The 72,089-nt window shown below is 41.8% G+C and overlaps 4 protein-coding genes across 7 annotated transcripts in view; 1 reads left to right on the top strand and 3 right to left on the bottom strand.

Annotated features, from left to right (window-relative positions):
- Positions 1-8,747, bottom strand: part of LOC117554386 (deoxyribonuclease-1-like) — a 12,669-nt gene extending 3,922 nt beyond the window's left edge. Inside the window, exons 1-3 of one of the 3 annotated variants that reach the window (XM_034228806.1) lie at positions 8,616-8,747; positions 6,449-6,593; positions 4,570-4,658 (exon numbers count right to left, since the gene is read on the bottom strand). In XM_034228806.1, coding sequence (XP_034084697.1) covers positions 4,570-4,658; positions 6,449-6,586 — 227 coding nt within the window. In that variant the 5' untranslated portion in view covers positions 6,587-6,593; positions 8,616-8,747. Of the gene's footprint in view, positions 1-4,569; positions 4,659-6,448; positions 6,594-8,327; positions 8,450-8,615 lie in introns of those variants that run through there. The other 2 variants (XM_034228805.1, XM_034228807.1) reach the window with 2 other exon arrangements.
- Positions 8,748-19,878: 11,131 nt separating this feature from the next.
- Positions 19,879-24,746, bottom strand: LOC117554382. 2 transcript variants are annotated; one of them, XM_034228800.1, is made up of 3 exons: positions 24,641-24,694; positions 24,274-24,432; positions 19,879-24,003 (listed from the first exon to the last, which is right to left on the bottom strand). In XM_034228800.1, exons 1-3 carry the CDS (start codon positions 24,676-24,678, stop codon positions 20,052-20,054), a joined length of 4,149 nt encoding a protein of 1,382 aa, XP_034084691.1. In that variant the 5' UTR covers positions 24,679-24,694; the 3' UTR covers positions 19,879-20,051. The 2 variants fall into 2 exon arrangements, with proteins under 2 accessions (XP_034084691.1, XP_034084690.1); XM_034228799.1 differs by having other exon boundaries at positions 24,274-24,746.
- Positions 24,747-44,827: 20,081 nt separating this feature from the next.
- LOC117554389 (deoxyribonuclease-1-like) lies at positions 44,828-48,390 on the bottom strand. The gene is made up of 8 exons (XM_034228811.1): positions 48,252-48,390; positions 47,730-47,835; positions 46,700-46,801; positions 46,374-46,468; positions 45,990-46,099; positions 45,159-45,331; positions 44,985-45,078; positions 44,828-44,845 (listed from the first exon to the last, which is right to left on the bottom strand). The coding sequence occupies exons 1-8, from the start codon at positions 48,388-48,390 to the stop codon at positions 44,828-44,830; spliced, it is 837 nt and encodes a 278-aa protein (XP_034084702.1).
- Positions 48,391-50,403: 2,013 nt separating this feature from the next.
- Positions 50,404-60,422, top strand: nat15 (N-acetyltransferase 15 (GCN5-related, putative)). The gene is given in 7 exon segments (XM_034228803.1): positions 50,404-50,816; positions 54,031-54,147; positions 56,090-56,221; positions 57,471-57,567; positions 57,750-57,984; positions 60,267-60,304; positions 60,307-60,422. Coding segments are annotated over 5 exon segments (606 nt in total). The 5' UTR covers positions 50,404-50,816; positions 54,031-54,147; positions 56,090-56,101.
- The last annotated feature ends 11,667 nt before the right edge of the window (positions 60,423-72,089 follow it).

The raw sequence follows: 72,089 nt of genomic DNA, 5'->3' as shown, positions 1-72,089 counted from the left end.
CACACAGATATAACTTTTGTTTATCTTAAATCATAATTTGAGTTCATTATCTGTCGAACTTTTTTATAAACTTCTACAAAAGGTCACTATTAGTGCTGCAGCATTTGGTGATGGCAAAAACATGGCATAAAACACAAAGGAAACACAAGGAAGATACAATACCAAAAAGCTTACGGTGACTGATATGGAGGGAGACAGAAAAAACAAACAATGAACCAACACTGAACACAGGAAGAGACAAGACTAAATACAGGGAGGCATAATCACGAGACGAGAAACAGCCGGGCAGGGGAGGAGAAATACAAGGGCAACAGGTGAACACAATCAGACAATCAGACAATCCAGGGAAACTAACGACAGGGAGGAAGACACAGGGAGAAAAGAACAGCAAAACAAAACCCATTACCAGACACACAAAACTAAAATCGTGACATGACATAAGGGGTCTCAGGCGGACGGCCCGGGGGCAAGGCAGAGTTCATAAAGGGGCGAAGGTCACAGCGGGCGAACTCAGGGGGCTGGGCATGAGGGCGAAGGCAGCGGCTGGAAGAGTCAGGGGGCCGGGCCCGAGGGCTGCGGCCGGGAAAGTCAGGGGGCTGGGCTCGAGGGCGAAGAACACGGCACTCAGGGGGCTGGGCTAGAGAGCGAAGACCGCAGCTGGGGAACTCAGGGGGCCGGGCACAAGGACGGACGGGCAGGAGCTGGTGTCGGCTGGACCCCCAATGAAACAGGTGTTGGCGAGACCCCCGGCGGGACAGGTGTCGGCGGGACCCCCAACAGGTCAGGGCACGGAGTTGGCAGGACTCCCAACGGAACCCCCAACGGAACAGGACATGGGGTTGGAAGGACTCTCAGCGGAACCCCCAACGACACAGGACATGGAGTTGGCAGGACCCCCGACGCAACAGGTGTCAGCTGGATTTACAACGGCACAGGACATAGGATTGGCAGGACCCCTGGCAGAACAGTAGTCGGCGGGGCCTCCAATGGCACAGGACATAGGGTTGGCAGGACCCCCGGCAGAAGAGTAGTCGGTGGGGCCTCCGACGGCACAGGACATAGGGTTGGCAGGACCCCCGGCAGAAGAGTAGTCGGCGGAACCCCCAACGGCACAGGACATAGAGTTGGCACGACCCCCGGCAGAAGAGTGGTTGGCGGGACCCCCAACGGGACAGGACATGGAGTTGGCAGGACCCCCAGCGGAACCTCGAACGGCACAGGACATAGGGTTGGCAGGACATAGGGTTGGCAGGACCCCCGGCAGAAGAGTAGTCGGTGGGACCCCCAACGGGACAGGACATGGAGTTGGCAGGACCCCCAGCGGAACCTCTAATTGACCAGGACATTGGGTAGGGACTTGAGAGGGGACTCGAGAGGTGACTTGAAAGGGAACTCGAGAGGAGACTTGAGAGGGAACTCGAGAGGAGACTTGAGAGGGAACTCGAGACATGACTTGAAAGAGGACTCCAGAGGGAACTTGAGAGGGAACTTGAGAGGAGACTCGAGAGGGGACCTGAGAAGGAACTTGAGAGGGGACTCGAGAGGGAACTTGAGAGGAGACTCGAGAGGGGACCTGAGAAGGAACTTGAGAGGGGACTCGAGAGGAGACTCGAGAGGAGACTTGAGAGGGAACTCGAGAGGAGACTCGAGAGGGAACTCGAGAAGAGACTCGAGAGGGGACTCGAGAAGAGATACAAGAGGGGACTTGAGAAGGAACTTGAGAGGAGACTTGAGACGGTCGGTTCGCTGACAGAACACGGGGGGGCTGGAGTCGGCCGGAACACCGTCAGGAGACGAGGTGCTGGAGTCGGCCGGTACGTCCACAGGACACGGGGAGCTGGCATCGGCCGGTACGTCCACAGGACACGGGTGCTGGCGTTGGCCGGTACGCCGACAGGACACGGGGAGCTGGCGTCGGCCGGAGAGCCAACAGGAGACGAGAGGCTGGAGTCGGCCGGTACGCCGACAAGACACGGGGAACTGGCGTCGGCCGGAGAGCCAGTACTGGAGCCGAAACTGGAGTCAGGACCATGGCTACTGGGGCCGGTACTGAAGCCGGAACCAGAGCTGTTGGGGCCGGTTCTGGAGCCGGAACCATGGCTGTGTGAGCCAGGTAAGCATGGCTGTGTGGGCCGGTACTGGTGCACGAATCCATGGCTTTGTGGGGTGGTTCTGGAGCCTGAACCATGTTTGCTGGGGACAGAAGTTGGGCTGGAACCATGGCTGCTGGGGCCAGAAGTGGGTCTGGAACCATGGCTGCTGGGGCCAGAAGTGGGTCTGGAACCATGGCTGCTGGGGCCTGTACTGGAGCCCAAAGCTTGGCTTCTGGGGCTCGGGCTGACATAGCCTGACGAGTACCCGAGAACGGCTCCTGGACAGGAGCAGGAAATGGGGCAGAAGCAGGGGTTGACTCCAGACGGAACACACCGAGACGTATGGTGTCAGGTTGGGAATTGGGAGGCAGGGGGCTAGCATGCCTGGAGCTAGCTAGCCGGGAATCACATGTCTGGAGGAAGTCCATAATCCAGTCAGGTAAAAATAAACATGGTTTCTCTGTTGCCAACCGGTGCACCTCTGCCAGAGCGGCCTACTTCTGTAGAACACTGGACACTCCCTTAAGCCAATCATAGCAGCAAGGCAATAAAAAAGTAAAATGAATTAATTCAACCTCAAATGGATCATCTGCTGGGTCCATTTCTGGTCGGTTCATTCTGTTACGATTTGGGAAAGGTAGGACCCAAAAGCAGACTACAAAAAAAGGTAAGTGCTGCATTCGACACGGTGAATCATCAGATTCTCCTTCGCACTCTCCAAAAACTTGGAGTTTCAGGCTCTGCACTTTCCCTCCTCACCTCATACCTGAAAGACCGTACCTACAGGGTGACTTGGAGAGGGTCTGAGTCCGACCCTTGTCAATTAACTACAGGGGTCCCTCAGGGCTTTGTTCTTGGTCTCCTCTTCTCCCTGTACACAAACTCGCTCGGATCAGTCATTAGCCCGCATGGTTTTTCATACCACTGCTACGCTGACGACACCCAATTAATTCTGTCCTTTCCCCGCTCAGAGACCCAGGTCGTCGCACGCATCTCTGCTTGTCTAGCTGACATCTCTCAGTGGATGTCTGCTCATCACCTCAAGCTCAACCTTGACAAGACTGAGCTGCTCTTCCTTCCGGGAAAAGATTGTTCCACTCTTGACCTAACAATCAACATCGGCACCTGTGTTGTTTCCCCGACTCAGACTGCAAGGAATCTGGGTGTGACCCTAGATAACAACCTGTCCTTCACTGCAAACATCGCTGCTACAACCCGTTGCTGCAGATACACGCTTTACAACATCAGGAAGATACGTCCCCAGCTGACCCAGAAAGCGACTCAGGTTCTGGTCCAGGCTCTCGTCATCTCACTCCTAGACTACTGCAATTCCCTCCTGGCTGGTCTACCTGCATGTGCCATCCGACCTCTGCAGCTCACCCAGAATGCAGCGTCTCGCCTGGTCTTCAACCTTCCTAAATTTTCCCACACCACTCCGCTCCTCCGCTCCCTTCACTGGCTTCCGGTAACTGCTAGAATCCACTTCAAGACACTGGTACTTGCTTACCATGCTGCGAATGGATCTGGCCCTTCGTACATCCAGGACATGGTTAAACCGTACACCCCAGCGCGTGCACTCCGCTCTGCATCAGCCAAACGACTCGCTGCGCCCTCGCTGCGAGGGGGACCCAAGTTCCCATCAGCAAAAACACGTGGGTTTGCTGTCCTGGCTCCAAGATGGTGGAATGAGCTCCCCATTGACATCAGGACAGCAGATAGCTTGCACACCTTCCGGCGCAAACTGAAAACTCATCTCTTTCGACTCCACTTCGAGCGATAGAACTATTAACAAAGCACTTTTATACTAACAAAGGACTGGCTTACCTAAAGCCAGTTGAGAAGCACTTGAAATGTTTGGCTCTATGAAACCTGATGTGCTTTATGATTCTGTTTTCTTCAAGTTTGTGTCTTCCTGGTCGAATGCACTTACTGTAAGTCGCTTTGGATAAAAGCGTCAGCTAAATGTAATGTAATGTAATGTAAGTTGGTCTAGAAAACAAGCTTTATTTTAAAAGCTGATGGCAAAAAACAAATAATGAACCGACACCGAACACAGGAAGAGACAAGACTACAGTAAATACAGGGAGGCGTAATCACGAGACGAGAAACAGCTGGGCAGGGGAGGTAGAAACACAAGGGCAACAGGTGAACACAATCAGACAATCCAGAGAAACTAACGACAGGGAGGAAAATACAGGGAGAAAATAACAGCAAAACAAAACCCAATACCAGACACACAAAACTAAAACCGTGACATGACATAAGAATCGTGACACCGGGACTTCACTGCAGCTCCACAATACTTCATTTAGATATTTTCACTTGTTCTGCCCTTGCCAAATACAGCGATTATTGAGATTTGGATATTGCAGATTAGTCCATATTCCAATTAAATAACATTTAGATGAATGAAGCAGCCCTCACAGTCTGCGTGTCTGCGTGTAGGAATACTGTGTTTGCTCTTTATAAGTCTTACTGGTTAACAAGATCCATGAGACTTTGTGTCACTGTCCCATCTTTGTCACGGACTTCCTGGATCAGAATGATGTCATAGCGAAGGACAATCTGAAAAAGAAAGAAATCAGATTCAAGTATTTGACACCATAGATCACAATATGTTACTGATGAAACTGGAACGTATGGCGTCAGAGGGGTGGGATTAAACTGGGTGAGAGATTATTTAAGCAACAGACAACAATTTGTTGAAATTGGTGAACATAAATCAGAATACATGAACATAACTTGTGGAGTACCTCAGGGGTCCGTGTTGGGTCCAGAGCTGTTTATAATATACATCAACGACATTTGCAGAGTATCAAATATATTGAAATTTATTTTATTTGCAGATGACACTAATATGTTTTGTTCCGGTGATAATTTGAAAGAGCTAATGGAAGTGATAACAGCAGAAATGATTAAAGTAAAACATTGGTTTGACACAAACAAATTATCATTAAATATAAGCAAAACAAAGATTATGTTATTTGGAAAACATAAAACAAATCCACAGATACAATTAATACTAGATAACATACACATATAAAGAGTATATGAAAGGAAGTTCCTTGGTGTGGTTTGAGAGCACAACATCAGCTGGAAACCTCATATCACTCATGTAAAAGCAAAACTGGCTAAAACTATCGCAATATTGGGAAAAGCCAGATACATTCTGGAACTCATTGTATACTCTATATAACACACTCATATTGCCATATCTGATTTACTGTGTGGAGATTTGGGGAAACACGTACAAAACCAACCTACAGCCGTTATGCACATTACAGAAAAGGGCTATAAGAGTAATCAATAATGTTGGATATCTTGAACACACTAATGTATTATTTTTGAAGTCACACATATTGAAGTTCATTGATCTGGTTACATTTAAAACGACACAAATCATGTACAGAGCCAGACATAATCTACTTCCTAGGAAATTAAAAACATTGTTCATAGACAGAGAGTATAATTTGAGAGGAAATCTACATTTTAAACTCAGGTCAGAACAACTCTGAGAAGTATGAGTTTAACAATCTGTGGGGTGACTTTATGGAATGGTTTGGAGCAGGAGTTCAAACAAAGCACAAGCATCATTCAGTTTAAAAGGATGTACAGAAACACTTTTTTGGAAACATGAGAATGAAGAAAGTGATTGAAGATGAGAAATGATTGTAAATGTATAAATGTAAATCTAAGTAGGAATAACTTGCATAATGATTTAAAGGACAATCATTGATCAAGTAAGGGGTGGGAATTAATAAGCATTTGCTTCCTCCTACTCCCTTTCGGACACATATGATTTATTATTATTATTATTATTAATATGAAGACATTTTTTTTGTTTTTGTTGAATATACAAATATTACCATGAATGTGGATAAATACTGTATTATAACAATACGGTATTCTGTTTTTCACATTTTGTATTTGTTATTTTTTAATCTGTTTGAAATAAAGACTGAAAGAAAGAAAGAAAGAAGTTATTGAAGCAGTGACGTCATATTTAATTAATGGTCAACTTTATAATATTATTAAAACAAAGTGGTCAGTTGAATTAATCAATTGGTGTTAATTGTTGTTCTGGGTAGGGGCAGACCAATTCCACACATTAACATTCATAGGCAGCACTACTTCCTGGTAAACAGCTGTAAAAAATATGTCAAAAAATATGACCTTTAAGTCATTAGTGTTAGAAACATGGGCAAAACAAATCACTTTTTAAACATTGAATTAGTTTTTCAGGATACTAAATTAGTATGTTGAGATATTAGGTCAGTATTTTCAGTTATTACTTGCCAAGATACAGTCAAGACAACAAGAAAAAACCCATATTAAATTCCAATACAGTTTCAGACCTCTTTGATGGTATCCATGACTTCTTTGTTCTGGGATTTCTTGGGTCCAAAACATTCGATGTTGAAGGCTCCAATCAGCAGACAGGAGGTCACATGCAGCAGGGCCAAGAAGAGACCCAGAGCACAAAGCAGACGCATCCTGGGACTAACAGGTCAGAGGCATATATAGTTAGAAATGCTTATAATCACTGTTGAAGCAGTTATCATTCTAAATCTTGACTGTAGGACAGATGGACAGTTAGCATGTAATAGTTATACTGTGATCCACCTGATCCTGAACGCAGTCTTTTCCCGCTGTTGGAGCATTTACTCAGGCAATGTCCTGAAGTACATTTCTACTCCACTACATTCAAAAGCCAGTATTGTTCTATTTCCTCCACGACATTTATCCACCTGCTTTTTACATCTGAAAGTATTTGTTAGAGCCATTTTCATTTCATTAATATGGTCTGAATGTTAGGCTTAACAATAATATAAGGATTTAGATTAATTAATTAATCATTTATTTTTGTGAGTCACACTATGGTTTAAAATATATTAATTTAAGGCTCATTTATTTGTTATGAAATGTGCGTCAGGTATCACGTGCATGGCTACATGTCTATATGGCAGGACAAGGGGACACAGCTGATGAGACGAGACGGGGAAGCGGTAAAGTGTTTCTATGCCGTCTGGACCAATGAATAGAGCTCATCTGATTCAACAACGACCTCCGTTACATTTCTTTGGAAACAAAGAGAGGCGCCTCAAAACCCACAGCCCGACAGAGAAGTGGCTATTACATGTAGACACGGATTGAAGTGTTTGTCCTGATAAAGTTATCTCTACTACGTAGCTTGTAGCATGTAGCTTGTAGCATGTAGATGAGAGGTGATGTGATTCAGCAGTCTTTATTACTTGTTTGCGCACATGAATATACATATGTGTGTGTGTGTGTGTGCACGACTGTTAGGATACAACAGTGTGTGTGTATGTGTGCGCAATTGTTGCAAGGAGGGGGGAAAAACACAACGCTGCAGCTCCGTTGATGGGACTTGGCTAATTAGCGGCTAGCACTCATTACAATGAGCTCAGCCCCTCTCCAACACATCAGCTTTGCTAAATAGACAGCGTTAGCCCCCATCTTTTGGGATTTCAGATTATAATTATCCGAATAGTATTTTCTCATCCTGAATACTAAATTGAGATGATTTTGTTCCAACTATGTTTCTTCTATAGGCCTAGGTCAGCACCTCACATGTTACCAGCGGAAAACCTGTGATGATAGATGATATATTCTGCATGTCAGACTGACCCACCGAAGCTGCGTACTGTATTTTCTATGGGTTCAATGAACCGTTGATTTTGACAATAAAGTTCCGACAGTTTATATAAAATGTGTCATGATTATTCATGTTTGGTATTTTGAAAAAAAAACTTCACAGACATGTTTTATATAGGTATGGCCCTACAATATATTATTCAAATATAGAATGATCGGTCCACTTTAACTGACCACGCTTTGCCCATTCTGTCTGGACTGTTTATATTAATTATATTTTGATGCTAATACTTTTCTATTTTAACTTGAGTAACATTAATGCAGGTCTTTTACTGTAACTGAGTATGCATACACTCTTACTTTTACTTAAGTATAAGATCTGAGTACTTCTCCCACCTCTGGACAGAAGTTACATAAGCTTCAAAATCATAGGTGCGCTCCGGTACTTCTGAAATGATCACAACACCCTGCATATAACAGAACATCAGAGAAAACCAAGCCAATATCAAAAACTAAGATATGTCCTAATGAAAGTACAGCTTTAACCTTAGGGTGTTTTCACTTTCATGTACATTTTAAACACAATATACAACTTCTGTGAGTTAAGGGCATTCTTACCTTACTCCTAGGAGATGAGCAGAGTTCACAAAATAAAGGTTAGGTTTCTCAGAGAGACCGAAGTTCAAAAGTAAGAACCCAAATCAGCCAGCTGCCTTAACACAGAGCATTTATACTCTCCCTTATACCTCCCTTTCTATCTAATTCCACACCCCTTATGTCTTTACTTGGAAGTGAGTTGTCAATGTTGCAACACTCTATATTTTTCAATACAAAAACAAAGTTAAATGAAGAAATTATGAATAAAACGTAATCAAAGTAAAAGAAAAACAAACTATAAGTACTTACAAGAATCCTCTTGAAAAATCTTCAAAACCAGAAATGGGTCTATTGCTTCCTCTTTAAAAATTAGCATGAAATTGTGTGTTCTGTATTTACTAAGTGGGAACAGTGAGCACTGATTAGAAAGTTCCTCATGTTCAAGCTTCAGTTCCTGTTTCTTGATAAGCAATGACTCATGACCTTTATGTGTAAAAAGTACATTGATAGCAATAACAAAATGTGAGGGGTAGGGTTAGGCCCTACCCCTACCCCTCACACCAGATACTGACTGGTTTTCGGACCCCCCCAGACCCCCCCAATAAAGCAAAACTGCACGTTTCAGAGTGGCCTTTTATTGTGGCCAGCCTAAGGCACACCTGTGCAATAATCATGCTGTCTAATCAGCATCTTGATATGCCACACCTGTGAGGTGGGATGGATTATCTCGGCAAAGGAGAAGTGCTCACTATCACAGATTTTTTCAGATTTTTGAACAATATTTGAGATAAATGGTTATTTTGTGTTTATAGAAAATGTTTTAGATCTTTGAGTTCACCTCATGAAAAATGGGAGCAAAAACAAAAGTGTTGCGTTTATATTTTTGTTCAGTGTAGATATCATTTTCAAATCATTTAATTTGTTCCTCTTCATCCTTTCCTTATAAACTAAGTAGGACGATTTAAAACTCACTTAATTGGGTTAATTTTGAAATGGCTTCAGTTTATCATAACAGATCAAAAAGTTCAGATTCATTGTAAAATAAATCAAGGAATGATGCACTTCTACAAACAAAAACAACATAATTAAAACATTTAAACAAACTAAAAGTAGATGAACTACATTCCCATTATTGTGTTCTCTTTCAAATGTGGGTGATTGCTATACACATGAATGCTGACCCTTCTGACGTTTGACCTTATGTGAGAATGCTGTTCTTTGACTCAAGTAAACCTCTACATATTAAACTAAACTTGAGTCATTGTCCGAGTTACTCTGGATACACATTGTCTTTCTCTTCAGTAGAAACTGATATCCATTTCCTATAAAAGATCTCTTGGTTAATGCTCACAATCATCATATTTCATTTACCTCACCTTTTATAAACACTAAGACGCTTCACTCTCTGTTTCAAAAACACAAGTTTGCATTGAAATCATTTGGCTTTTATTTTATTTTTGTATTCTTTTTCAATGCTGCATGGTTTCCAGAAACAACTGAATAATCCTAATTCAGATTCAGATGGAAGTTTTGCGTCCTTTTTTGTAATTTCTGGGCTTATATGACTGGTCCTTTGAACCCCGTCTGCGTTTTCCTGCATTTTTTGACGGCTTCCGCTTCGGCTTCAGTTCCCCCCCCCCCCCTCCAGCTCCAGCCTCACCTCCACAGGGAAATGGTCACTGACCTTCTTTGCCTGAAAGAAACAGAGAAAACATTTTAGAAACTACATTTCTATTTGTTATTTTTCCAACTTGGCATACAGAACATAGTCTCAGTTAAACTTCTAATAGGTGGTTTATTTGCACAATATGTTTTTTTAGACCGTCAACTCAATAGTTCATAAAAATAAAAGAAATCACAAGCTTTACTTAATCTAGTGATCGTGTAATCTAGTTCCTGACTGTAGTGAATACTCCTGTCAAGTCGTGCATTCTGCACGCCTAATAACTTTATCTGTTGTACCTCAAGTTTACAGCACTGTCTCACCAGTTGTTGTCTGACATATCAGCTCAATATAACGACTCGCTCATCCACCGTGACATTAGACGTCAGAGCAAAGGAAACGTCTTGGAATAGCTGTTTGTGTTAGTTAGATTATCTATGGCTCACATGGAATGATCATTAAGGTCTGATGCAATTTCAAAATGTCAAATATTTCCATTGATCAAATGCTGATCTTCACTGTATTAATATGCAGTCATGCTTTATTTTAGTTATGTACACTTACGCTGAATTACTTTAGTTACATGAGTAAGATTCTAAATATGGCTCACATCATTTGAAGTGTCTGATGCACTTTATAATTTGAATGTATACAATACAAATGTGTTTATTGATTGATGGTTAAATGAGTAAATGCTTCACATGCAGTGCTGGGTGTAACGCGTTACAAAAGTAACGGAGTTACAGTAATGTATTACTTTTTGCTGTAACGAAGTAATGTAACGCATTACTAATGACATGTGGGTAATATACTACCCGGTACGTAACGCTGTTACAAGCTACAACACATTTTAACCCGAAATGAAATGGTGTTTTGACACGTCTCATCAACGTGTATGTTAGACTCGAAGTTTTTCCATTAATTAGCACTTATTTATTAAATATTATGAATATGTATTTATTATCAGGCTATGTTCCACAATCATTTAAAGTAGCAGTGATAAAACCTCTTCTTAACCTGTTAAGCCCTGAGCCTGTTTTTCAGGTCTCAGGCTCGAAAATGATACTCCCAGAACAAATGACCATATATTCCCTTCTAAAAGGGTTAAATTAATAATCTTTTTTCTCAAAGTAATGATAAACCTGTGAGTTGGATGTAGAAAAGTCAGAATCAATATAGATGTTTTTTATTTGAAAGAAAATTCAGATTGAACATAGTAAAAAACTGTAAATTATAGTCTCTGCCCAAAGATTATTTTTTACTTATAGTGAAAACTACCCTTGGATGATGGTAAGATAGACTAAAAGCTTTAGGAATCCAAAGTACAAATTATAATAAGTACCCTGTATCAAGATTGAATACAAAACAAGTGACATTTGACCTTTTTAGAGAGGTTTAGCAAAAAAAACTCCACCTCTGAGGTGATTTGGGTGGAAATGGGGGTTTTACCGTTTCTCTGGAACCCATTGGTCGATTTTGGTGATTGACATCTCTTTCTGACCGTTAGAGCCAATGGAATCGAAGGGGAATCTCCCCCCACACACACATGGTAAAACAAAAAGGTGGGGGCTTTGCGTACCCAGTTTTGCACCAGAGTGAAGCTGTATCTAGGTCTGACATCTCAAAACCGAAAAGCTGATTTATTTCTCATGGATGATCAGAAATCATTTCAAAGGGACACAGACACCTTGGATTAACCTATGGATTAACTTCAGCAGCGTTTGTATCGTTTTAATGCCATTGAACACCACTTTTGACCAGACTACGGCACAGGTGAGCCATGTTAGCGTTTTTAGCTACCTAGCTCCATATATTTTGATGTCTGTTCTTGTTATTATCTCCGAGAGTTCGTATAATTGAGTGATAATGAAGGGTACCCCTCGATTCTGTGTCACCTCACAATGTGAAACGATGTGTTGTTGGATGTGCAAATATAAATAATAAGGTTTTGTGAGTGAATTTCGGTGCAGTCATCTGTTGCTAGTTCAGAGGCTCAGCGTTAGCATTGTGGGTTTTTAAAAAAAAAACAAAAAAAAACATGATCAGTTAGATGAGTTTCTTCCCGTTACATGGATATAAAACATTCATAGTTTATTAAATGAACATGCCCTCAGACACTGTTTCAGTGGTTTTCAAACTGTGGGGCGCGACCCCTGGTGGGTCACGGAGGTACTGCGGGGGGGGGGGAGATTTTTTTATTTTATTATTTTCTCCTTTTAGCTTTGTGAAGCACCTTGAGATTACGTTGTTTTTAAAGTGTGCTATATAAATCAAATGTATTGTTATTATTATTATTCAATTGTAAACAAACACTGCTCGAAAATATCTCATTGGTCAGAGAGCTGTGGGCATAATGCTGCCTTTTGCAACATCCTACTTGTGTGAGATCGGCTTTTCTGCTGCCATCAAAACGAAATACAGATCAAAGCTGAACATTGAGAATGAACTGAGAGGGGCAGTCTCAAAACAACAGCCCCGGTTTGAGAAGATCTGCGAGGGAAAGCAAGCACACACAAGTCATTGATAGGCTATGTGTGGAATAGGAATGGTAAAGTGATGTGATAGTTTGCAACCTGCAGTAGAAATAGTAGTTCATTAATATATTGTCCTTAAAGACATTTGAATTTAAAAATCTACTGCTCAGAAGGCCTGCTAGTTTTAATTAGGCTAAATTAATTCACAGTATCTATTACAAGCACTTTAGTTCATGTGTAATCCATAATAAAATATAAAATGATAGTTGGATGATCTTTGTATCTTCTTATTATTAGTAGAGAAAATGTAATGTTTTTACAACAATATACAATTAATACCAATATAGATGGGAACCGGGTTGGGGGGTCCAGAAAATATTTCCAATTACCCAAGGGGGGCCAGACTGAAAAAGTTTGGGAACCACTGCTGTAAGATGTTGCAGGAGGGCCCCGGTACCGGGGTCTCTCAGGCTTAACAGGTTAAAAAGCACAACCTCGATCCAGAGGTTTTAGCCAATTATAGACCTATTTCTAATCTTCCGTTCCTCTCAAAGATTCTTGAGAAAGCAGTCGCAAAACAGTTGTGTGATTACTTAAAAAACAATGATTTATTTGAAGCTTTTCAGTCTGGCTTTAGAACACATCATAGCACAGAGACAGCTCTGGTTAAAGTCACAAATGACATTCTAATAGCCTCAGACAAGGGACTTGTCTCTATTCTTGTTTTGCTCGATCTCAGTGCTGCATTTGATACTATCGACCATGATATCTTATTGCAAAGACTAGAGCACTTAGTTGGCATACAGGGAACTGCTTTAGGCTGGTTTAGGTCCTATCTATCTGAACGCTCTCAGTTTGTACGTGTCAACGATGAATCTTCCATGCAAACCAAAGTTAGCCATGGAGTGCCACAGGGCTCAGTGCTCGGACCTATTTTGTTCACATTATATATGCTTCCGTGAGGCAATATTATAAGGAATCACTCTGTACATTGTCATTGTTATGCGGATGATATTCAATTATATCTATCAATCAAGCCTGATGAAACAAATCATCTAAATACAATTCAAGACTGCCTCAAGGACTTCAAAACGTGGATGACCTTACATTTTGTTATGTTAAACACGGCCACAGGTTATCATACTCGGCCCAAAGAATCTATGAAACAAACTATCTAAGGATATACTAACTATGGATGGCATTAATTTGGCCTCCAGTGAGACTGTAAGGAATCTTGGTGTTATATTTGATCAGGATTTATCCTTTAACGCCTACATAAAATCAATCTCTAGGACCGCCTTCTTTCATCTACGTAACATAGCTAAATTCAGGCATATCTTGCCTCAAAACGATGCAGAGAAACTAGTCCATGCATTTGTTACTTCAAGGCTGGATTATTGTAACTCCTTATTATCAGGGTGTACCAAGAAGTCAGTCAAGTCGCTTCAGCTGATTCAAAATGCTGTAGCTCGTGTACTAACCAGAGTTAGGAAAAGGGACCACATTACTCCTGTTCTGGCTGCCTTACACTGGCTCCCTATAGAACACAGGATAGAATTTAAAAGTCTTCTTCTCGCCTACAAAGCCCTTAATGGGCAGGCGCCATCTTACCTTAAAGAACTCATTATACCCTACTGTCCTACTAGGGCATTGCGTTCCAAGAATGCAGGGTTGTTGGTTGTTCCTCTCTAATGGCGCGTTTCCACTGCTTTAAGCGTGCCGAGCCGTGCGGGGCCCGTTTTTGGTTGCGTTTCCACTTGGCCTAGTTTTGGCCCGGGGCTACTTTTTCACCTTTTTTCTGGCCCGACTAAATCGTGGTTCTAGGGCCAGGAACAACCAGGCTGAGTCGGGCTGAGTATGCTAAACTAGAGAGAGAATCGCTGGCAAGGGGGCTACAACTACAACAAGATGAACATATTTGACCGTGATTTAATTGTAATACACGTTTCAAAATGATGCCGAAGTAACAACATACTGATACTGGTTAGTAAAAACCATGAATTAATGCTTTGACAAGTCTGCAGACAGACGGCAGGCGAAAAATCCTTTTAAAATGCGTGTTTTCTAAATGGAGCTTGGCTAAGCTAACGTTGTATATGCTCCGACCGTCCACACTCACAACAACGGCCTATACAGACATAAATAAATCAGCGACTGTATTCTCCATGACACAGGCAGTCTGTGGTTTGTACTTGTTTATCTTTTGTCTAGTTTCTGAACAGATATGAGGAGCTGTGAGCTCTGAGTGCTAAGAGCTAACGGCTGTGTTGTTTTTCTGGGGCTCTCATTGAAGATGACGTCACGGCTCCGCCTACACTGCGTTACTATAGTAACTTCCCCAGTTCCTAAACTGTAATGGAAGCGCAGCATTAAAGTGAGCCGGGCCTAATAAGGCCTAACCAAACCGAGCGAGGCCGAGCGAGGCCTGCAGTGGAAACGCGCCATAACGGCCGGTCCACACAGCGGCGTGCGTTGACGCTTGCCGGCGGGCGTGTCTGACACTCGACCAACAACCAATCACATGAATCTCCCGCCCCTGACACACAAGCAGCGGTTTGATTGGCTAGAGCTTGTACTGGCATATGATTCGATTGGCTGACGCTTCTACCGAGGCGTCAAAAGTTGAACATTGCTCAACTTTTGCAGCGAGACGATCTTCTTCTTCTTCTTCTTCTTCTTCTTCTTCTTCTTCTTCTTCTTCTTCTTCTTTCGGCTGGCGTTTGGATTCTGCGGAGGAGTAGTCTAGAGCGGAGGCTAGCTCGTGAGGATGCTGAGATCGGCTGAGGCTGTCTCTGTATGTTCAGGCTCTTCTTATTCTCTTCTTATGCGCTTCTTCTGCTATTATTTTCTTTCTTATGTTGTCTTCTCGGCTTCTTTCGTCTTATCTTTTCTTCTTCTTCTTCTTCTTCTTCTTCTTCTTCTTCTTCTTCTTCTTCTTCTTCTTCTTCTTCTTCTTCTTCTAAAATGTACCCTGCCCGCGAGATATTGGACAAAGAAACTCGGCTAGTAGTGTCAACTAAATCGGTGGTTCTCAACTGGTCAGGCCTCGGGACCCACTTTTTACTTGGTCAATACATCGCGACCCAACATTTTGAAGCACTCAAATCTATTCAACAAAAAATCGTGCTGTAATATATATGTTTTTCAGCATACAATAATACAAGTGAAGTACAGGGTGGAATACTTACTTCCGGGTGTACAATTCTCCGTTATCCAATGAGAATGGACGCTCACATTGCCTTTAAGGGCAGCCGACACAAACGAATGCCGTGCTTCCATGAGCGTCATTACCAGTAGAAATACATTGCTTTTAAAATCGTGCTGTGCAACACGAAAAAAAGGGGGAAATCGTGTTGGTGAACATGAAATGCCATGAGACTGGGTTGCACTATCTGCTAACGTTAGCTTTAGCCTTCGTTTTCTAATAGTTTTTTTCATAGGCTATAAACAGAGGTGGTATAAGTATAGATATTGTACTTGAGTAATAGAAGCACTCAGATATTTTACTAGAGTAAAAGTAGAAGTACTCATATCTTGTACTTGAGTAAAAGTAGATGTACTCAGGTCTTGTACTTGAGTAAAAGTAGAAGCACACAGATATTGTACTAGAGTAAAAGTAGAAGTACTCAGATCTTGTACTTGAGTAAAAGTAGAAGTACTCAGATCTTGTACTTGAGTAAAAGTAGAAGTACCAGAGTGTAGGAATACTCTGTTACAGTAAAAGTCCTGCATTCAAAATGTTCCTCAAGTGAAAGTAGGAAAGTATTCTCATCAAAATATAGTGAAAGTAGCGACAGTAAAAGTAGTCATTGTGCAGATTGGTCCATTTCAGAATAATATATATGATATGTTTTATAATGATTGATCATGAAAGTGTTCTCAAAGCTGGTGAAGGTGCAGCTAGTTTGAATGACTTTGTATACTGCAGGGTAGCTGGTGGATTTACTCCAGGTGGAACTAAAGTCTGATTCAACACTTGATTAGATTTCACATCATTCATCCAGATCTGTAGAGTAACTAAAGGGATGAAATACATGTCGTGGAGGAAAAGTACACCATGTACCTCCATAGGCGGAGTTTGACATTTGCGCTTGGGGGGGGGGCAAACCTTTTTTACTGACGTCAGTACACAGTCCCAACTATTGCGTGGGGAGCTACGGATACAGTAGCAATAAAGCCTGCGCTCACCGCACTGAGTATGACTTTTCCACATACGAACACAACTCATGCGCACCGTACACACACACTCATGTTGGGTCTCTCCCCCCTACAACAGTGCATTACATAACTGTAAAACGTATCATAACTGTGCACATCTTATACTTATTTGATAACTACTATATCCCGTGGTTACTTGAACACGCTACAATATTATTAACCAGTGTCCTACCTTATTAAAATATTGATATACGAAATATTTGTATTGGAACAGTTTTAGACGTAGTAATGCTGTAACATATTTCAGCCACTAGGGGGGCAATGCCCCCCCGCAAAATCCGCCTATGTGTACCTCTGAACTGTAGTGGAGGAAAAGTACACCATATACCTCTGAACTGTAGTGGAGGAAAAGTACACCATGTACCTCTGAACTGTAGAGGAGTAGAAGAACAAAGTAGCAAAACATTGAAGTATCTCAAAATTGTACCCAAGTATAGTAGCCTACTTGTTGAGTTGATTAACTTAGTTACTTTACACCACTGGCTATACAGATAGAAAGACTAAGCCTTGAACAGAGGCATGGAAATACATTTTCAAAATGCTCAGCAGTGCTGCCAAAATTATAAACTGACTGCTACACAATTAAAATAAATGCTTTTATATATTTCTATTAGATTTGACTCTTTGGCGTTTCTGTTATTATTAACGGCTGCTTTAGTTGCTCTGACTGCTAACATCCTGTTATTCCTCATTTCAAAGCCGATATTCTGTGGGGTCGGGGGATCGGATCCTTGTCACCTTTTTCATACCTGATGAGTTTGCATCCCTGATTATGTAGAGATAATACACATTTAAGTTATTGTGAGAATACATTACGTAAGTATTTTTGAGTTATTAAGATATTATTTGACATAAAAGTCAGTATTTCCAGATATTATGTTATTAGAAACTAAGTCCGTTTTTTGACATTTAAGTCTTTATATTATAAAACTAAGTCATTACGAGGAGACATTATCTCATTATTTTTGAGATATTAAGTCACACTAAGTCTATATGTTGAGATGAACACAGTATTTTGAGGTTTTATGTAAGCATTTTGAGACACTAAGTCATTTAGGTGAGATATAAAGTCAGTATTTTGGGATAAATGTCAGTAATTTGAGATAAAAGTCAGTATTTTGTGATAATAAGTAACTTTTAGAGATAATAATTCACTAGTGAGACTGCGAGCCCCACTAGCTCCACTAGAAAAGAAAAGGGGTTGAACTGAATTCCCTCCCTCATACTGAGTGCTGTCTGCCCCCCCCCCCCCCCCCCCCCCCCCCATCGGGTAGATAAAGAGTCTCTCCAGAGCCTCTCGTCTCACTGACTGAGTCTCTGTTCCTGAACAGCAGCTTCTCCTCAACGCTCTGTGAACAGGTAGGTCATATCTTCGGGGGTTTACCTCCAGTTTCAAGTCTCTCTCATCATGTGCTCAGCAGCTACAGTGTAGATATGGAGATGAGAAACTGAGTCTCAAATGCAAGAGGAACCAATGAGGTGTTTTTGACTTCTTATGTCAGACAGCAGAACAATGTGAGCGAAGAAAAGAAAGATATTTAGGATCAAAAATGATGTTATTTAAAAGAAAACCTGCCTTTCAAGAAGCATATTCAGTAGCCTCAGATAGGATCTTTGACCCGCCAAGACACAACTTACATTTAAGTTAACTAAAACGTTCTTTTCTTTGTGCTCGACAAAAGTGAAATAGTGAGAATATCTCCAGGTGGAGAAACTAGACTTGAGCTCCGCCGCCGCCATGATAGTCTTGTTAGTAAACAACACAAACACGCCCACAGCGCGTCTCCGCATGTGACACAGGAAGTATTTAAGTACATTTACTCAAGTACTGTACTTAAGTACAGTTCTCATCTCTGTTTGCCTGGCTGTTGACTATATAAAAAAACTAACGGAGTAACGCACCATGTAGTAACGGTAACTGAGTTACTGAATTCAAAAAGTAACGCGTTAGAGTACTGGTTACTGCCAAAAATGACGGCGTTACAGTAACTTTGTAACGCGTTAGTCCCAACACTGGAAATAAGTGACGGTACGCATTTCAGATTACGCACATAACCTGTTATGTGCACCCCTATATAGGCCATAAGGTGAACCCTGTTATCGTTTCAACCCGCTCCACAGAAGTGAAACTACACAATCTTTAGTTCATAAAAAAGAACGAGTCATGCTTATCCACCAAAAAAAATATCGTCGCTAAAATTCCTGCCAATTCTTCTAGGCACGTAATTATTGGCTGAACTAGTCCCTTCGAAGCGTAATAATATCTTGGTCCAAAGTCGTGCCACGGTTCGTCACGTGATCGTGCTACACCAATTGGGTAGCTGCATATTGTCAACAGAAGTGAAAGATGGCGGCCGCCATGGTTACGCTAAACCAGACCAAATGGATTCTAAACAGTGCTGTATGCTTGTTTTATGTCATGTTTTGTCATATGTCTTAATACATCACTAAGTCCGAGGTATTTGCGTTATATACGCGGTATTTGTGAGAGGTTTTACTATCTGGGAACAGAGTTGACCATCGAATCAACATTGACTAGCAGCGTTTATCAGCCAACTCCAGCTACAAACAATTTCCCCACGGGGATTAATAAAGTATATCAAACTCATATTTATCAAACTATCATTCCTGGACTGCCATGTTCACATCGCTAGGTTCATTGGGATTATTCCATTAGACTGAGGACTTTTTGTCTGTGTTGTTACCCTGTACACGTTAAATGCACTCTTAAAATAAACATGACTTGATTTCTGGGTCCAAGAAGAAGGTTAACTTGTTACGTTAAGTAATTTAGATCAATAAAATGCAGTACTTCCAGGCTGAAGACTTTTCTTTTTGTTGCTGCTTTTAATTGAACTATTCATATCTTAGACTGCACTGTAACTTTTATCCATGTATTTTTTCTTTTAATGTTTATTTTATTAGCTTTTCTTTTGAATGACTGATTTTAAATGCCATTTTCTTAATGTCTTTAATTTTTTGTAAAACACTTTGAATTGCCTTGTGTTGAAAAGTGCTATATAAATAAACTTGCCTTGCCTTACTTATACCAATGTCCATTGATTCATTTATTTACTCATTCATCCCTCCACAAATGAAAACAACACTGATGAACCATAAAAACGAGATTTATTACAAATATAAAAGGTATGACATAGAAAACAGTAGAAGGACATGTAATGTAGTATAATTGATTGGTGTCAGGCTGGGCGGAGCGGCTGATTGGTGCTGTGATTGCCTCAGCTGGTTAAAAGAGTCCTGCTGATTATACTCTGTTCTAGTACCAAAAACAAACGTATCTATGAGTGATGTGTGAGCGCGTCGGCCAGGCACTAAAACCAAAAGAACAGAAAAGAGCTTAAGAAAGATGGAAAGAAGGCTCTTTTATTCCTATTCCTCACTGTCAGTGTCAGGGCAGTCATCGTTCTCTTCCTCTGTTTCTTTTTTATTTGCACAATTTGAGCAACGACATAAGTCTGTGCAACAGAGTCCTGCAGAGAAGCATGAACATCTGCCTTTCTCACAGGCAGACTCTTTGCAGCTGCAGTGTATCACATGCAACACACTGTCAGGGGCAGGATTTCTTGTCATCCAGGTGACGTGTAAGTTCCCATCCTCTATTTCCCAACCATATCCAGCAGGTGATGGAGCATTCATTTCTCTTTTGAGACTGGACCTCATTATTGCTGCCTGGTAATTTGCCCTTTTGCAGTGCTGATGGAGGGCATCATGAGTAGGGGGAATGCTTAATTCTGGCAAGGCCGATGATGCCATACAGAAAGCCTTGTACCTAGCATCATTTACATGTTCGGCTGCTGGCTGATCATACAGGTGACATACATACCGGCAAAGAAGTGCAAATGTTGATTGCTCCAAGTCAAAGTTAGTACCTAAACTTCTGAAAGCCTTAAGGTAGTCATCTTTCTCACATGCAACAGCAAATGACTTTCTTTTGCCTTTGCCATAGAAAGCGCTTGTGGAGTCACACCCAGAGAACGTGTGAATTCCAATCAAGGCTGAACACACACTGGTTCCGAGAGCTGATGACACCATGGCAATGTCAATGATCCGTGTCCTGTTGCCAGTCCCTGTGAACACATATAAGCTGCATGGCAAATCTGCCTGCAGACTTACAGCAATGACTGCCACATCAGTGTCCGAGCTCTTGATGATGACAGCTTTGTGCTCCTGTGCAGCATGTTGGGCATGTAAAAACACCCGTGTGTCACATTCCTCATGATCACACTGCAGGTCTTCAACAACATCAACAGACTGTACACCCTCCATGACAGTTACACAGTGGCATTGATTTTGATGGGCAATGTACAAGCTGAGGTTTTTACCCACTGTTGTGAGGTCTGCATGTGTCCATGCCACATAAAGGAATTCGGCCAGTGCTTCCTTATTTTTTCCGTCAGAGAGAAACTTCTTCCACTGGGTTGGAGTTCTCTGATCTGGGCTGAAGATTGTTATTAGTTGTGACCCTGCATCAGCTCTACGGGACCGTTCTAGGCTTTTGATGCTGATGGGTGGATACCGGTCAGTGACAAAATCAATGCGTGTACACTTGTGATGCAAAGCAAGTTGGAGTATGCTCTGCAGTATGGTCTCTGCAAGCTCTCCAAATGTTGCTGGTCTGGATGGCATGGCCTGCATGACTGCCATGCCATCAAAAAGAATGGCACCACCTATTGGAACTTTGTCAACCAAGCACTCTCCACCTTTGCTCTGCAATAGATCCATGAGAGCTGATTTGTTTGTTTTGGCAAGTGAACCATCAGCACTTGCTAATGGATATGACACAGTTCCCAAGGAATATGACAGAATTTCCCTCATTTCAATTTTCCTGCTCTGGCCAAGGATGAGGAGCCTGGAAAATAACTTCTTGTCAGCACGCAAAATCACTTCCTTGCCTGCTGCAGATTTTTTGGGGGGCTTTTTCTGATCACTGAGAGTCTTGAGTTTTTGTGATATTATGGGGGCAAATATGTCAACTGTTTTGGATAACAGTCTCTGCTCCATAAACTCCTTTACAGCATTTTCACCCTTTTCTGAGGCAACAAGCAAATCCTTTGTGATTTCTCCTGTTGCTACTCTTCCAGAGCTAAGACACACAATGCCGTCTTGGTGTACATCAAAAGGGTTGAGCATGGAATCAATAGTGTCCAAGATTCTACTCACAGCCTTTGCATCAGCAGAGATGCGTGTCTTGTCCAGGTCTTTTCTTGTCCGTAGCTCAGGAGATATCCCTGCCATTGATTCACACTGTCTTGCTATCGCGGCTCTTTCATGCTGTGACAGTATCCAGCGATACACTGCAGACCGATTTTGTGTGATCCCTGTCCAGCCACCTTTGGTCTTGGCATCTCTGTTAAGCGTTTGCTCAATAGCCTGGTCGCAAGCAATGGAGGCAAATCCATGAACACTTTGTCGCTGGACAGTCCACTGGCCTTTCACATTCATGTCACTGTGGCAAGAGGGATGTGTGACAGGCAGATTCATCATTTCCAGCCAGTATGCAGGTAAATATCGAGCGTAATTTACTCTATCGTAGGCAAAAAACCATGGCATCATTAACCGGACGGTTGACAGGTGAAGCTGCCAGTTTGATTCTCGCGTTGCTCTCACAAACAGGAGGAGTAGCTGCATCATGTCAATGTATGAGCTCCAGAAAGCAAATGTTGCATTCTCTGTACTCCTCCTCTGCACAAAGTCTGCATATTTCGAGCACATATTATCAAACCTCTGATCTGCACTCAAAACATCCATCAATCTGTCTGGAAAGGCACATTCCATCTCAGTGATGACATCCATGCACGCAGCTCTCTCTTGGGGTGGCAAGGAGTCCATGAAGGTGATAAACCGGATGCGCTGCAGACTCTCATATAGAAGTTTATGAGCCCTCATGCTGCGATTGTAGTGATGGCCATTGAGTACCCCATTGATGGATCCTGGGGCAACAACTTCAGATTCAATGAGGATATCTTGCAGTCCTGCATCTCCGAACCTTTTGCCTAGAATACTCAGGTAGGACATGCATGTATGGAATTCACCTAGTCTAATCACTAGACGCTTTGTAAACTCAACATCCTTCCAGCGTATTTGCTGTGCTTTGGCATATATAGCCTGGTCAAACACTAAAACTATATGATCCAGTTCTAGCTGGTCAGCAATCTGGACACTTCGCTTCAGGATAGTGTTGACTGTTGACATCTCTGTTGGTGAGGCTTCAATGACTGGAAGATAATACAATGCGGACTTCTGCAGAGTGTTTTCATCCTGAAGCAGTGTATGGAACCCTGTCCAGCTTGGGATTGTACAACTATTCGTACATGTGGACTTCACAAAAGCATATGCCATTTCAGCTTGTACAGCAAAGTGGGTGTCCATTCTGCATGTCGCTGACTGCACTGGTTGACACAAGTTCTGTGGCCCTTGCCTTTTGGACTGATGGTAAGGTTGTATAGGCATTGGGGGGGGGGCTATGAATGAGGTAACTCCCTTTCTCAGTGGCTGTCTGATTGCTGTGGACATAGGCTCGCCGGGCACACTCTGGAGCATAATTCCATTTGTATGGTGAGTAGTTCCACGACCCGATAGTGTCTCCTCACCAAAGTCAATGTTATCCCACACAAGTGTTGTGGGTGTCCGCTTTGAGAATCCCTTCGGTATTTTGTCTCTGCCTTCTACTAGTGTCAGTTGGGCAAGGCTAGTGTCTAGACTCAAAACTGTGTCCCATGATGCACAATGTCCCAGTCTGTTAAGCAGTGATACAATGCGTGATGATCCAGTTAAATGTCGAACAGTTAAACCTAAAGCCAAGGACTTGGGTGTCTGCTTGCGGCCCTTGGAAGCAAGGTACACAATGTCTTGACAAACAGACAACACTTTCAAATGTACGTCATCATCAATGTTGACATAATGATCCAGTGTTGGCTCCTCAGTGGAACCTATAATCCAGCTGAGCAGATTGTATAGTCCAATGGGGACAACAGTTTGAGATTCAGTGACATTTACATTTTCAGAAGTGGGAGGCCATGGGCATGACATGCCAGGAGTGTCACTAAGCAGTCTTTTCAAAAACAACGCTGCTGTATACAGTGTCCTTGTGTCCTCATGTGTTGTTTGGCACTTTGTTCTCCCTGTTTCATTGTCGCTGTCTGTCTGGCTCAATTCACTGGACTGTGTTGTTTCCGTACCGGATGGATCTGGTAGCATGTCCACGAGTGCATCCTTTGACAGAGTCTCAGCAAAAACCAGTTCGCAGACGTTGCGCTTGGTGGGCATGTGAAACGCTAGCTGAGGGAAATCTTGAGCCAGCCTCTTCTTCAACAGATCCTGTCTGTAACACAACAAACAGTGACAATTACGAGTCACAGGAGTACCATCAAAAGCAGAGTGGTGGAGGTGATACAAGACATTACAGACTAGAACCTATCTGCCATACAGCACATTTAACACCAAAGAAGCCAAATAAAGGCCCACATCATCACAAACAACACTACACACTACACATCATGGGGGTTTCTCCAAACAGGCCTGTCATACACATTTTGTTTAAAGCTGGCCTTGCACATGATAAATAATAAGACTTGTATTACATTGCAGTTACCTGTAGTTTGAAGCATCAACACCTTCGTTTGCTTTCACCATGTCAATGAAGGCCTTCCTCAGCTGGCCCATTCTAAGCACCTCATTGTTGACAAGCAGCCTCTGGCGGATGATCCTCTCACAGAACAGCTTGTAACTGGCATCAAACATTGCCTCATCCCTACAACACATGAATGAGAAGTAAATAAATGGATAAATGAATAAGTGTTGTGATTGTGTGCACATATAACAGAAGGAAATTGGATGTTTACTTATAATGTTAAGTATGTGTATGTGTATATATATATATAGCCATCGCCGACACACACCTGGACTTCAGTCTGGTGGTAGTGCAAATAGGTAAAGCAATCCAAGGAGAAATAACTTACTGTTCTGTCTCTGGTTTGTCAGGTCTCAGCAAAAACATGGTGTACTGACTGTAACAGCTTTTGTGGTACCGCACCTCCAGAGCCACACAGTCTTTGTCTTTTATATGTAAAAGAACACTTTGGTCATCTTTCTTCTCAGCAGCTTTCTGCAATTTGCCTAAACGGAAAAAAAGGACAACTCAATGAGTTTGTTGACGTATCTCTCACACATAATTGTACCTTTCAGTTATTCAACCACAGAGAATGTGTGTGTGTGTGTGTGTGTGGGTGTGTGTGTGTGGGTGTGTGTGTGTGTGTGTGTGTGTGTGTGTGTGTGTGTGTGTGTGTGTGTGTGTGGTGTGTGTGTAGTGTGTGTGTGGTGTGTGGGTGGGGGAGGGGGTTTGCTTACCTGCTTTTAATGTTTCAGCCTTACACAGTTGATCCCTTTGTCGCTTGCCTGCTTTGATGATCATTTTCTCCTTCATCTTGCATATAATGCACAGGGCAGGAAGGATGGGGCCAGAGCCTGCGATTGGCAGGCCTGACCTTGATCGTAGCTTCTCTGTTTGGCTTCGGTACGTGCTGCGAGACGTCGATGGGATGGGCTCGACCTCAAGGTCCTCCCTAACGTCTTGATCTCCCTCACGTGCGAGCCGTCTTTCCACCTTCGTCATGGCCTTTGTGTCGGTAAACCTTATGTAGCATGTGTGGTGGAAGCCAGCGTCCTCAGGAATATCTTCGAACTCGAAATCAAGACAGTGCTTGTGGTTTTCAGCCACCACGTTCCGAGAGTCTCCCTTCAAGCCGAGCGACCGTTGTAAGCTTGTCCTGTACGTATTCCATCTTGTATTGGTAAAACAATCAACCTTTTCGTGCTTCACAGACGTAATATGCATGTAACATATATGTGTTGACAATTTTGACTTTTTGAGACTTTCTGGTGCGTTTTCCTCGTCTCCGCTACTCGATGAAACCATGGCGGCCGCCATCTTTCACTTCTGTTGACAATATGCAGCTACCCAATTGGTGTAGCACGATCACGTGATGAACCGTGGCACGACTTTGGACCAAGATATTATTACGCTTCGAAGGGAATAGTTCAGCCAATAATTACGTGCCTAGAAGAATTGGCAGGAATTTTAGCGACGAATTTTTTTTTGGTGGATAAGCATGAATCGTTCTTTTTTATGAACTAAAGATTGTGTAGTTTCACTTCTGTGGAGCGGGATTTCTTTTCTAAAGGACTTTTCGAGGTTCACCTTGCGGCCTAATACTACAGCAAAAGTATTCTCCGTCGGGACTTCCTGCAACAACACCACGCCGTTATCAAAGATGTTCTATTGAGAAGACGATAACTACGTGACAAAAGTTTTCAAAACCGTGGCTACTGAAATCAATCTGACTAACTGCTGTCTGTGCAATTGAATTTACTCCGCGCGAGTTGGCAGACTTTATTTTTGCTTACTTTAACATCATTTTTCATGGTGGAGCTAAGCCATTTCTTGGTATGGGTGTAGCCTACCCCAGCCATACCCTGGCGCTGCCACTGGTGGCACGTATGGGGCGGGCCATTCTGCACATGCGTTAAATGCGTTAAATATTTTAACGCAATTAATTCAAAAAATTAATTACCGCCGTTAACGCGATAATTTTGACAGCACTAATTTAGACACAATGCACTTCTACACAAAGACAGACAGATTTAACATCAGCAAGATACCATCATTTCTATAAAAAAGATAATGAATTGGGTTAGCTGTCGTGAGTTCATTCAGTGAAGGAGCGTTCTCATACTGTTAGCCAAGCGGCAAACTGTGGGGTAGAGCCGGGAAGCCAATACGGAAGTGCCACACACTGCAGTTCATATATTGGCCGATAGGCGATGGCTGCAGAAAGGAGCAATTTCCATAGACCCCCATGTTAAAATGCCCAACTTTACAGCAGAAAAAAACATGTTTCTACCCCTGGCTCCATACATTTTATTAGCGATATAGTTAAATTCCACCTTCATGATTATGGATCTGTGAGTGAATTGTTTTCTAACGCGACCCTTTTATTTATATTAGGTCTTAAAGTTTGTGCATAGATTAGGGCGTGGTCACATTGAGTGACGGCTCTGTCAAGTGCCTGCCGCTGTTAGCTTCTTGTCTCTCTGCTAGCTGCTCCGTGAAGCTAGCTACAGGGACTCTGCCGGCTCAGCTCATCCAGGAAACACAACTTGAAGCCGGCCGTGGTTGTTTGTTCTTCATGCTTATATATCGGACTATTGTGACTCGCTCTGCGGTTAAAACAGACGGTGCATGAATGCGGTTTTGCGGTAAGTGAAATTCGAGTGCTTTATTTATGTGTTAATGATTTTAATCAGCTACGTAATGAATGGTAAGGCTTGGGTTAGCATGTAAGTGAGTGGTAGCTACATCGGTGCTAACGATTGTAATCGTAGCCTCCAAGTTAAAATCATAGACTGTATATAAAGGTTAAAACGAAATAGACAAGTGTTAAGTGGGATAATACTGTTGAACAAACGGCTTCTGTTTGAGGTTGATAAAATAAGGTTACATCCTTGTAACTTAGAGATATTGTATTATGTAGGTAGAACTGTATGCATCTAAGGTTAATTTAAATTGGCTACGCTCAAGTATGTAGACAAGCTAATGTCGAAGTAGTGTATGTGAAATCAACCTCACAATAAGATGTGTATATTACAATTATTAATGTCATATTTCAAGATGATTACTTAGATATTACAATATGGTTGGTTGAGCTGGAGTTCATTATTGAGCTTACACGTTAACGTCACAGTCATCTGAAGAACGAACCCAAACCTTGTTGTTTTTATTAATTGTATTACCAAATGGGTATGAAATAAACAGTAAGCATTGGTAACACAACTTCCAAAGTTACAGTAAAATACAAAGGACCCTGACAATACACAATCCAACATGTTCAACAGAAGAGAATCAGTTATATTGTTTGTACACATGGTACTTTACATATATATATATATTAGGGGTGTAACGGTTCACAAACATTTCGGTTCGGTACGTACCTCGGTTTTTTGGTCAGCAGAATTTTTTTTCACAAAACATATATATATATTTTTTTATTATTATTATTAAACTGTGAATAATGTATTCACTCAAATAAATACAAAATATAATAAAATAAACATTAAGGTGCAGCATTTCGATGAACTGAAATAATCTGTATTTGAACTTTACTGTACTAGTACTCACAAAACATAAACTATTAGTTTTGGGTTTTTAATTATTATTAAACTGTGAATATTCACTCAAATAAATACAACATATAATAAAATGAACATTAAGGTGCAGCATGTCGATGAACTGAAATAATCTGTATTTGAACTGTACTAGCACCTAAGCAGCCAGTTTGACATTAGGACTTGCTTGTCATTGTATTTTCATGTTGTTTAAAGAAAAATTAACTTGTCCACATTGCTGCCGAAAGGGCAGATCTGCTGGCACTACCAATGTCTCCTGCTGTGGAGAACACCCTCTCTAGGGACAGAGGTAGCAGATACAGCCAGGTAGCGCTTTGCTAACATGGCAACATAAGGATATTTGGCGTTTGTAATAGCTTTGGCTCGGTCTGAACTTTCTGCGAGTGATGGAGGCTTAAATGCTAGTGGGAGTTGGGTTTGCACTTCAGTCATTTTTTCTTTTGGTACCGGTGATATTCACGTTCGGGTGATGCCTTTTCAAGAGTGTGCAAGTTTGATGTATTGCCAGCCGCGTAACCAATTTTAGTTGAACAATGCCGACAAACAGCTTTGGTTCGGTCCACCTGTCTTTGTCCGTCATCCTTGTGCGTAACTGCGAAACCAAAATGTTCCCAAACCGGAGACTTCAATGATGCTGGAGGATTTTCGAGCTCAACTGTATCTGCGTTCGCCATTTCGACAGTTCCTCAAATTACTGACTACATTTGAACGCATCCCTCTGACCAGCTCTCATAGTATGCCTCTCATCCAATGAAATGACTTAATCGCTCTATGACGCGTTGAACCCAATGTGAGCAAATTACTCTGAATGCTGCGAGGCAGCACCTGAGATTACTTCCAAAAAGTTATTCACGTTCTCAATTTTTTACGTTTAACGTTATATTCGTTCGGTACACTTCGGTACACACCTGTACCGAACCGAAGGGCCCGTACCGAATAATTTCGGTACGGGTACGTGTACCGTTACACCCCTAATATATATATATCTGTTTGTTTAAAGTGTCCAGGTGATGCAGACAGGCTGGACCAGAGAGTGAGAGACAGAACTGGACTCCTCACAGCAGTGAACTTCAGCACAGGTACAAAGACTCTTTTTTATACTGTACAAAGAATCAAGAAAGATATTGGTTTAAATGAATGAAGTATTGACTTGAATACACTGATATACATTCCATTAAACAATACTAAATACTAGATCACCTACACATCAGTGAAGTTGAGGGGTTTTTCCATGCAAAAAGTTACATTTAGATGTTAACAAGCAATACGACTTTGTCAGCTTTCTAATGTAATGTATTGAAGGCAAAGATATTTAACACATAGTGAGAACTGCTACTATTTATCTCTCAATATTGTCTGAAAAAAACGTGGTAAAAGTGATTATTTCAGTGAGACAACAGAGCAAGCTTCTACAGTTGCACTACGTTTTGATAACAGTTCAATATTATTTTGATAACATATATTTCAATGTTGATGAACTTCATACTGTTCATTCATAATCTGTTTGTCTTTGTAGCTCATTGTTGAAATAAAAAAAAAACATTACAATTACAAAATAATGATATCTACAGCCCCTAAACACACAAACACACCGCTTTCATAAATAACACACTTGTTCTGCAATAATATGTTTTATGTTTCCTGTCATTTTTGTTAGGAAAGGACATGCCTGAAAGACACGACATGTTCTCCTGCTCTGAGGGTCAAGAAGAACATCCAAGAGGAACATTAAAAGCTGATGTTATGAGATTTTAAGACCAGTACAGGACATTCACTAAGAAACTACTTTTATTGTAAAAACAGTCAGCTGATCGAATGCAGCTATTTCCACATCTACACTCCATCAACTGATTATTTCTATTTGCCTCACTTTATGAGCTTCACAACATGTACCTTGTTTTGCAACGTCACAAATAAATGGGGCCAATCTCCAGTCAGATGTGAATGTGTAATCTAACATTTTCAGTAAGAATAATGGACAAAAGGAGTGCAAATACAAATACAATTTATTGAAATGTGAACCAAAAGCACATATGGACAGAAGGTGTAAACCTATTAAATGTATAAGTAAACACATTTAGTCAAATAAAGTGACAGACTAGGCTTGTGCAGTTGGTATCAGCTTTGCCCAGCATGGGCTCCTCCATCAGCCCTGGTCCTCCTCGCAGAGGAAAGACCCTCAGTCCTCCTCGCTGAGGAAAGACCCTCAGTCCTCTCCAAACCAACAGACTGGACGTCCATCACACGGAGGTTTCTCCCTGAAGTCTCTGCAGCTCTCTGGACACCACGCTGTCTCAATCCGTCCACACTGAATATGAGAGGGGGGGGAAATGAAAATAATAAATGCTTTAGACAATAAGAAACATAAAGTTGATTGTTGAGTTGCTCAGTTTTTTTAGATTGTCAATACTATTACTGTATAACTAATATCTCAGGTTAAGAGGCACCTTCAAATAAAGATTGGTCTTTAAATACATTTTATCTTTTGAATTGTTTGTCTAAAGTCAAGGATCTATAACTGGTACTTAGTTTTAATGATACAGTCTGGTTATTATGCTGTTTGGAGGAGGCCTCACAGGTAAGAGCGCTAACTAGCTACCATCACATGTACCTTAGCTTGACTTAAATGTATTAAACGTATAGTTAAGTGATATCAAAATATAAATAACTAATGACATGCAAACATATTAATATTTGCTTGATTCCAGTGTTGAATTTAACACAATTGCATACAAACGTTAAGGGGTTTTAAGATTCTGAAGTATTATGCTAAAAACTCAATAACTTAGATTATTATTTATAGTTTCATGTCCGCTTACCTTAGAAACGTAAATGTTAGCTTAGCTTGGTAGCTTCAGCTAGCTCTGGAACTTCCAGCTCGGTGGCAGCAGGTCCCGCCTCGGCTCCGCCTCTTTGCCCTTATTTGGAGAAGGCGGGAGTTGAACTCTAACGTCACTGTCGAGCCGTTAGTGGCCGACTCCGCCTACTAAGGGCTTCACGGCAACTCTGCAGAATCCTATGGGTGACGTCACGGACCCTACGTCCATTTATATATACAGTCTATGACTGTTAGCTGTGGACAGCAGGTACTGAATACACACATGTATTCATTAGTTTATCTTATTGACTGACCACGCTTTGCCCATTCTGTCTGGACTGTTTATATTTATTATATTTTGATGCTAATACTTTTCTACTTTTACTTGAGTAACATTAAAGGTGGGATAGGTAATTTTGGAGAAACCAGCTCGAGTGCGCTAGAATTTGAAAATACACAACCAGAAGAAATCTGCCACTTCCTCACAGAGCCCCTCCTCCAACACACACGAACACGTACATTTCATTTCATTTCATTTTTATTTGTCCCGCTCATGGTACGCAAAACCAAATGTACAATAATTGCCACAAAACATGACTACCAAAACACCATTGACATGACCAATGAGGGCACGAGATAATTGTGTGCCCAGATGGAAGGCTGACAGGCAGGTAGGCCATCCAGTTACTTTAGCCGGGCCGGCTCAGATGATTGGTCGTGCTTTTTACAGCGCCACGGCTTCCACGGATGACATTTTTCTATGGATTTGTTGTCAAAGCACTTCAGATATTCATTGCTATCGGGATGTTAAGAGCATTCCATGGAATATAACAAAAAGTGTATCTCGAGCCGGTTTCTCAAACTCACCTACCCCACCTTTAATGCAGGACTTTTACTGTAACAGAGTATGCATACTCTCTGGTACTTTTACTTTTACTTAAGTACAAGATCTGAGTACTTCTCCCACCTCTGGACAGAAGTTACATAAGCTTCAAAATCATAGGTGCGCTCCGGTACTTCTGAAATGTACACACGGCATCTATTGCACGTCTGTCCGTCCTGGGAGAGGGATCCCTCCTCTGTTGCTCTCCCTGAGGTTTCTCCCATGTTCCCTTTAAACTGTGGGTTTTCTTCGGACGTTTTTCCTTGTACGATGTGAGGGTCTAAGGACAGAGGGTCTAAGGACAGAGGGTGTCGTATTGTCATACTGATATTTTGTACAAACTGTAAAGTCCACTGAGACAAATGTAACATTTGTGATATTGGGCTATATAAATAAACATTGATTGATTGATTGATTGATTGATTGATTGATTGATTGATTGATTGATTGAAATGATCAACACACCCTGCATATAACAGAACATCAAAGAAAACCAAGCCAATATAAAAAATATGTCCTAATAAAAGTACAGCTTTAACCTTAGGGTGTTTTCACTTTCATGTACATTTTAAACACAATATACAACTTCTGTGAGTTAAGGGTATTCTTACCTTACTCCTAGGAGATGAGCAGAGTTCACAAAATAAAGGTTAGGTTTCTCAGAGAGACCGAAGTTCAAAAGAACCCAAATCAGCCAGCTGCCTTAACACAGAGCATTTATACTCTCCCCACCTCTCTTTCTAAGTAACCCGCAATGTCCCTTTAGTTGTCTTTACTTGGAAGGGAGTTGTCATTGTGGTAACACTCAATATTTTTCATAAAAAAACTAAACAAACTATAAGTAATTAGAAGAATCCTCTTCAAAACCAGAAATGGGTCTATTGCTTCCTCTTTAAAATGACCATGAAGATTACATTACATTACATTGCATTTAGCTGACGCTTTTATCCAAAGCGACTTACAATAAGTGCATTCGACCAGGAAGACACAACCTTGAAGAAAACAGAATCATATAAGTACATCAGGTTTCATAGAGCCAAACATTTCAAGTGCTACTTAACTGGCTTTAGATAAGCCAGTCCTTTATTAGTATATAAGTGCTTTGTTAGCAGTTCTATCGCTCGAGGTGGAGTCGAAAGAGATGTGTGTTCTGTATTTACTAAGTGGGAACTGTGAGACCAGATAAGAAAGTTCCTCATGTTCAAGCTTGAATTCCTGTTTCTTGATAAGCAATGACTCGTGATCTTTGTGTGTATTTACACACAAAGATCACGAGTAAACATGGTAAACATGGTTAGCAATAACAAAATGTAGCTTGTTGTAGACTCTCAGCTCGTTAACAAGACCTACTGTGTGACTTTAACTTAGTGTTTGAGTCTGTATCAGTAATACATTTGATCTGGAACAGCTTTCAGAACAACATCTCATGTTCTGTTCAGAAGGTGCTCGATCATGTCGATGAACACCAGGTTCCCTCAGGACATCACCAGGTGACCCAGAGCCATGATGGTCCTCTGCAACAGCCAATCAGGAGGTCAACAACATCGAAACAGACTTAATATGATTGGCTGTGAATAAGGTTCAAGGTTAGTTTATTTGTTCAGCACATTTTAAGACACAGAGGCGATTCAAAGTGCTTCACATTCAACACATAATAATTAAAAACAAAACACACACACAATCAAAAAAAATAGACAATTCACAAAAGCGATAAAATACTGGCTGCAACTAAAAGTGCAACGATCAGGTCAAAGGATCTCAGGATAGGCTGCATTCAAAAGAAAGGTTTTTAACGTTGATTTAAAATAACCCAGTGTTGGGGCGGACCTCAGAGTTTCAGTCGGTTTGTTCCAAGCTTGTGATTAAATAAAACTAAAAGCTGCCTCGTGAATGTCGTTCTGACTCTGGGGACGAGAGTAAACCTCCTGAAGAAGAGAGACCTCTGGCTCTAACAGTTGAAAACAAGGCACGAGCGTTGTTGCTGTTTTTGGTCATTCATTCTGAGAAATAGGAGCGTCGAGCATTTCGTAGTATGAAGTCATAAGTATGGAGACAGTCTTTAAACATCTCAAAATGAACATGGAGATTTGATTGATTTGCATTCCCTCTTTTGAAGCTTCACCACTGTGGCGTTCATCACCAGAGACAGCTGTAGCAGGGGCGAGAGCATCAAATAGATGTCACACCAATTCATCAACAGAGTTTGAAGAGGAAGAGAAGGCCTGAATGAACATTGTGTTCTCTGTGACGCGTCGTTTTGTGATTATGTGTGGTTGCCCTCTTAAGGGAAACACTGATATCGATCTGAAAGAAGATACATGAGTACTCTGAGAGGGCAACGTCTGTGAACCAGGATGTTTGAGATATTAAGACCTTTGGTTATAACCAGATCAAGAGTGTGACAGAATGTATGAGGGGCTCTTTTCACATGCTGGATGGGTCCATAGCTTTCAGGTTAATTTGCTAATTCAATAGCACTGCTGTCCATGGGGTGGTCAGTGTGGATGTTTAAGTCACCGACTACGAGTATGGAGTCAACATCAATGCAGATGAGTGACAATAATTCTGATAAATCATCATGAAATGTTGCTGAATATTTTGGTGGTCTGTAAGAAAAGTAGGACCAGTGCTCGACAACGAGAAATTAACTGAACAGCCAGATATTCAAAGAGGGAAATGATTGCATTGAAATGTTCTTACAAAGAAAACTATTAATAAACAAAGTGACACCTCCACCTCCTTTCCTGTGTGCTCTGTTCTCACCCGGGGCTGTTTCGATGAGAACAGCTGCACGGTGTTTGTCGGTCTAGCCAGGTTTCAGTTAAAAACATAAAGTTAAGGCTGTGGTTGATAATACAATCATTCATTATAAGAGGACTTGCCTGCCAGGTATTAAGAACAGCCAGGCTCAATGAGCTTACTTGAGATGAGTCTGGACTTATGGAAACAGGTAAGAGGTTTGCACAATTTCTTTTAGGGGAGGGCAAGCTGGTGTCCTTTTGTTGTTGAGAACAGGGACAGGGAGTTGGCTTTATGTTTGCTGGCTCCCCTTTATGACCATCAGAATAAAAGCATGAGTAATCAGTTAAACAGTTAAACAGTCTGTGTGAAGCAGCGCTCTGAACAAATGTCTTTGTTGGCCGCTGGGTGGCGCAAGCGAGCAAAATGGGTAGTGTCAGTTGAGGTGAAGAAGAGTGTCCATCAGTTACCTGTGTTGTGTTCAGGTGCGCTGCAGCAGCAGTTTGTCATGTGCACTTGGCGGTGGAGACAGCATGAAGAATATTTGCAAGGGGGCGACTGTGGCTGCGAGGGAGTGCTCTCGTCTTTCAACCAGGAGGTTGTGGGTTCGATCCCAGCCTGTGCAGTCTACATGTCGATGTAACCTTGGGCAAGATACTTGACCCTGAGTTGCTCCCGATGTCATGGCCAATTGTGTGTGTGTGTGTGTGTGTGTGAGTTCCTAGAGTAAGGTACACTGCTCTGTATGAATGGGCGAATGACATATAGTATGTAAAGCGCTTTGAGGGGTATAAATAGTCCATTTACCATTTGCATCTAGGGCACGGGTGCCATGTGGACTGGGGTGAATTCCATCCCGGTCCAGAAGAGATTTAAATGGTCAATGAATACCAAGTTGTGGGCGGAGCCAGTGTTGTAGTCAAGTCACCAAGTCACTCTCGAGTCCCCACTTTCCGAGTCTGAGTCACAAGTCTTCATGTATTAATCTTAGTGGATACATTTGTTGAAATGTAGCTGCTCCTCCCCCAGCTAGTGGGGAACGTTCTCACAACTTTGGCTAAGGTTACCTATTGGTTCTAATAAGGTTTTAAAGAAACGTTTTAATCTGATGTTCAAAGAACCTTTTTAGGATGTTTATTTTTTCAAATAATGTTCCTATAAGGTTTAAGGTTAACTAAGACATAACGTTTTAACGGCAACATTCAGAGGATGTTTTGAGGATGTTATTAAGGCCTGAGATGACAATGGTTTTTTTTAATAAAACGTTCCTTTAATGTGATATGTTAACCAAGGTGGAACGTTTTGCCTGCAACATTCTGAGGATGTGTTTTGGACGTTGTTGGGTAACACATTAAAGATGTTCTTTATAAAACGTTCCCTCAATGTTACATGATAACAAATGAAGAACATTTTCATAGCAACATTCTGAAAATGTTATGTTCTTAAAATTATGTATTGAAGTCAATGAAGAGAGAAAACTTATCTTTCGATCCCGTTTGAATTGTGCCATGAATTACACATATGATGTTTGTCAATCTTAAAAAAATCATTTCCATGTCAAAAAAGTTACAGTTTGTCGTAAACACTGTTGAAATATAAGACTATGAAAAATACGCAACTAGAAAGACTACAAATCCCAGAGTCGCGTAAGTGATGTCACAACTGTTTTCCTCCACTAAATATAAGAGATAGCTAAGATCAGATCACTTGAACAAGATGCCTGTGTGCTTAGTACCAGGTTATTATCATATGGGTCATATGGGTCTTGCTCGTTCTTTCGCTTCCCGTCTGATGAAAGGACCAGTTGTGGCTGGATCAAGTTAGCTACCTAGCTAGTAGCAAGCACGTTAGTTAGCATTACAGTCTTAGCCTTGTCATTTTATTAGCCTTAACATCAAGTAACCCAAAATGTTAAACAGTAAGAGTAGTAGTCATATTTCGTGAACCCTTTGAAGAGTACTGTCACCGGTGTGATCATTCTATAATACACCATTTAAGCCCGGGGGAGAAATGCTAACGCTAACGCTACATTAGCATCGGCGATCTTTTGTACTTCATGCTATCTGCACAAATGGTTGACATTAAATATTAAAAAGACCAGGCAGTTCAGAGAGAATCAAAGGCAGGCAGCTTTGCATGACATTCTTCTGGACGTGTTTCATTGTGGTGATAGTGAGGGTAGTCAAATCCTTTGTTTGGCAAGACTGTAGTGACGACCATCTTGGTGACGTGTGTTGTTGTGAGAGTCTGCGAGACCAGAGATGTTGTTCATTCAGCGTTTCACACAAACAAATGTATTACTTCACAGTTTTACGACTTTTTTTTTTAGTTTTGACTTGCAAAATTATCTTTTAAATTGACAAACATCATATGTGTAATTCGTGGCACAATTAAAACGGGATCAAAAGATAATCTTTCTCTCTCCATTGACTTCAATACATAATTTTTCCGAAATAAGGTCCCATGAAGGTCCACCGGAACGGGAGGGACTTCGCCACTCTATAGTTGCGATTCTGTCTGGACAGAATCGCTGTGCTCACAATCATCATATTTCATTTACCTCACCTTTTATAAACACTACAATGAGACACTTCACTCTCCTGTTTCAAAAACACAAGTTTGCATTGAAATCATTTGGCAGTTATTTTTTTAATTCTTATTCAATGCTGCATGGTTTCCAGAAACACTCCAACTGAATAATCCTAATTCGGATTCAGACTCAAGGTTTGCTTTTTTTGGGGGGGTTTCTGGCGGCTCATCTGAATCCGTTTTTGTCCGGGTTTTTATGCCTCCGGGTCCTCCGGCACCTCCGGGTCCTCCGGCACCTCCGGGTCCTCCGGCTGCTCTGGCTGATCCGGAGCCGGCTCCACCTGCGGCTTCAGCTCCACCTCCACAGGGAAATGGTCACTGATCTTCTTCGCCTGAGAGAAACAGAGAAAACATTTTAGGAACTCAATTTCAATTTGTTGTTCTTCCAACTTGGCATACAGAACATAGTCTCAGTTTAACTTCTAACAGGTGGTTTCTTCGCACAAGAGGTTTTTTTAGACCGTCAACTCAATAGTTTATAAAAATGAAAAAAATCACAAGCATTAATCTAGTAATCAAGTAATCTAGTTCCTGACTGTAGTGACTACTCCTGTCAACTCTCACATCTCTGCACGCCTAATAACTTCATCTGTGCATCTGTTATCAGCTCAATAGAAGGATTTGCATTAGATTGTGTTAAAAGTGTACAACTGACAGAAAACTGCACTCTTTTTGCACCCAGCAAAAGTTTGTGTTAACCCTAAAGACGCTCACAAAATTCTCCAAAACCCTTTAGAAGCACTTAACATGGCACAGTGACACGGACGGACTGTTGTTGTGAAAAGTATTTTTGTTTGGGTTGTTGTGAAAACACAAACACAAAGTGACACGGATGGACAGTTGTTGTGTGAGAACTGTCATACTGCATAATCATGACTGGAGGGTAACATTCACAGGCTGGAGAAGAAGTCCGGAAAAAGGAAAAATGATCGACAGCTTTCTATCGATCGCCCCATGCCCAGTCTATACACATCTCACAAATGCAGGCGTCTGTCGTCCTGTCACCGTCCTCCCGGCTGTCACAGGCCGCAGCCTCGGACTCTGCGGATACACTTCCATGGCTGTCAACAACCAATGCTGGTGCTGTTCCATGATCCAAAGACGGAGAGCCCGGTAGCTGTGGAGGATAGACTATCCAACGTGACCGAATCAGGTGTCGCTACTGCTGTTGGAGCCGTGGAGCCGTGCAATATCATTCCTCCGGCGGAGGCCCCTGCGCACCCGGGTAGTGACTGGGCTCGAACGGGAGCCAGACCCAAGGCCCCAACTTTACTTCCACACCAAATCGGTCCCACTGTGCGGTGCAGCCATCCTGGCCCGAGGTAGTTCGTGGCGGCAGGAACTGCTCGCTGCAGCGGACACCCTGGCCTCGATTGGAGACATCGAACCGTTTGCTGTTCTCCTGATGAGGCTCCTGCTCATCCGTCGGATGCCGCTGTGGTCTCGCCACACCTGGAAGCATCTCCTTCTCATGTTGCCGTCTCCCCTCCATCTCATCCCCCAGCCTCCGGCCCGGAGGATTTGCCAGCCGAGTACAGGGAAAACAAAGCAGGGGACCCCTTTCAGCGCCAAAGTCTTCGTCCTCCCTTTCGCCGCAGATTACTGAAGGTCTCATTCTTCAAGGAACAAACCCCACATCCTTGCCGCAGCAGACCCGGCTGTGACCACCCAGCCTCAGCCGGTAAGAGCTGCTCACGTGTGGATAACTGATGTGACCTGTTCGGATTCTGGTGGAGCCCCGTCTACACTCCCACGGCCGCTCTTCTCCCCCTCAACCTTGATTATCGGCGATTCCATAGCCAGGAATGTGCGGTTTTTTTTAATGCATCAACACACTGCTTCCCCGGTGCAATGACATCCGACATTCAGAAAAAGCTCCAGGATTTACTGCCCACACTCTCGTTATCCATCAAAAGAGTGATAATCCACGTAGGCACAAACGATGCAGCTCGTCAACAGTCTGAGTTGACCAAATCAGATTTTAACCACCTCTTTGACTTCCTAAAGAACCGTGGAATGTCTGTTTTTATTTCGGGTCCGATTCCCACTGTAGGCCGTGGCACCGCTCGCTTCAGCAGACCACTGCACTCCACCTGCACAGCTCAGAACGTCGGGTTTATTGACAATTTTAACCTTTTCTGGAATCGCCGGTCTCTTTTTAACAACGCCGGCGTACATCCAAACAGAGCAGGTTCTCAAATGTTGTCCGCTAATATTCAACACACAGTGCTGTCCTATCCTCGTGCCTGACTATTAACATCAAACCCATCTTCTTCTGGGGTGTCGGGACAGTCTGCTGACCTGGGGATTGGCGCCCCCCTGCCATCGTCCGCTGTCCCCTACAGCCATGCCAGCGCTAGTCACAACAACTGTCACTGACCCTGAACGCATTATCTCTATTTTTCCGCCACAGACACTCCCAATCCTGCTCGCCAGCTCTACCCAGTGGCCAACGAGGCAAATACAAAGAAGAGGAATTCTACACAAAAACCTCATAAAAGTGAACACCAAAAGTACATTAATGCAACAAAACAAGACAATTAATTGAGGACTATTAAACATCAGATCTTTGTCATCTAAGGCTGCATTGGTTAATGACTTAATAACAGACAATCAGATTGACTTATGTTGCCTCACTGAAACCTGGTTGCGACATGAAGAATATGTGACACTAAATGAAGCCACACCACCCAGTCATATACATACTCATGTTGCTAGAGTCACTGGTCGAGGAGGCGGAGTCGCAGCCATCTACGACTCAAGTCTTCTCATAAATACAAAATCAAAACAAAACTATAACTCTTTCGAAAGCCTGATTCTTAGTCTTTTGCACCCAACTTGGAAAACATTTCAGCCAATATTAATTGTCACAGTGTATCGGGCCCCAGGTCCTTATTCTGAATTCATATCTGAATTTTCAGAATTGCTATCAAGTTTAGTCCTTAAAACCGATAAAGTCCTTATTGTGGGTGACTTTAATATTCATGTTGACGTTGAGAATAATAGCCTCAATATTGTTTTTACCTCATTATTAGATTCAATTGGTTTTATACAGAATGTACATCAACCAACCCACTGTTTCAACCACACCCTTGACCTTGTTCTCATATGGTATTCAAATTGAGCATCTATCAGTCAGTGCTCATAACCCTGTTTTATCTGATCACTACTTATTAACTTTTGGTGTTCTGTTATTAGACTATAAGCCACTGCATAAGAATGCCTACAAAATAAATCTATCAGATTCTGCTGTAGCAATATTTATGGGAAAAATTCCATCAGTGCTAGCTCATTAACATCTCACAGTCCAAGGGAGGACTCTTTTATTAACCTTATGCCCCCCCCCCCCCAAAAATAGATCACATGATTGATAGTGTTACCAGGGCGCTAAAAATAACACTGGACTATATTGCCCCTTTTAAAATTAAGAAAATTAAACTAAGAAGACTAGCTCCATGGCATAACAATGAAACATAATAAAGCAGAGGACAAGGCAACTTGAAAGGAAATGGCGCTCCACCAAGCATCAAGAATTTCGGTTACTCTGGCTTGATAACCTTAAAAAATATAAGAAGGCACTACGCACTGCCAGAGCAGCTTGTTATTCCTCCCTAATAGAAGAAAATAAAAACAATGCCAGGTTTCTCTTTAGTACAGTAGCCAGGCTGACGAGAGTCACAGCTCTATTGAGTCTTCTATTCCTACATCCATCAGTAATGACTTTATGAACTTCTTTAATGATACAATTATAAACTCTCAGGGACAAAATAAACCACCACCTACCCTTAGCCAGCACTGAATCACACCCTTAACACCGGACATATACTTAGTGTGCTTCTCTCCTAGACCAAAACCAACTCAATTCAATTATTTCATCCTCTAAAGCATCTACCTGTATCTTAGACCCTGTTCCATCTAAGCTGTTCAAGGAAATTGCACCCCTAATTAATACACCTGCATTAAATATGTTGAATTTACATTTACTGTCAGGCTATGTTCCACAGTCATTTAAAGTAGCTGTAATTAAACCTATTATACAATTTAAAAAACCTTGATCCTGAGGTTATGGCCAACTACAGGCCAATATCAAACATTCCCTTCCTCTCAAAAATCCTCGAGAAAGCAGTGGCCTCACAATTGTGTGCATTTTTAAATACAAATTGTTTATTTGAGAAATTCCAGTCAGGTTTAGAAAACATCATAGCACAGAGACAGCACTGGTTAAAGTCACAAATGACCTGCTTTGTGCATCTGATAATGGACTTGCCTCTATCCTGGTTCTGTTAGATCTGAGTGCTGCCTTTGACACATTGACCATAACATACTACTCCAAAGATTAGAGCTTTTGATAGGTATAAGGGGAACTGCACTAAGCTGGTTCAGGTCTTACCTATCAAACGGTCTCAGTTTGTATCTGTCAACGATGAATCCTCATTACAAACTACAGTCAGTCATGGAGTACCGCAAGGGTCTGTACTTGGACCCATCCTGCTTATCATATATATGCTACTATTGGGCAATATCATAAGGAATAACTCCATCAATTTTCATTGTTATGCAGATGATACACAATTGTATCTATCAATTAAAACCAGATGTACAATTTGCATTAGTTAAAACTGCAAGAATGCCTCACAGACATAAAGACATGGATGACCAGCAACTTCTATTATTAAACTCCGACAAAACAGAAGTCATTATACTTGGCCCCCAGCACCTTCGGAACGAATTGTCCAACAACATAATTTCTTCGAATTGTATTACCATGACCTCCAGCACCACGGTAAAAATCTGGGTGTTATTTTTACGAGGATTTGTCTTTTAAATCCCATATAAAGCAAATTTCAAGGACTGCCATCTACGGAATATTGCAAAATCAGGCACATCCTAAATCACAACAATGCAGAAACACTAATCGATGCTTTTATCACCTCCAGGCTGGATTATTGCAATTCCCTTTTATCCGGCTGTCCAAGCTCATCATTAAAGACCCTTCAATTCATACAAAATGCTGCAGCACGGGTTTTAACAGGAACGAAAAAGATGGACCACAACACTCCTGTTTTAACAGCCTTGCACTGGCTCCCAGTTAAGTCCAGGATTGATTTTAAAATACTTTTACTCACATACAAAGCGCTAAATGGTCAGGGACCATCCTACAGGATCTTTTAATCTCCTATTGCCCCTCTAGGGCACTAAGATCCCAGAGTGCAGGTCTGTTGGTGGTTCCCAGAGTCCACAAAAAAAGGTCAGGTGCTCGAGCTTTCGGCTACCAAGCCCCGTTCCTCTGGAATCAACTTCCAGTGGCGATTAGGGAGGCAGACGGTGTCCACACATTTAAGAGTAGGTTCAAGACTTTCCTCTTTAGTACAGCGTACAGTTAAGACTGGTTTTAAAACCCCCCCTCCTCATGGACCCTTCCTTTTATGGAATTGTATTTATTGTACTCTAACTGTATTTGTGTCATTGTGTTATGTTCCTTTTTAAATTGGTATTTTCACATTGATCTTGTAAGATACGTTTGTTGTTTTTACATTGTTTTACATTGCCAATTGTGTTTGTTGACTTTTGAAGCCCTCTGAGACAAATAGGATTTGTGATTTTGGGCTATATAAATAAACTTGAATTGAATTGAATGTGCTCATCCACCGTGACATTAGACGTCAGAGCAAAGGAAACGTCTTGGAATAGCTGTTTGTGTTAGTTAGATTATCTATGGCTCACATGGAATGATCATTAAGGTCTGATGCTATTTCAAAACGTCAAATATTTCCATTGATCAAATGCTGATCTTCACTGAAATAATATGCAGTCATGCTTTATTTTAGTTACGTACACTTAGGCTGAATTACTTTAGTTACATGAGTGAGATTCTAAGTATGGCTCACATGGAGGGATTTGAGGTGTCTGCCACAGCCAGATACTGTCTGTTAGGGCTGTGCAATTAATCGTATTTTAATCGCGATTACGATTATGGCTTGCGACGATTAGGAAAACAGCATAATTGACAAATACGATTATTTTGCTGGGTGCGCTTTCGCCCCTCCCTAAAAGCCCACTCGGCCACGTGGGAGTGACATGTGTTGTGAGTGTTCAGCGCAAGCGAAGATGTCAGAACAAGAGCAGCAACTAGTTAAAAGAAGGGTCGCGGGGAGATTCCCAGTCGATCGCGAGATGTGTCTAAAATAGAACAACAATATTCTGTTTTATCGTTAATGTCCTGTAACATAATCTTCCCGTGCCAGAATAATGCACTTGAACGCATCAAAGCTTTGTGATTGGCCGGCCTCTGTGTCCGGGCGTGGCTGGTGAGCAGTGCACTAATTCGCTGACATTGTCCGTGTCAACAGCATGGATGGTCAACAGGAGTGACAGTCCGCACACACACAATCAGACCGCAATTATGGCAGAAGCAAAAAGCCCAAAATATATAATTTCACTCCGAGTGGGAGGATCATTATTTTTGTATCTATTCCAATTCAAAGTCCATCTGTCTCATCTGCAATGCGAGCGTGGCTTTATCGAAGAAGGGTAATTTAGGAGCGGCATTTCAAAACAGTGCACAAACGCTACGAGACGGAATTCCCTCCTAATTCTGCCCTACGCTCCAAAAGGGGAGGGGCCTGAAAGGACAGCTAAATGCACAGCAGTCCATTTTCACCAGGCCAACAACAAGAGCAAGGCTGCTACCAGAGCATCTTATCGCGTCAGTCACGTTCTGGAGAAACACATGAAGTCTTTCGAAGACGGCGAAGTTATGAAAGAAGCTTTCCTGGAGGCTGCGACGCGCTTTTGTGGGACAGTAAAAATAACAGCAGCATTTCAACAGGTTTTTGATATAATAAAAACTCAATTTAGATACCGTTATTAATCTGCTTGTAAGTTTTGGTTTGTTTGAATTTATTCATGATAATTATTGTACAAAATGGTATAAGAATGCAAACATTAGGATCTGTTCTGTTTAAATTGATTATAGTCTATCAGTTCAGAAACTAGTGTTGCTTGCATCCTATTTAAAGGCATTTCTTTTTATACTCTAATAAAATGCAACAAAAAATGGGTTTGATTCTATTAATGTTGTCTTTTTTATTGCACTGTTGCTGCAGCAGATTACTGAGTAGCTTCAGATCTGAGTTGTCTTATTAGTAAGCCTAATTTATACTTTTGTAGCAACACTATTTTTATATAATGGCAAAGAAAGGGTTCAGAGTCTTTTCTTTTCTTCCTGTGTCATATGTGGCAGCACTGCCACAAGTTCCTCTTCAGAGAGGGTCTTCAGTACAGGTGGCAATATCGTCACCTGCCTGCGCTCATCTCTGAAACCAGACCATGTAAACAGGCTGGTATTTCTTGCAAAAATCTTTAAGAGATGACATGAGCAGCCCTACCAGCATTTGCCATGGTGGCCTAAACATTTTTATTTGGTCTTAAATTGTAGTTCAATATGTATTTCCTGTTACTTCTGGACCATGACGGTTGGCCAGCCTTCAACGTGTAACTGAGTAGAATATGTTGAATATGTTTTACCAAAATGTTGGCTATATGTTAAGGAGTTTTCAGTAGGTTGTGACAGTGCACTGCAACATGTTTGATTTAATTGATTTTGGGTCTAATTTATTTTTATTTATCATATTAATATATGTTTAGTATGGTTTTGGAAGTGCGCTCCAACACATTTATTGATCTTGTTTATTGGTAAAAATATTATTTGTTTTAAAGTTCAATAAATGGTCAATGAATAATCGTCAAAATAATCGTGATATCAATTATTGACCAAATAATCGTGATTATGATTTTTGCCATAATCGCACAGCCCTACTGTCTGTGGTTTCTACATTTATAACCTGTCTACAAATGTAATGCATCGAGTAAATGCTTCACATGTACTGACTTGTGAACATGCCATTTACATGTGTGTTGTTTCAATGAAATGCGTCACTCAAACAAGATGCGCTGGCGAGGAGGATGTCGTGAGACAGCGTCACGCAAATTTGAAGCTGGAGATGAAAAAACCTTCGCCACGAATTTGTGTCTTTCCGCTTCTTTGAATTGACTCTACATGTAATCGTGACGCGGTCCAGTGTGAACGTACCTCAGCCTGGTTAAGATCATATTTCTTCCTGAAGTTAAAGACCTTAGCGCTGCCTTCCACCACTCCCTTCTCCATTTCAGTGGTGACGACAATCCTGCAGGAACAGGAAGAGAGTCGGGATTAAGAGTGTGTGTGTGCATGCAAGTGTCTTCATCATTATCTGTGTGTGTTCACCTGTCGTGAGCCTGTTGAGAGTCCACCTTAGTAGCAACGTTGTCATTGATCAGCCAGTGGAAGTCCTTGTTGGTGAAGAGGGGGATATCATCCCAGTCGTTTTTCTTATTCCTTTTTTTTACTTTGACATACCTGCTGCCTGCGTTGAAGTCTCCGAGCACCATGATGTTCTTCTGGCAGAGGGAAACGGCTCAAACTAATTATTTTAGAACTAGATCAGAATTATGTCATGGTAATGGGCAATCTAAAAACACAAATCTAACGCCCCCTATCTAAATGTTGCTCTCTGTCGTCCACTCATTTTACACAGAAGCGGCTGTTCTCCCGCTACCTGAACAAACTGCTGAGTCATGATGGAGATTGAAGTTCATATTTAGAGATATTACGTTTTATTTGACAATTCTTTTTGAAAGATCTCTTCTTTTGTTTTGATCACATCGGCAGATATGGGCCTCCATAGTAATATGTTTGTAACACAGTTTAGCTAAAGAATTAAGTTGGCGTGTGTGTGTGTGTGTTAAGGCTGTATGTATTCCCTGTTTCTTTTCCCTTTGGTTCCTCTACCCAGGTGTGCTACATTGCTGTAACGAGGTTCAGACGAGGTGCACCTGGAGAAGGAAGTGCTTAAAAGCTCCAGTGCAGGAGAGAGAGGCCTCTGGTGTGGGGACTGCTGTGGTTCTGCCTCTCATCCTAGGAAGGATTTGTGTCTTTTGTGGTCTATTTGGGTCAGTGGTGGAATGTTGTTAGCCCCATAGGGCCATTTTAAGGGTGGGGCGCAGCAGTGTGTGTGTGTTTCTACGGTTGTATTGTATGTCTTGTACGGGGTATTACATTGTTATTCCATTTTTTTCCGGCAGCAGCCACCACGTCAACAAGGGCATCAATTTCTTTTACAGCGTGGTCCGGTTTGGTGTGAATGGGGATCAGAACAAATTCCTTACCTGGAGACCAGGAGAGAGAGAGGAGTGAATGAAGACAGACAATGACAATACTTTATCACATTCAACACTAATACAAAATGAAGTCTTTTAAATTTTGCAGGAAAAGACTTGAACTTGAAAAAGTAGCACCGACTGAATGATAGAGTTGTTCAAAGTGGTGTTGGTGACGGACAGACCTCAGGATCTCCTCTCACACAAGTCTGGTGCTTAGTTCTCTAGAATAGTTGAGATAATCTACATTTCCAGTGAAAGAACAGAGTCTCTCCTCTAATACCGGTCTCTGTGGAGGAAAACTTGACGACGTAGGGCGGTCTGTCGAAGCCTTTGGCAGTGTATTGGAAGCTGTCTTTCACGGTCACCTTCTTATCCCTGCAGAGGAAAGATGGAACTCTTTATTTTGAAGACGTCTCCAAACAGTGGATCGAGTTCATCGACTCTTTCTCGGTCACATATTCACACAACTCCTGGAGCATTTCTATGCTGTTTACACTCTTTATCAAACACATATTTCCTGTTTCTGCTCCCCTGGTATTAACAAAGCAATCCATACAAACGATCATTTGACTGTTGGTGTTTTGTTTTTGCCCTTTTGTGTTTTACCTGTAGAGGAAGAGGTATCTCTCCTTATCTGTCCAGAATTTCAAGATGCTGGAACTGAGGGGCAGGGGCTCACTGAGGATATTGCTGAAATGCTGAGAATCTCTGGGGAAACACACACACACACACATACACACACACACACACACACAGACATATACATACCTTTTGTTTATCTTGAATCATAAAGTGAGTTCATGATCTGTCGAACTTTTTACAAACTTCTTCAAAAGGTCACCATTAGTGCTGCTGCATTTTGAAAACATAACTTTTATATTTGTGAGAAGCTGACCGTTGAGCGGCCCAGACCAAGCAAGGAAGCAGAGGTGGGCATTTATTAAACTTGAGCACAGGACACAGCCTCAGTCCTGCTGTTCCTGTGCACACACACTACCAGCCTCCCAACAGGGAAACAGAGCCTAAATACACACACTAATCAGCACAATAAGACACAGGTGAGGGGGGGAGGAGACAACACAGGGCAGCAGGTGCAACACAATCAACAGCCACAGACATGGGGTTGTATTTTGTTGGACGAACGCACTTATTGTAAGTCGCTTTGGATAAAAGCGTCAGCTAAATGCAATGTAATGTAATGTAATGGGAAAGGGAACACTTTTGACATAAAACCAGCAAACAGAGACAGACAAACTAAAACACATACAGATGCAACACACTACCTACATTTCGCCACCAACAAGCTACACAATCCGTAACGGAGGCCGAGATCTATGGCCCCAGAGATCACCTCCGTTACAATATTGATTGATATTTCAATTCCAATATGAAAGGAAATATATGAATGTATGATAGTATGAAGTGTGTCTGTATTAGGTCTATAGAATACTGTTTGTAGGCCAGGACTTCTCCACAACGCTTCATTCAGATATTTTCACTCGTTTTGCCAAATACTGAGATTACTGAGATTTGGATTTTGCAGCAGTTCAAGATAACATTTAGATGAATGAAGCAGCCCTCACAGTCTGCGCGTCTGTTGTGTTAGAATACTGTGTCTGCTCTTCATAAGTCTTACTTGTTAACAAGATCCTTGAGTCTTTTGGTTACGCTCAGATCTTTGTCTTGGAGCCCCTGGATCAGAATGATGTCATAGCGAAGGACAATCTGAAGAAAATGTAATTCTGATGGTCAATTCTGACGGAAGTACTGAGGGCACAGCAGAAGAAGACAGACAGGAAGTAAACACTGAAGGGACAGCAGAAGAAGACAGACAGGAAGTCTAGTAATGCTGCTCATGTGGTGTCAAGTTGCTGGAGACGTTTCTTCATGTGTTTTTATATCTGCTTCTTCTGAAGCTGCAGAGTTTCTCCTGATGGAAGAGTTTGGGGCCGGAGCAGCACGTTCACACCTGCTGGCCACCGTAGCTGTTCAGTGCTGCACTTCAGCATTATGTTTTTAAAATGACCATTACCTCAAAACAATCATTGATTTCCAAGAAAAGGAAACTCAAACAGGAAGTGGGTTCCTATGTTCCACTTGCATACAGTCAAAACAACGAGGAACAAATACATATTGGATAGCAAATTGAGTTTCAGACCTCTTTGAATGTGGTTCATCACAAAGTCATCTTTGGATTTCTTGGGTCCAAAGTCTTCGATGTTGAAGGCTCCAATCCACAGACAAGGAGTCACATGCAGCAGGGCCAGAAGAGACCCAGAGCACAAAGCAGACCGCATCCTGGGACTAACAGAGACATCTTTAAAATACTTGGTAATCAAATCAAAACTTTATTTATATTGCACTTTCAAACACAAAGGTAACTCAAAGTGACTCGTTGTGTTTCCCACAATGTCCTCTTGGGTCAAATGTAGTTATTATATTAAGAATATTAAATATTTGCGTTTAACTGATTGGTAATATCACCAAACAAAATGAACTCCACATATTGTAATAGATTTCAGTCGTCTTAGGAGGACGGGGTAGTGGTGTCAGCCTTCTTACTGAGTGTCCAACACTGTGAAACAAATACTTTCACTTACGCACTTCATTGCTCAAGGAGAATATATTCAGGGTTGTGAAGTAACTAAGTAGATTTACTCAAAGACTGTACTTAACTACAATTTTCCAGTTTATGCTACTCTGTACTTCTACTCCACCACAGAGGGTAACTGTTGGTTACTTCTACCTCCTCTACAGTTCAGAGGTACATGGTGTACTTCTACTCCACTACATGTATTTAATACCTTTAGTTACTTCACAGTATGAATGATGTGAAATATAACCAAGTGTTGAATCAGACTTTAGTTCCACCTGGAGTAAATCCACCAGCTACCCTGCAGTATACAAAGTACTTCAAACTAGCTGCACCTTCACCAGCTTTGAGAACACTTTCATGATCAATCATTATAAAACATATCATATATATTATTCTGAAATGGACCAATCTGCCACAACGACTACTTTCACTAGGCTTGTTGAGACACATTGCGGCTCGCCTCGAAAGTAGACGAGAGTAGCCGATCGCAGCCGGGGGGAGGTGTCAAAAAGCTCGTCTTAAGTCGGACAGCTCGGAGTCCATGCTCGGAGTCGGCTTCGTCTTCTTCTTCTTCTCTCGGTTTTTTTGGCGGATTGCAAACGCTTTAAGGTGCATACCGCCACCTCCGGAGTCGGCTTGACTCGGTTTGCATTTATAAAGAATGCACACGTGTTTAATCGTTAATGTCAGATATGTACTAAGTAAATACATTTGTTCCTGCTCCAGGATTAGATTCAACTTTATTGTTATTGCACATATTACAGGTACTGAGACAACAAATGCAGTTTAGCTTCTAACCAGGTGCAACAAGCAGTAAAGTGAAAAGTAATGTACACAATCTACAGAATAAAATATAGAATGAATTGAATGATGAATAAACAGTGAGGGGTATGAATACACTAGATATCAGGCCTGTGAGCAGTATGAACAGTGTGTATGAATATGCTAAGATATATAAAGTATGAAAACGGTAAGCAGTAATAGTATAAAATATATAGATATTAATTTCATGATGATAAACATTGTGGAACAATGATGAAAAATGGGAATGGATGTGGCGACGTAAAACTGACACAAAACAACAACAAACTTTTGCCAGCCAATTGGAGAGTTTCATCAGCAGCACGTGGTAAAAACCACCAATGAGCGCTCAGCTCGAGATACCAGCGAGTCGTTTCCCACCAAGCATTTCGCTTCCGCAGCCCGTGGAGAGCAACTGCGCCAACTCGCCTCGCCTCGCTCTCAAGGCTGCGGGCGTCTTTGTCCCGCGAAATTTCAAAGTCTCATGTGGGCGGGCCTCCAGAGCAAGTCGGACAAAATGACTAACCATCATGCAACGCACTAGCAAGACGTTGATCGCAACTGCGCAGGTCTGCGCAGGTCTTGCTCGTCTCAAACAAGCCTAGTGTCTTTCACTATATTCTGATGAGAATACTTTTCTACTTTCACTTGAGGAACATTTTGAATGCAGGGACTTTTACTGTAACAGAGTATTCCTACACTCTTGTACTTTCTACTTTTACTCAAGTACAAGATCTGAGTACTTCTACTTTTACTCAAGTACCAGATCTGAGTACTTCTACTTTAACTCAAGTACAAGATCTGAGTACTTCTACTTTTACTAAAGTATAAGATCTGAGTACTTCTACTTTACTCAAGTACAAGATCTGAGTACTTCTACTTTTACTCAAGTACAAGATCTGAGTACTTCTACTTAATTCAAGTACAAGATCTGAGTACTTCTACTTTTACTCAAGTATAAGATCTGAGTACTAGTAGATGTTGAAACTCAAAGTGTATTTTAAATTATATTATGGATTAGTGTTTTATATTATAGCATGTTCTCTATTCTTCCCAGTAGGTGGCGACAAAAAGCACGTTTTATCCCCAGGAAGAAAACGCCTTACGCGTACGTTATCACGCAGCAGCCACAACCCGGAAGTAAACACCCAGCTGTTATCTTGAAGCTAGTTTTTATCAGCACATGTAGCATCGGCAGATATAATGAAACAGCGGGGAATAACGCGGTGTTTTATGATGCTGGTTCCGGAGTAGAGACTGAGTCGACAGAGGCTTCGGGAGATTTTATTCTCCTTCACTTTCCTCCGGTCCGAGAGCTGAAACAAGGTACGTGTTAGCTTAGCATCAGGAGCTAACGGTGGCTAACAAGCTGTTGTTGTTGTAAATATCAGATATAATACTTCACTGTAAGTTATAATGTGGGACTGAGGGAGTAGGGTTTCATAAGAGTCGAGTCGCCAGGTTGCTAAATAGATACTTTATTAATCCCAAATATGACAGCAGTGTGTCTCAAGTATTTATAAATCCACTATCATTCAGTATCTAAATACACAATATTAAGAAAATACGGAATAAAGTGAATACATTATACAATCTCCCTCTTCGAGTCTGTTATCACCAAGTAGGTTTTTACCCATACGAGACCTTTGCTTTGCTATAAATGGTGCAAACAAAGACACTGGAAGAAGAATACATTAAACAGTAGTACTTTAGTATAAAAGCAATTTTATCCAGTTTTTATTGAGTTTTTCGAACTACTAAAACGTGTTATTAGATGACATCGAGTTTTACAATTGGAAATGTAAAATAAAAGCAGTTTAGAGTCGATATGTAAAGCTCGATCTCTCAAAGATCCCTCCTACTATTCTTTTTTATTATTGCTTGCCTTTTTTACCTGCTATGCACCTGTTGCTGTAATAATGTTAGTGTATTACTAAGAAAGGAATTCAGATTAATATAAAAGCTATAAGACTATATATATATATATATATATATATCCCTTTTTTTAAACTTTGTTGTCATTATATGGTACAGGTACTAGAAACGAAACGGTTTCTCTGCATTTGACCCATCCTAGTGTTGGGAGCAGTGGGCTGCCATTATGTGCCTATGCACTGGTGACCTTCCAGTTGCCAAGTCCCTGGACTTCGCCACCACCGGCTCATATATAAGATAATATTACACAAAATATAATAATGTGAGATACTGAGTACGAATACAAGGTTGGCCTGTTGCTGATTAGCTGTTGTTTTATATTGTTGATAGAACATCTGTGTTGTAACCGTTTGTCACAGAATACTGTGACCTTTATACCGTATAATATTAACTTTTCATAAACCGCTCGAGTGGTGCGGCAGTGAAATTAGTCCCCAGGGCCTTTCTGACCGGACAACCCTCCCATATTTATTCTCCGTAAAAACAAAGCTGTCTCTGCCGTCTCTCTCTCTCAAACCAAAAATACAGATTTCCCCCTAAAATGTTAAAGTGAGTACTTCTACTTTTACTCAAGTACAAGATCTGAGTACTTCTACTTTTACTCAAGTACAAGATCTGAGTACTTCTACTTTTACTATCAAGTACAAGATCTGAGTACTTCTACTTTTACTCAAGTACAATACCTGAGTACTTCTACTTTTACTCAAGTACAAGATCTGAGTACTTCTACTTTTACTCAAGTACAAGATCTGAGTACTTCTACTTTTACTCAAGTACAAGACCTGAGTACTTCTACTTTTACTCAAGTACAAGATCTGAGTACTTCTACTTTTACTCAAGTACAAGACCTGAGTACTTCTACTTTTACTCAAGTACAAGATCTGAGTACTTCTACTTTTACTCAAGTACAAGACCTGAGTACTTCTACTTTTACTCAAGTACAAGACCTGAGTACTTCTACTTTTACTCAAGTACAAGATATGAGTACTTCTACTTTTACTCAAGTACAAGCCCTGAGTACTTCTACTTTTACTCAAGTACAAGACCTGAGTACTTCTACTTTTACTCAAGTACAAGACCTGAGTACTTCTACTTTTACTCAAGTACAAGACCTGAGTACTTCTACTTTTACTCAAGTACAAGATATGAGTACTTCTACTTTTACTCAAGTACAAGCCCTGAGTACTTCTACTTTTACTGAAGTACAAGATCTGAGTACTTCTACTTTTACTCAAGTACAAGATCTGAGTACTTCTACTTTACTCAAGTACAAGACCTGAGTACTTCTACTTTTACTCAAGTACAAGATCTGAGTACTTCTACTTTTACTCAAGTACAAGATCTGAGTACTTCTACTTTTACTCAAGTACAAGATCTGAGTACTTCTACTTTTACTCAAGTACAAGATCTGAGTACTTCTACTTTTACTCAAGTACAAGACCTGAGTACTTCTACTTTTACTCAAGTACAAGATCTGAGTACTTCTACTTTTACTCAAGTACAAGACCTGAGTACTTCTACTTTTACTCAAGTACAAGACCTGAGTACTTCTACTTTTTACTCAAGTACAAGATCTGAGTACTTCTACTTTTACTCAAGTACAAGATCTGAGTACTTCTACTTTTACTCAAGTACAAGATCTGAGTACTTCTACTTTTACTCAAGTACAAGACCTGAGTACTTCTACTTTTACTCAAGTACAAGACCTGAGTACTTCTACTTTTACTAAAGTACAAGATCTGAGTACTTCTACTTTTACTCAAGTACAAGATCTGAGTACTTCTACTTTTACTCAAGTACAAGACCTGAGTACTTCTACTTTTACTCAAGTACAAGATCTGAGTACTTCTACTTTTACTCAAGTACAAGACCTGAGTACTTCTACTTTTACTCAAGTACAAGATCTGAGTACTTCTACTTTTACTCAAGTACAAGATCTGAGTACTTCTACTTTTACTCAAGTACAAGACCTGAGTACTTCTACTCAAGTACAAGATCTGAGTACTTCTACTTTTACTCAAGTACAAGATCTGAGTACTTCTACTTTTACTCAAGTACAAGATCTGAGTACTTCTACTTTTACTCAAGTACAAGATCTGAGTACTTCTACTTTTACTCAAGATCTGAGTACTTCTACTTTTACTCAAGTACAAGATCTGAGTACTTCTACTCAAGTGCAAGACCTGAGTACTTCTACTTTTACTGTGAATATGAATGAATGAATGAATATATAAATAAATGAATGAATATATAAATAAATGAATGAATATATAAATAAATGAATGAATATATAAATAAATGAATTAATATATAAATAAATGAATGAATATATAAATAAATGAATGAATATATAAATAAATGAATATATAAATATATATAAACCCTGAACTCAATGTGGAGAAATGAAACGTCTAATGTTAAAGTGGATTCCAGAAAGCAATATTTCTGTTCCTCTAAATCGGTATAATGTCTCCAGAGAGATGTGAGTACCAAGCAGAGCGTCAGACAGCTTGGTTGTCCGGTCAGAAAGGTGAACCCTAACCCAGGTCTGTTCAGCCCGATGTCTTAACGGTGTGTCCTGTCTGCCTCACTGTGGCTCCTGCAGGTGTGAATGAGTGACGCCTGTGCCGCCCTCAGCTCTCAGTGAAGTCCAGCTACGCTTCCTCTGCCACGATGACATAGAGCATGTCAAGCTGCTCTGTGGGGACTGGTTCCCGATCGAGTAAGGATTTATACCCTCCGCTCGCCTGGAAGGGCTGGAGTTTGAAGCCTTTAATCAGATCTCCCTCCAACATTTGTATATGCAAACGAACACGAGCGGTCCTCCTACGACACGTTACTATTTTATGAAGCCACTAAGATCCTTCATTTTCATACGTTCACCTGATAAGCGTTCTGTCATTTACCCATCGTTCATCAGAGATATGACGGTTTAGAATGTACTACTATTATATTCATTTGTTTAATAACTGCTCTCTTTACCTCTAGAAGTAGGAATCTTTTCTATTTATTCTCAAGTTCTAGGGTCAGTGGGTTCTTGCCTAAAACAAGTAGTCATTTATCTTAAAGCTGTTTCCCAGAAACCACACGAAACATTACGGAGATATAAAACCATGGTTTGCTGCGTTCTCTCCAGCTTTCTGAAGTGACATTTAGTTCATACGTCTCTCCGTCCTGGGAGAGGGGGGTCCTCCTCTGCCGCTCTCTGGGGTTTCTAACATGTTTTAATAGTGGGCTTTTCTTTGGAAGGCTGTCCACGCTGTAAATCCACCTGTTTTATAATTCCTATGTAATAGATCCCCAACAGAGTGCTCTCACTGTGCGGGGAAACACTGTTTAGCTACGGCTTTATTGGCCGTATTCATACCAAAATGAACAAAAGTACAATAAAAACCAATAATCTAAAGCACAAAACATCATCTTACTGCTGTCGGCGAATTAGGATTTTGACTAATTTCCTAGACTTATTTAGTCAAAGTCAACTTTATTGTCAATCTTTCAGTTTGTGTACAGACGGGAGGCCGGGCACACGCTTATTTATACAGCGCCTTTCAACACAAAGGCAACTCAAAAGTGCTTTTCACGAATGAAAGACATTAGAAAATGGCATTTAAAATCAGTCATTACAAAGCAAAGATAATAAAATAAACATTAAAAGAAAACGTACATGAATAAAAGTTCAGAGCAGTGTGAGATGTGAAGAGTTCAATTACAAGCAGCGGAGAAAGAAAAGTCTAAAAGTAGAGTCTCAGCGGACCGGCAGGTTTCTGGGAGTTTGTCCCCTCACCACATTCTCACATTCCTCTACCCCTAGTCTTCCTGTGAAATTAGAATAAATAATAACTGAACTTCTCCCATGTTTAGACATCGAAATTCCGTTTCCCACAATCCCTCATACAGGGCCACACATAGGAACCAGACGAAGGGCTGGGCCCCTCACTAGAGGTGAGGGTTATCGCCTCATAAGTGAAGTCAGTCAAATCGATTGAAATGTAGGTCAATTATTCTTTTTACTTGAATCTACTTCAAGAAAAATAAGCAGCCTCGATCGCAGCTCTCCAGAGGGTTTCATGCATCGTGTTACAGCTCATCCCTTGAAACAGAAGCCTCAGATTGATTATCATGAGAGGAAATATGAAGGGTGTATTTCAAGGTTGTTATGATAATAAGTTGTTGGGCTTTTTTCTTATCACTTAGATTTGCTAGAACATATTTTCAAATGTAATAGACTGAATTAATTGTAAAGTGGGATTATGAACACATGAACACTACGGAGTAATATATGTTTACAGATGTATTTAAGAAGTACAATATAAGACAAGATCAGGTTTCATGTGTGAGCCGTATTCCATTAACCTTTAAGAAATTAGCTGAGGGCCGATTCAAAGTGGGCCACGGCCGCATTTGGCCCCCGGGCCGTAGTTTGGACACCCTCTGCTAAGATAACTAAGATTTGTTGTCAACTTGAATTCACTGAATTTATTTAACACTGACATAACAACTACAATGAATAATGTGTCATATATGTTTACACATATAAATGTAAGAAGGTCAAGACCAGCAGAAGTCTCCGGTGTGGGCCATACTTCATTATACTTTTAGAATGTGCTGCGGGCCGTAGCTTGGACCCCCCTGCTCTAATGCCTCTGTCTGTTGGCCCTCAGGTACCCAGACTCATGGTACCAGGACATCACCTCCAACAAGAAGTTCTTCTCCCCTCGCGGCCACCTTCAGAGGAGGCATCGTGGGGGATGATAGTGGCCGAGATCAAAGGCCGGACCAAAGTGCACAAAGAGGTACATCGCTGCTTTTCATTTAGATAGATAAGACTTTATTTATCCAGAAGGAAATAGTTGTTACAGAAATACATAAACACAGCAGCGTGATAATCAAACTGTACACTGACAGAGCAGTAAAAAGAACAGTTAGATATCTACAGGAAACATCATTCATGTAAATATGACCTGTATTTAGTAGTGAAGAACCGTGGTGGCAGATACGTAACTACACGTTATTAATAATAATAATATTGCACATGTGTTTGTAATGATGGTAATGATATTTATATTGCACATAGTGTTGGTGTGGAATTTAACGCTGAGTAAGTAATTCCCACTTGTTGCCTTTTTTTAACTAAGAAATTGAGTTTAAACCGTTCATTTGACCATAAATGGGGAAAAATACAATTAAAACTAATAATAATAATTCCTTACATTTAATATAGCGCTTTTCCAGATGCTCAAAGCGCTTTACAAATACACATTACACACATGTCACGGTCACTGTGGATAATACCCACAGGAGCAAGTTCAGGTGAAGTGTTTTTGCCCAAGGACACAACGGCTTTACAGACGCAGCGGCGGCGGATTAAACAATTAAATCTACTGGAATGAAGCTGGCTTTAAATGTGTAACAGATTTAGGAGGTGAGCAATCAAGCCAGGCAGCCGCTAATAAAGTGGACCAGAATGTGTTTTTAGTGGGGTAATTAGCTGAGCCACATACGCCTGACTGAGCGTCCGTAGCAGGATTGAAGAGACAGGACGATCTCTTTGAAGTCCTGTCTTCTGATCGTGGGTTCTCTCTGTAACTCTGATATTCAGCAATGAGATGCTAGAAACACAGTTTATAAAAGAATGAAATGTAATCTTCATGATCGGCTGGTACGAGCCGTTTGCCTCTCTCACTCGAGGCCTTTGTTCTCGTAGCGCCCGATGTTGAGACGATTTCCATACGAAGGAGAATTAGCTTTTTATAAGGCGGCTCTCCAGATAAAGAGTTTCAAAAGTTCAACGTGTGTGTGTGTGTGTGTGTGTGTGTGTGTGTGTGTGTGTGTGTGTGTGTGTGTGTGTGTGTGTGTGTGTGTGTGTGTGTGATGTGTGTGTGTGTGTGTGTGTGTGTGTGTGTGTGTGTGTGTGTGTGTGTGTGTGTGGTGTGTGTGTGTGTGTGTGGTGTTGTGTGTGTGTGTGTGTGTGTGTGTGTGTGTGTGTTGTGTGTGTGTGTGTGTGTGTGTGTGTGTGTGTGTGTGTGTGTGTGTGTGTGTTAGGATGGAGATATCCTGGCCTCCAGCTTCCCGGTGGAAACACAGGTCGCCTACATCCTCAGCCTGGGAGTGGTCAAAGACTTCAGGAAACATGGCATAGGTACCGTGTACACACACACACACACACACAATGATTTGACAAACCACTACACTAACCCCAACAGCGCCACTGGAATAAGAGCTCACGACATTACCAACATGTGTCCCTGGAAGGGTAGAGTACCCCAAAGTGAAGCTCAGGGTTGTTTTGATGCTGGCTGTGCTGCTCTGTGATTGGTCCAGGCTCCCTGCTGCTGGACAGCTTGAAGGAGCACATCTCCACCACAGCGCAGGACCACTGTAAGGCCATCTATCTGCACGTGCTCACCACCAACACCACGGCCATCCACTTCTACGAGAACCGGGACTTCCGGCAGCACCACTACCTGCCGTACTACTACTCCATCAGAGGCGTGCTCAAAGACGGCTTCACGTACGTGCTCTACATCAACGGGGGGCACCCGCCCTGGACCATATTATATCCTTTCGTGGAAGCATTAGCAGTCACAGGACGGTGTATGTCTGAGACCTGTGATATATTGATGAAGAACAGTATAATAGGGGACCTTTTAAACACAATCAAATAAAAACATGCAATTTACAATACTGGAAATCTTAATCCTAAAACAAAACGGAACATTTTGAAACACAGGCCGTTTTAAGGGCTTTTTAAAGAGGCCCTATTCTGCTTCTCCTGTAGTGTGTTCTATATGTTTCTGTGCATGTAAATGGTCTTCAAACCCCTGAGTTCCCTCCATCTGTTAAACCCTAACTGCCGGATGCTAACCTGCATACGTTAGGCTATTTGCACAATTACCATAAATGGTGTTAATTAGCATTTTAGCCTACATGTTTGCAATTGTAAAAAAAGAATGGCTTGGCGATTTGGACGATATCTGAGTGGCTCTGGGGGTTATTGAAGATGCTCTATCCAAAGATGGCCTCTCTGTGGGCTCAGTTTGATTACATTTGGGTTTGGAGGATTTAGGGGATCGTTTGGATTGGACTGATTGAAAAGGATTGTCCACAGTAGAGGTAATAATGTTCATCTTGTTCTCTCTGTGTCCAATGGTGTCAACACTACTAGAGAGTACAGATATTGCACATGTTCTGGTTGAAACTGCCATTGATGTGTCAGAGATGGATTCAGCATCCTCCAATCAGTCCCAAAACTCAGACCTATGTATTTTAAAGCGATCACGCAGACGTATCAAGCAGTCAAACCGATCATAGACGTTGTGTTTCAACCTTAAATCTACGACAAATCTCCTCTGGCTGGACGAGAACTCACACTGTACATTTTACATTAATACTCATCTATTATTGAATATTCCATTCCTCACATACTTATGTACAGAGATGGGGTCGTTACTAAAAAAAAAAGTAATATATTACATAATTACTTTTATTTAAAAGTAATATATTACACTACTTCGTTACTCTCTACATAAAGTAACTCGTTACTTTACTCGCAGGGCCGGCCCGCCCCTCCCTGCAGGCAGATCACGCAGACTGCTAAAGTTTCAAATGTTCTCTTTAGTTCAGTTTCCATTGTCGCATCAGACTGATCCAGATCCTGAATGTTCTCCTATCTGACCGTGGCTGTCCTCTGTCTCCTGATATCTGTCTCTCTCTGCTCACGCTGTTGCGTCGGCGTGTTCTCCTGCGTGTTCGCCATGTGTTGCACTGGAACCAGACAACGCAAAGACTTCAGCCGAGCACGTACGAACTGCGCATGCGTGAGTGGCAATAACTCTCCTTACCAGCAGGCGGCGGTAGTGTGTGTTCGTCATTCAAAACAGGCAACAACCGGAAGACAGAGAAGAAGAACAGACTACGTGATATAAACAACAACAAATAGCTGTGCGTTAGCTTCACTTTAGCATGTGTTCTTTGCAGGTGCTTGTTGAGGTTTGATTATGACTGATTTTAGTAAGTAACGAAGTAACGCGTGTCGGGGCAATGTTAGTAACTGTAGTGTGATTACTGAATTATAAAAGTAGTGCGTTACACTACTCCGTTACCGACAAAGTAATATTATTACAGTAACGTTACTTTGTAATGCGTTACACCCAACTCTGCTTATGTATATATAATATCTTGCTTTAGTACATTTGTAAGTTTTACATTTTGGATTGTTTATTTCTAGTCTATTTGTAATGTTCCATGCCAATTGTGGCGGAAATGTGCCGAGACAAACCAGTAAATAATCATAAAATGGTGAGGAAACCTTTCCGTTATTCTGAAATGAAGATTCTTGGAGTAAGACGGTCTTTTAGGGAGTTTATTCGTCACAGAGGTTCAAGCAGTGAAGTACAAAAGCCAGAGGGTCTTCTGTCCACATTTTCACTCCAAGAGTAGAAGAGGAGGGGCTGAGACAAACAAAAGATAATCATACTGTATATAGGATTCTTTAAAACACGTCTGCTAGCAAATAGAGAAACATCATGTCCACAAGAGGACAAGACCACCAACCTTCAACACTGAATGGCTCGAACCCCATTCACCACTCAATTAGGATATTGCTGCTGCCTGTTGTGAGAAATAGCTTGTTAAAGAACAGATGGTGAACTTTAAATTCTCCCTTAGTTTGATACCATTTTCCATTACACGTCTTGTTTTGCTGCGGCAACGCAAAAAGTACTTCTTATCTATTGAGATGATTACATTTTGGAATGATTATTCCTACTCTCTTAATTTCTCCAATGTACAATGCCATGTGTTTTTAAGTCCTTGTCATCCTCCTTAACCTCTGTCCACGGACTACATCCAGCACCTGGGCTCGGCGCTGGCCGGCCTGAGCCCTGCTCCATCCCTCAGAGGCTCTTCAGGCACGCCCAGGCTCTGCTGCGCTCGCTGCTGCCCTGGTCCAACATCGCCTCCAAGACCGGCATCCAGTACTCCAGAACCATGTGACCAGCAAGGTGGGGGACGCGCTTTCATACAGGGGGGAGGGTATTGTGGCCTAGGTAGGGCTGCACTCATCTGAAGATCTTCCAACGATTAGTCGACTAATCGCTGCGCGTTTAGAATCAGAATCAAGTTTATTTCGTTTACAAGATATATTTACAACGTTTATGATATTCAAACTCAAAGGTTTTAATTGTCATATGAAATTCTTCTGACCTGATACATAAAACTAAAATGAAAAACACAGATAGAAAACTATTTTTAATATGAGTATAATGTGGGGTGCAGGGGCGGATCTAGCTGCCCCCCCACTGTAGAGCCTTGCCCCCCTAACTTTTGTGTCCCTGAAACTGTACTTGTAGAAACAAACCTACACTTTGTCCACAAGCTTCTCAGGCAACGAAACAAGCAGTTCATTAATTAAAAGTGAATCATTTCAAATATCATCTTAGGCCCGTTAAAATCGCAGCTACGGCCCTGCATCAAACTGCGGAGCGGCGTTCACAGACCGGCTCACACCGCTGCAGAGAGAGCGAGCTGTCCCAGCACCTGAGGGTGGATCAGCTTCCCCTGGGAGCATTTCCCCTTCCACCAGTTTTGTTTTTACTAAAGACGAGAGCTTGAAACTAAATATTAATAACGCGCTGCCGTTTGAATCGATAGCGTTTAACAGACGGTCGCTGTTTGGGGCGTTACGTTACAAAATGCTACGCAGACAACGCTAGCTGGGAGATCGATCACTTTGCTAAACTATGCGGTACGGTTAAATCCACGTAGACTACACATCACAGCAATGAGGCTGATCAATGACACCAGGATGCATCCTTTACCGTCAAACTGGGTCTGAACGCAGCTGCCTGTGAGCGCTTGATCAATGCTTTCTGATGCTATATTTATGAGATGCTGCTTATCAGCTGCGCGGCCCTAACGCGTAAAGTTAGAAAGCATTTGTACCAGAGCTTTTCACAAGTAGACTCTTGCAGAACAGAGTAGCTGGAGTGAGTCAACAACAACACAATAGACATATCTGAGAGAGATCAGACGAGAGGGAGGAGAGATGAAGAGACCAGGAGGGTCAAGAGCAGGAGGAAGAGGAGGAGGATGAAGAGAGCAGGAGGGTCAGAGCAGGAGGAAGAGGAGGAGATGAAGAGACCAGGAGGGTCAGAGCAGGAGGAAGAGGAGGGAGATTAAGAGAGCAGGAGGGTCAGAGCAGGAGGAAGGAGGAGAGAGATGAAGAGACCAGGAGGGTCAGAGCAGGAGGAAGAGGAGGAGATGAAGAGAGCAGGAGGGTCAGAGCAGGAGGAAGAGGAGGAGATGAAGAGACGCAGGAGGGGTCAGAGCAGGAGGAAGAGGAGGAGATGAAGAGACCAGGAGGGTCAGAGCAGGAGGAAGAGGAGGAGATGAAGAGACCAGGAGGGTCAGAGCAGGAGGAAGAGGAGGAGATGAAGAGACCAGGAGGGTCAGAGCAGGAGGAAGAGGAGGAGATGAAGAGACAGAGGGTCAGAGCAGGAGGAAGAGGAGGAGAGGAAGAGAGCAGGAGGGTCAGAGCAGGAGGAAGAGGAGGAGATGAAGAGAGCCAGGAGGGGCAGAGCAGGAGGAAGAGGAGGAGATGAAGAGACCAGGAGGGTCAGAGCAGGAGGAAGAGGAGGAGATGAAGAGACCAGGAGGGTCAGAGCAGGAGGAAGAGGAGGAGATGAAGAGACCAGGAGGGTCAGAGCAGGAGGAAGAGGAGGAGATGAAGAGAGCAGGAGGGTCAGAGCAGGAGGAAGAGGAGGAGATGAAGAGAGCAGGAGGGTCAGAGCAGGAGGAAGAGGAGGAGATGAAGAGACCAGGAGGGTCAGAGCAGGAGGGAGAGGGAGGAGATGAAGAGAGCAGGAGGGTCAGAGGCAGAGGAAGAGGAGGAGATGAAGAGAGCAGGAGGGTCAGAGCAGAGGAATGAGGAGGAGATGAAGAGACCAGGAGGGTCAGAGCAGGAGGAAGAGGATGAGTGAAGAGACCAGGAGGGTCCGCAGGCAGGAGGAAGAGGAGGAAATTAGAGACCAGGAGGGTCAGAGCAGGAGAAGAGGAGGAATGAAGAGACCAGGAGGGTCAGAGCAGGAGGAAGAGGAGGAGATGAAGACATGTATGTGAGGAAGAGGAGGTGTCAGAGAGAGGGCCAGAGGCAGGGGTCAGGAGGCAGAGGAGACTCCAGCTGGACCACATGGTGTGTTCTTATTCTCCTCACATGTTCCATCACAGCAGCTCAATCTAGCAGCTCTTAGTACGGACACATGTTGAGATGTGTTGCTGCAGCTCACCTTCAGCTCTCTGAGAGATGGCTGATGTCCTCTGTGTACTTCTTGTCGGCAACAGGCGGCCCGTCAGCCATAATGTTTGTCACGGAAAATAATTTTGAGAATAAAAATAAAATAATTTGTTGAGATTTCTTTTATCGGACGACAGTCACACATATAGGCTATACTGTCCGCATAGAGAATCTACCTACACCTGAAGAATGCTTATTGTACTTGTATCCATGTTGAGAGTGAATGACACACAGCACAGGCACAGTCTGGCAGCGGGTGCACCGACGCTGATAGTGGATCAATAAGTAGCTGGACAGCGCGTAGTGGAGCAAACAACAAATAGTGTGGTTTGAAAAAAATAACACCAGCTCACTAAATCATTCAAACGTAATGTTTACTTAGGATATAAAAACATTGACAACAAAATCGGAGAAGCCTCTTGATCATGGAGGGCGGTGCTTAAGCTGCCCCCCCCAGCTGGCAGCTTTGTTTTGAAAGAAAAGTTTTGGCTCATCGGACATTTATGAGAGAAAATCCCTAATGTCCGAGTGCAAGTGAATGCAGCACAAGACGCGAGCCTTGTAACCCCTCCTCCGGCCCCGGCGCGAGCGAGGAAATGTGATTGTCATTTGAACGGGACGGCGCAAAACGAGAAGCATTCGGTCTACAATGACAGAGAAGAGACTGTCAAGTTTGGCTGTACTCAGCGTTGATTAAAAACGCACTAAAAGCTTTGGATCTTAATCAGTTTGTGATCAGTGGCGGACTGCCCCCCCCCCCCCCCCCCCCCCCCCCACCCCCCCCGTTGACAGTTCACTAGCACCCCCCAAGCATTCGAGCGTGTCACATGTTTTAACAATCAATTACTTAAAGGTGACCTATCATGCAAAATGCACTATGTGTTCCCGCTAGTGTTGTCACGATACCAACATTTTGGTTTCGAGACCAAGTCAAGAATTGCGATTCCGATTCTTTTTCGATACTTTTCTAAAAAAAAGGGAAACAGTCTTAAATGTAATTATTGTGCTTTATTCCACACCAGAACCAGAACACAAACTTTTAAACAATGAGAACAATAAACAAAATAAATGACAAGAATTCGTATTAAATAATTTTTTTTATATTTTATTAACATGTAATAGTACAGTAATATAAATAATTATTGACTAAATGTATATTGCAGATGTTAGCCACATTGGTAAGTTAGCTAAAAAGATAGCCTTATTAGACCGTTATCATTGCCATTAATTGCCTCGTCAAACTACGAAAACGTTCGTTTGTCACAAAATAAATGACACTTGTTTGACTTAGATTTGAGGGCTTGAGCTTGATGTAATTATGTTATCTATCACATTCGCTAACCTGTCTGGATTCCGGTCGGCTGGTGCTTAGCCAAGTCTGATGTGTTGGCTCCCTTGGTTTGCAGAGATCTAAAACATGTCTCACAGACGGCCTCATGGTGTCCGTAGGCTTGCCCTCACTGTCAGAGATATCGCTCAAATACTTCCACATTTCGCTTCTGGCGTCTTTTTTGTCAACAAGCCGAGGCGCAGCGGCAGTTGCACTCCCACTTGCAGCCATGCTTCTCGTTTTCTCACGTGCTCTGGCAGCTAGCGCGTGGCCGCGTGCACGAGAGAGGGGAGGGACTTAGAGCCTGCTTGAGAGGGGAGGGACTTGAGTGTGCTTGAGAGGGGCGGGACTGCAGGCACGGCTGCAGTGCAGGAAGTGGAAGCAGAGCGCTGAACACACGGCTCTTATTAAAACGGCGCTTTCTCACCGGAGTACTTTTCCCCGTCATTCTTAAAGTACCGATACTAATGAAACGGAGGAATCGTACCGTTTTTAACGACAGGGTATCGCGGTACCTTTCAAGTATCGGTACACCGTGCAATACTAGTCCCCGGTGTTCCAGGGAACTCACCAAGTGTCAGAAAACACAACCCTCTCTCTTTTCCTCCGTACCCAAATCCCTTAAAAAGGGGCTGCAACGGATCTGATACAGACTGATCCAGATTTGAACACTTCTATGACGTCACAGAAGTAGTGCTACGGCTATTGGGCCAACTCCACCAATCAGGAGGAGACAGCCACGGACATTGCCGTTCGAAAGCGGAGACGCTGTAGCACATATGCCAGGCCTGTAGATGGTGCTGTTCTCACAGAATCAACCCGTGCAAAGACAGTGTGAAATTGAGCGAAATGAGGAATGGCTAATATGCATTATCTGTTTGGTATTTTGAAAAGTAAAAAGTATAAATATGCCTTATATAGGTATGGTGCTACACTATATTATTCAAATATAGCATGATAGGTCCACTTTAAATAAGCCTTTGATTATGTTCCTGCCCGCCATCTAGTGGCCCACGGCCAAACTTATTTGCCGACCCCTGGTGTACTGTTACTGTATTTACAGTAAACAGAGTTCTAGGGTATCATGAGTATTGAGCTGTTTTATACTATATGTTAGTTAGTTTGTCTGAACACCTTGTTTCTCTTGTGCATTAAGAACACTTGTGTTCGGCCATGACTTAACAATAAATATGCAATGTAATGTAATGTAAATAGGTTATACAGTATAACATACCACGTACTGTCGGCCCTCCCATGCCACTCTGGCATGACCTCTTGCCCCTCCTTTGCCACCCCATGTCAAATGTTCTAGAACCGCCACTGTGTGGGGTGATATGAGTATAATGTGGGGGTAATTTAGTATAATGTGGGGATAATTAGGGTTTAATTAAAACATGTATACCCTAAGTGGGCAATGTATCTTTAAAAGTTTAAAAAGAGTCACATTTTGTGGGAAAAAGCAATGAAATCATCTTCTGAAATATGTACATGTTGTCGCCCAGTAAAGGGTTTATTGATGTCTAAATCTCTCTTCTTGTGTTTCACAGGAGTGCACCTCATCAGTCTTCCCCTGAACAGGAGTGCACCTCATCAGTCTTCCCCTGAACACGCCAAGATGTACAAGCACACTCACATCCTCCATGATACTAGGTTATTATTCCAGAATCAAGATTGAAAACACGTTTGGGTGATTTAACGTTGACAGACGGTGTGATCGGGAACTCTTTGAAACACTCTAATATCCCGTATACTCCTCTATCCCTAAACTAAAGTTACTGTGTACCCAGGATACACACACACACGCGCACACACACACACACACACACACACACACTGGGAGAGACTCTCATCCTGTCCACCACTGTCACAGAGACTATGTATACTGTTTGTATATTATATATACTAAGATAATATATATATAAAGTTCTGTCTGTTCTATGCTGTCGGTAGTTCAAACTTCCCGTGTCCTTTTAGTCCCGAGTCAATTCCACTTTGTAAAATAGAGACTCGAACCCAGCGTGTGGATCTAGCTATGCTAACATGCTAGTAGGCTAGAGTAAAGCTAATGATACGCAGGGAACATCTTAGTAGAAATTGGATTCTTCTCGTTAAAAAAACAACCCGTTATCGTCCGATTAGCTCTGGAAGTCTTACGGGAAAACACGATCAACACTCAAAGTCCTTCTACATGCTTTCTAAATGTTCCCCATGTGTAAATCAAACCAGAATGTGCTAGAGGGGGGGTGATCTTCATTTGTAGAGGTTTTAAATCTGTCTGTCGGTTGCTGCTAATGTAAAAGAAATGTTTGTTTGTCCGGATTTTAAATTAAAAGGCAGAGATTAGATTTCCACCTGGGCCCTTAGAAGAGATTAGAAAGCGCTCACACACACACCTTGCGTGCCAGTGTGCGCGCAGGTGTGTGTGTGTGTGTGTGGGATACAAACAGGTAACGATTCCCCAACATGTGGACTTTGTAGTTTCTTAATTGTATCGCTTTCTGTTGCACCCTACGAGGCGAAATGCATTTTATACAGGACTGAGCACTGAAGAAGGTAAACTGTGTGCATCCATTGATTGTTAGAGTTCGTGACTCAAAAGTAAATTCAGACTTTGTGTATGCAATAAAGGTGTTTTATCTGATTGATTGAAAGGTGTCCGACCCGGCTGTCTGATTATTTATATCATTATAACCTTGTGATTGTGATTGTCTTCCTCCGCGTTCTTGTTTTCACTCACGATGTGACAAAGAGAGACTTTCCCGACATGTGATATTGCTCGTTCCTTAACTAAATTGGACTTGTGAAATGGTCGAGACGGTCAAAAGCAAGGCAGCAGATTCTAGAAGTACAGGTTCCTTTTAAAATTGCTCTGTATTCTAGAAAAATAGAGTATGAATCAAATGTTTTCAGTAAAATAAATGCAATGTAAAATAAAGTGTAAATTGGGAGGCAGGAGGACGAGACGAGAGATAGGGAAGTACTCTATACTTCAACAACTTTGAGTTACTTGGCCCTTAGGATTCATATTATCAGCTAAAGCAGAATATAAATGAATTATTTTTATCAAACCGCTATTTTAATTCAGCTGCAGGGACGATGTGTTTTACCAGCATCATATAATAGAACACACATGTGCCTCTTTAAATGCAGTGTTTTAGAAACATAACACTGATATCAGGGCCGTTTCTTCCTATAGGCGGACTGTGCGGATGCATAGGCCCCCCCGGCCACTAGGGGGCGCCCTAGCTTAAAGTTCAGGGTCAGCCTTAATATATTTGGGGAGAATTAAAATTAGCCGTCTTTATTTGTAGACAGCCGAGCCCCCTCCTGTGTTCGGTGAAGCATTATGTGCTTAACAGTCAAATGTAGGATATAAACAGGGCTGCACATAACTGGTGCGCATGCGCACCTCCGCCAAAAAAAGAGCACCGTGTCATTTGAAAAAAGGCGCATTTGCGTACCAACATTGAGAGAGAGAGAAGAGAGAGAAGGGAGATGTTTTAGATGTTCGCCTAGGGCGCCAGATCTGTGGAGGCGCTGCGCTGGCAGTTCTGGGAGGGAAAAAAACATTTTTGACCGTTGGGGCTCATCCTAATTTTCGGCCTTGATGTAACAATATTCATAATTAAGTAAATGTAACACCCTTTTCATCCCGGTTACACGTTTCATTTGCCCTGTACGATGGGCGCTGTAAGTGATGAAAATGGGGGATGTTGGCTTATCTGGCGCCCGCAGCTCACAGACAAAATGCGAGTGAGCGTGGGAGCGAGAGAAGGGCGCACCGCCCGGTACCGGCGCTGTTGATATTAGAATCTGGTGCTACCGTGCTAGCTGCTTTAATGGATGTAAGAAGAAGATGTTTCTACAATGATGTGGAGGGAGAGTCCTCTCCAGTCAGACTGAGAGGTTGATAACTACAGCTCAGTGAGGTAAGGACTCTGAGTGTTTAGATTAGTTAACTTAGTCTAAGTTCAAACGGTTTGGTCACAATTCATGTAAACGCAAGGCACTCCTTTTTAATTATTGGGATAAACAGGTTTGAAATCATTCCAATGCATACTACTATAGGACAGTAACCACAAATATCCTTTAAAACTGGAGAGATAAAAAAAAATGCATAAATAAATGTTACGGTAAAATAAGATATGAATGAACAACATAAATAAAATAAGTTACATTAATTTGTTATTGGCTATGGTAGGTTATTGGTTATGTTCACATACTTATTTGATTACATGTCTACGATGACAACAGAGACTTTCGACCCAAACCCAGCTGTTGACTTGTGGATGAAAGCAGCTAATCACAGACTCAACCAGAGAGAAATAAGTAGACCTACATCATCAGCTACCATGTCTGACAGAGAGGAAGACAGTGAGGAGAACAGTCAGGAGGGGAGTGATGACAGCTTGTAGGATTACTGGTCATGCTAATGTTGTCTTGTGTTCACCTCTGTGTGTTCTGTGTTCACCTCTGTGTGTTCTGTGCCGTGTGTCTGGCAAATAAAGTCAAGACCCCCTCAAAAGTTACGGTTTATTTCATTTTAAGGATGAGCACCAAGCAACATCTCCAGGTGCTCCTTTGAGAACCAGGGCAAAAAAGTTATGTGCACCCCTGGACATAAACACGACTAAAGTGCAATGATAGCAAAGCTGAGGCTTGTGTTTTTGGGGTAATAAAGTCCAAATCATCGTTGGGCTGTGAGCCAATGAGTGACGTCTGAGGAAGGTGACAAATGTAAATTATACATTGTTGAGAAAATGCTGCATCTCTTGCATTTGTTGACGTCGAGGAGCCTTATTGTTTACCTTTTTAATATACTTTTTTGTAAGTTTCAATTGCTTGGTTTTCGTGAACTCAGCCTGTTTTCCTCTTAAAGTGTAACAGACTGATGCATCTCATTCTCCGCAGATCCTCTTAAAGGCTTCCCCCCATTGTAGTTACCAACTTCAAACAGCTAGAAACGGCCCTGACTGATATACTCACTAAACCTGAGAAGTGTAATAAAGTAAAGCTTTAAGTAATAAACTCTCCAGCTTCATGTGACCGCAGGATTTAGAAATGCAGTTCTGTCTCCCTCTGCTGGAAGCGAACCGCCTCCTCTACATATCGCTTGTAGTACTATGTGCATATTTTTCTTTAACTTTTGTTTATTTAAAAGATTACATTTTATTTCATTTAATTATACACACACATTTATTCTATTTTATTTTAACATGTTATTGCAATTTCTTTTAATAATTTTACTTTAACTTCTAACTTTTATATTAATATTTGTATTATTTTTTATTTAATAATTGTATTGCAGTTATTTTATATAAATTGTTATTGTTATTATATTATTATTTTTTATTAATATGATTATATTTATTTTCTTTAACTTGTGTTTGTATAACAGTTTGTATTTTATTTCATGGTTAAGGTTATAGATTTACATAAAACATTTATTCTATTTTATTTTAACATTTTATTGCAATTGCTTTTTTTAATCATTTCATTATTACTTTAACTTCTAACTACTACATTAATATTTATATATATATATTTGTATTATTTAAACATTTTATTGCAATTCTTAATCAATGTATCCTTATTATTATTATTAATAATATTAATGTTATTATGATTAGAAGTCCCCATTAGTGCCCCTGCGTGTTTTCCTCATTATTTACGGTAGTGTTTTGAGCTCGCGCAGCAGCGTGCGTTACGGTCACGCGCTCCCAGGTGACGCCCCTCGGGCTCAGAGAGAGAGAGAGAAAGTGCTGTTCACTGCTGGACCCTGAACACAACCTCAGACACTGAACGCAACATCAGACCCGTCATTAATTAACGCCGTGGGAACAAACTAACCGTATTCAACTTAATCTTTACTTAAAGTTAATTATTTATCTCATTTGGACGAGTTTCCTGCGGCTCGAGGACACCTGGAAACAAGGTGAGCGATGCACACACAACGGACGTCAACGCAACAAGTATATATTATTTACCTAAGCTAAAGAGATGTTTTATTTTAAATTAGCTGTCAACTTCCAGATAAGGCACTGCAAGTAGAGCATGTGGGTTATATAGCATTATTTTTGGAGGTAAAATTTGAATGTGTGTTTGCAGGTTTCTCTGTTAAACTTGTCAGTTGCGTTGAAGTGCTCAACATATGGGAGCGAACGTTACATCATATGCGCACAAACCCGCTGACATTAGGGTCACGGAGACGAAATGAAACACAAATAAAAGGTGAGGTATCAAATAGAATATCTGTTGAAATACACAGTGAGTTTTAATGTACTATTTCCTCTTTATTATGGGATGTTTCCTGGTGGTCATTCCCTTTAGAAGAGGGAAGAATACAAGCAAGGACACAACAAAGAGAGAGAGAGAGAGAGAGAGAGAGAGAGAGAGAGAGAGAGAGAGAGAGAGAGAGAGAGAGTGTGTGTGTGTGTGTGTGTGTGGTCTAGCATTACTATACTTGTGGGGACCTAAATCTGTTTACAGAGTCACGTGTGGGGACTCGCCTCTCTTATGGGGACAAATTGGAGGTCCCCATAAGGGAATCATTAATTTTAGGGTGAAGACTTGGTTAGGGTTAGGGTTAGGGTAAGGGTTAGGGTTAGGCATGTGTTGGTTAAGGTTAAGGTTAGGATAAGTCTCCAGGAAATGCATGTAAGTCAATGTAATGTCCCCTGAAGTGATGTATACATGGTATGTGTGTGTGTGTGTGTGTGTGTGTGTGTGTGTGTGTGTGTTAGTTGTGGGTGTGCGGGGGGTGTGTCATCCAATTACCTCTTAACGGCGACAGAGTTTCAGACAGGAAGTGGTTTTCCCTCCTAACTGCACACAGATGAGCTTTACACGGCAGTTACACCGTTTAAATGCATGTCGACCTGCAGCGTGTTCAGTAAATACTTTCTGTCTCTGCCGTCTGACGCTCGGTTTGATTCTCATATTTCTGGAGTAATTATACCGTTTTTGAGGAACAGACATATTTTTAACACTTTAACATTTTACAGGGAAAATCTGCATTTTGGTTTGAGGGCAGCGCCTCTGTTACCCGGTGCAGAAATAAACCTTGAATAGTATTGGCAGTTTAACATGAAATCAATGGGTTTGTCTTCCAGCTGTGAGCAGAGTCCCCATGTCCCTTGGGCAATGCATTGTGGGAAAATAATGTGCTTCAGCAGCCGCTCAGAAATCTGTTTTGTCTTCTTTATGTTTTCTGTTAAGTAAGGCAAGGCAAGTTTATTTAAATATAGCACCTTTCAACACAAAGCAATTCAAAGTGCTTTACAAACATGAAAGACATTAAGAAATAGTGCAGAGGAAACGCATTAAAATGGCATTCAAACATAATTTAATAGCAAAGTTCATATCAGCAACAATAGACGGTCAGAGTCGACACACATTATAGAGCGGAGCAGTGATGACGTATTCTTGTTGTTCTTGTTCCCTGGTCTCAGAGCCAACGGGATTTCTCCAGAGGATTTTGGAAAATAGCTCGAAAAAAGATCTGTGGAAAAGGAAGCTGTTTGATGAATGCACGTTTTGTTCAGGATAATCTCCACATGTCTACTTTCATAATGTTCTAATCATAAATCTAACGTCCAGAAGCTAAATGCTAACGTGATGCTATAAAGGAGCTACAGGCGAGTCCAGCAGCACGACTTCAACGTCACGCCGACTTCAGATCCAGATTCTAACACACAGATTCTAGATGGAACGAGTTGAAGCGTTTGTTTGAACAGTCTGCAGGAGGCAGGGACTTGCTTTCAAGCAGAACAGAAACTAACTTAGAGGAGTGTTTACGTGTTCGGCGTAATGACGTACAACGACCTCCACGACTTCTGTAGTCCTATTCAGCCACTTGGTAACAACCATCGTTTTTCAGACACGTCCACTCTTCAGAAATCACCAGTGGGGTCACTGCTGATGATTTAATGTCCTAGAACAAAACGTGATCCATCTCTTCAGTGAGTCTCAACCACAGACCTTAGTTCAGATACTTTCCAAAAACTAGTTCAAAAAACCTGTTGACGAGGAAACCGGA

The sequence above is a fragment of the Gymnodraco acuticeps genome, unplaced genomic scaffold (genome assembly GCF_902827175.1).
Source record: "Gymnodraco acuticeps unplaced genomic scaffold, fGymAcu1.1, whole genome shotgun sequence".
Lineage (NCBI taxonomy): Eukaryota > Metazoa > Chordata > Actinopteri > Perciformes > Bathydraconidae > Gymnodraco > Gymnodraco acuticeps.
The sequence above is the reverse complement of the archived record's forward strand: the minus strand, read 5'-3'. Positions and strand labels throughout refer to the sequence as shown.

Bases quoted from the DNA above. Each gene is read 5' to 3' on its own strand.
- LOC117554382 (XM_034228799.1), bottom strand. From the start codon at position 24,497: ATGTGCACACAATCACAACACTTATTCATTTATCCATTTATTTACTTC. The intron at 24,004-24,273 runs GTAACTGCAATG...GTTGTGTTACAG, and splicing joins GTTGATGCTTCAAACTACAG to ACAGGATCTGTTGAAGAAGA.
- LOC117554389 (XM_034228811.1), bottom strand. From the start codon at position 48,390: ATGCGGTCTGCTTTGTGCTCTGGGTCTCTTCTGGCCCTGCTGCATGTG. The intron at 47,836-48,251 runs GTCTGAAACTCA...ATTGACCATCAG, and splicing joins GATGAACCACATTCAAAGAG to AATTACATTTTCTTCAGATT. The intron at 46,100-46,373 runs GTATTAGAGGAG...CCTGGTCTCCAG, and splicing joins GTTTTCCTCCACAGAGACCG to GTAAGGAATTTGTTCTGATC.